Source organism: Eretmochelys imbricata, chromosome 1 (assembly GCF_965152235.1).
Source record: "Eretmochelys imbricata isolate rEreImb1 chromosome 1, rEreImb1.hap1, whole genome shotgun sequence".
Lineage (NCBI taxonomy): Eukaryota > Metazoa > Chordata > Testudines > Cheloniidae > Eretmochelys > Eretmochelys imbricata.
In genome coordinates, this window is record NC_135572.1 from 210,853,784 (window position 1) to 210,925,872 (window position 72,089).

The window sequence follows — 72,089 nt, forward strand, 5'->3', positions numbered from 1 at the left end:
GTTGGAGGAGGTATTGTTTCATGGTCTCTGTGTGTATATAATGTCTTCCGCAGTTTCCACGGTATGTATCCGATGAAGTGAGCTGTAGCTCACGAAAGCTCATGCTCAAATAAATTGGTTAGTCTCTAAGGTGCCACAAGTACTCCTTTTCTTTTTAAAGAAATTCTGGCTGATGTATATCTACCAATGACGGTTAGGCCATTCCTTTCTGCTATTCAAAAAGGGTGGCTGGCAGGATATGGTCAAATCATACTTCAATACATTTAATACGTGCTACATTATTATATTATTATTCTTTATTTTTTATTTTAAATTATACAAAATACAAACAATAAAATCTACTACTACATATCCCCCTTTTGACCCCTCAAGAACAATTCTTGAGTGGGTCATATTTTATTCAATTGTTTTATTTATATATATATATATATATACTGAGAGACAATTTGGGCTTGTGGTTGTAATTTAATAAACATTTTTTTTGTTGAAGAGCATATATAACACATTTTCAGCAAGCAAACACAGGACAATATTAATACAACTAGTAATGGGTGAAACATAATAGACAATATGCTTTTAGAGGTTGTGGACCAGCTTGTAAAAACGTAGGGTTTTTTTAGATTTAGCAATTTTAAGCATGTTTGTATTTGCATGTAATATTTGAATGACACGCTTCTTTATATTTGTTTGTGTTTGTTGTAAAAACTGAGTCACCTTTGTTTTTCACAACAAGTGATTAGTTAGATTGTGCCAATTTAGGCCAAGGGTAACAGAGAAATTAACCGGGGTGGTGGTTATAGTGCTTTGTGCTTTTTTATTTTTGGTAAATAGTACATGTGATTGCTAGTATATAATACACGGGCATTATATTTACATTTATTTACTGGTGGTTGGCTAGTATTTGCATTTCTTTTAAATATTGTTTTTTATGCTGTAACATACACATTGTTTGTTGTACAAAACACGTGTTACATTTTTTAGTTTGTTTTATACATGTTTTAAATTATGTGTTTTTGCTGCATGGTTTTGTGGTGATAGGTAGGGACAAGCACACTCATTTCTGAGGGCTTCATTTTGTATACCCTTGGGTGTTTAATAATGTATTTATTTTTTAGCTTATTGACCCATAACCTGGGGTAGCTAAAAGGATTTTATGGTCAATTTGGGGAGCGGGCTTATTTTTTATATTTTTGTTTTTATAGATAGTTGGTGAGCAATTTTAATAATAATTTTATTTTATAACAAATTAGGCTTAACTGTGCTGGAAACATATTGCATGTATTTATATTTGTAGGTGTTAAATAAGGACCTCTTCCGTTGTTTTAAAAGATGCGTTAATACCCTAACATTTTTAGATATTATTTAAAACATTTTATGTTTTAGTGATGCTAAATTCAGAATTTGCATTTTGGTACATTTTATGGCTAAGGCAGTTTTATATTTTTATTTTATTTGTTGTTTATATAGCAGCTAGGAGGTCCTGTTTAGCCACCGCCACATATTTTATGTTATTTTAGGGTTTTTCGATGTATTTGTACTAAATTGACAGTATTATTTGCTTGCTTGTGAATGAGACTATTTTGCAGTTGTGACAAGAAGCTTAATTTATATTTAATTACTTTTAGGTTTATAGTATTTATAATTTTTTATTTAAATGTAACTTTTTAAAATATGGTGTTTATTACATTTTGTTTTGTTTGGCTATTGGAGTGTTGATGTATTTTTATTTAGACTGTTATAATAGGAAGGGAGTAGGGGGAACATTTGGGTTTTAATTTATACACGTTGAACTGAGTTTAATTTATACCAATTTTTCTTTTTACTAATAGTAGATTTAACAAGACTTTTACTGGATTACTTTGAGTTACAAACAATTTTTTTTTTATTTTAATTGGGATACTTTTTTGAATGCATAGCTTTTGGTTTAGGTTTTGGTGCATGTGTTTGGGGACCATAGTTTTAATTTATTACAGGGTATTGGACCGTATCCCAAAATAGCCGTTAATATTGTTTTTGTTTTAACAGGCTTATTTTATTGTTATGATAATTGTGGGTAGCTGGAACTTTAGGTGGTATTTTTATAGGGACCCTTTATTTTAACCCCTATTTTTCAGTGGTTTGGTATGTTTGTGGTGTTTATAAGGTGAACCTTAAGTTTTACTCCTTTTTTTAGGCATACATTTTGGTATTTTTTAAAGGATTTTAAGAGTTGGCTAGTACTTTTATTACACCATTTTTTTAGGATTACTGGATTACGGGTTAGCCTGTAATCATAGAATCATAGAATATTATGGTTGGAAGAGACCTCAGGAGGTCATCAAGTCCAATCCCCTGCTCAAAGCAGGACCGACACCAACTAAATCATCCCAGCCAAGGCTTTGTCAAGCTGGACCTCAGAAACCTCTGAGGATGGAGATTCCACCACCTCCCTAGGTAACCCATTCCAGTGCTTCACCACCCTCCTAGTGAAATGGGGTTTCCTAATATCCAACCTAGACCTCCTCCACTGCAACCATTGCTTCTTGTTCTGTCATCTGCCAGCACTGAGAACAGCCGAGCTCCATCCTCTTTGGAACCCCCCTTCAGGTAGTTGAAGGCTGCTATCAAATCCCCTTCACTCTTCTCTTCTGCAGACAAAATAACCCCAGCTCCCTCAGCCTCTCCTCATAATTCATGTCCCCAAGCCCCCAAATCATTTTCGTTGCCCTCCGCTGCACTCATCATTTCGCTTAAAGTAGCATTTTTCAGGAACATAACTACCATGTTAAGTGAGGAGTTACCGTATTATATTTTTCAAAACCTATTTGACTAGCTCCATTAGTAATAATAATGGGGATGTGGCTCAGTGCTCTCTCCAATAACGCTGTCCGGATTCTACTTGAAGGTGGAACTACTGATCTAAAGTTGGTCAACGGAAGCAACCCATGTGCTGGGAGAGCGATGATTAAGATTGGTGAACTGAGCGCCATTCTGTGTTCTACTGTCTCACCTATGAAACATGCTGCAGTAGCTTGCAAACACTTGGGATGTGGTTCTGCAGTTAGTGTCCATGGTGCTGCCCACTTTGGAGAAGATTCCACACCATACTTGGTAGTAGGAGATGTTTGTCATGGGAGTGAGTCAACAATCTGGGACTGCAGATTTTTAACACGGAATGTAAATTCAACATGCTCTCATCCTTTCCATGCTGGAGTGACCTGCTCAGGTAAGAAATCAGCCATCCTTCTACTTGCCATGTGAGAAAAGGGATTGAATCCAGAGTTTGTTCCATTCCCACAAACTAATGTAGAAGTGGGTAAATATGATCAAATCCTGAAATTATTACTCTCACATTATAGTGAGCAAATCCCTATGTAATTCCCAACCCAGATATCTTTAGAGTCTCCTTTATTAACCTCACTGCAGTTGTCTCAATACCACATTTTCCATTTTCCTTTCATGGGTTTCAAATTTATTTTGTATATCCAAACTAGGGAAAGTATTGGTATTTAATAAGCTATTCTATGTACATATTTAAACTGCGCCTATCGCCATGGCATTGGTGTGCCTACCTGGAAAGCCCATAAAATCCTGTTGAGTAATAATGTTTTCAAAGGAAATAGACCCATACTTTTCTCTATGCAGCCATTTGAGAGCTTAGAAAGTATCAGACAATAGGAACTTTTAGTGGCAGAGAGTAGCCAGATCCAATTACAGCATCATTTGGGTGGGAGGAATAGCTCAGTGTTTGAGCATTGGCCTGCTAAACCCAGGGTTGTGAGTTCAGTCCTTGAGGGGGCCATTTAGGGATCTGGGGCAACTATGGGAGATTGGTCCTGCTTTGAGCAGGGGGTTGGACTAGATGACCTCCTGAGGTCCTTCCAACCCTGATATTCTATGATTCTGTGATCATGCAAGGCATTTCCATTAGAGTCTTGTCTAACCTCATGTCACACATCTAATGGTAGATCTGTTATTTCCCACAGTGTTTATTCAACTGCATGATCACTCAGGCTTTTAGAAAATTATTCCCAACCACCAGAGTGAAATTCAGAGCCTGATTCTTCACTTTTGGGTATGTTGTGCATGAATGTAAAATGCTACCAAACTGGAAATCACTCTGTCAGACTGGAGATGGACAGGAAGAGAGATACCCCTGGGTGTTTGCCCTTTGCTTATATAGTTCAGTCCCCCTCATAAAATTCTGTCCAGCTGAGCAGAAGGAGACATGGAATCTAGTAAGGAAAGATGCTTCATGTTGTTTATTTCACCTGTATGTTCTGAAAAAAGAAAAGGAGTACTTGTGGCACCTTAGAGACTAACCAATTTATTTGAACATGAGCTTTCGTGAGCTACAGCTCACTCATGCTCAAATAAATTGGTTAGTCTCTAAGGTGCCACAAGTACTCCTTTTCTTTTTGCAAAGACAGACTAACACGGCTGTTACTCTGAAACCTGTATGTTCTGAGATGCAGATTTTCTTTGTCTCCTTTATTTTCTCCCCTGCTGTCTGAGGACTCTGTTTACAGAGTATATGTAAACTGAGGTAACTGCACATCCCTTTGTTTAAGACCTACTTGACCAGTTCTGCCTAATCAGACCACAAGAATTTGAACATGTCCCTTTAACATCACACAGGGGAATTTCATAACTGCACACATAATGATGCTACACACATTTCCCCATGATATTATTACCCAGTGAGTTATTAGTTTCCAAATGATACTTCAGAAGGCATATTTTATACAAAGATTATTACAATAGTGTGCAGGTTGTGATTACAGGGGTGCATTTGGCCACAGTTTCCTTGCCCCCCCAGTCCACAGTGTGTCTGCATAGTCTCACTCCTTATAGCATTCTCTGATTTATGAGTATCTATCATAAAATGGAGTGATCAGAATTCACCAAATTCCTGTTGTGGTTGTGCAAGGGCTGAGTAAAATTGCATAATTGCATCTAGTATGGGAAGGGTCTCCTGTGCACATACACCTTCCACTAGACATAGACATATTGTGTTACCTAGGGAGGTGGTGGAATCTCCTTCCTTAGAAATTTTTAAGGTCAGGCTTGACAAAGCCCTGGCTGGGATGATTTAGTTGGGGATTGGTCCTGCTTTGAGCAGGGGGTTGGACTAGATGGCCTCCAGAGGTCCCTTCCAACCCTGATATTCTATGATATTCTTTGAGTACACAGTGTGACAGACAAAGGCATTGGCACCTGATGTACTAACACAGGTGCCCTCTCTCCTGGGGTATGGCCTTTTCTCTCCCTGGCACTTACTATTGTTATGCTTATAAGAAGCACACGAGATCTTTTTCAGGGGAAAAGGCAATATGCCACATTTATTGAAGATACAACAATTAGCATATGCATTCAATCACACGCACACACACTGTCCCGCCAGTCAATGTTATAGTTACCAGTCCAGAGTCCGGCGCAATCAACTGGCCAGGTAGGTAGGAGCTCGGTTCTGTCAGTTGCGACACGATGCTCTGGGGAAGTCTTGGCAGGACAAATCCAAAGTTTCATGGCAAGGCACCCTGTTTATATAATGATTTTTCTCATTGGGACCAATGATTTTTGAATGATTATGCTCTAATCAATTGTTGTTTGATGAGTGCTTGTTTCTTTAATTTCTTTTTTTTTTTTTAATTATTTTATTATTTTGTCTTTCTATTAAGTTTTTTAGGGAGTTATTTCATGCTGGTTTTGATTACAGCTATTTTGTTCCCGCTGATAGGTGCTTGTTTTATTTTATTTTTTTATTTGCTTGTTCACAGGAGACAATCAAGTAAATAGAACAAACCCCAGCAAAGGAAGGACACATAAAAAATAACAGCATAGCAGTGGTGGTAACTTTACTGTGAACAGGAAACTAGGCTCAAGGGAAGGAAAAGGTTAAGGTTAACTAATCTATATATATAATATAACGGTAACGTACCCATCTATGCCATGCCAAGAGTCCTAAACCACTGTGATATTAGAGTTAACTCAACCATTCACCACCCCTACTCTACAGCTAATTTTCATGCAACAATTTAATTGGTTGTAATGAGTCAGTGATACAAGAGGGACAGCACAGATCATGGGGTCCTTGGCCCAAATGCCACTGTTCTTCAAAGTTTGATTTGCCACCCATACAACTCACCACAAACTCCCCAAGGCAACTGACACACCCAAACAAATCAACATAGCTTTCCCAGCACAACACAACCCACACACAAATCAACACAACCACTCACAGAACACACAATAACATCAAACACACACAGCTCCTCACCTTAGCCCACACCCCTCATTCACCACCTGCACAAATCAGTACAAAACTCTCAGCACAACATACATACTCACCCACCCTCATTCATACTTACCATAAAACCAGTAACTTGAGTGGCAAAATTGCTGGTCATCTCTTGTAATAAGTAAGCCTATTCTCCAGAATTTAACACTCATAAATTCTTCCAAACCCCAGCTGTCTGCCTGGCACCTTACCAAGGCAGACACTATGGCTGAGTTTGTGTATCCTGGTATAGTGTCTGCACCGCTGCAGCATTGGCCGGCTTACACAAAAGTCCCCTTAGCATTTCTCCATCCCCGAATGGGGCAGGATCATGTCCTGTATCCAACCAGGCTTGCTATTCCCTGGTCTGAAATCCTCCTAAGGTCTCAGTTGGCTATCAGTAGCGAGTCCCAGATAGGATCTCTCTCTCCAAATGCTGGTGCTGCCTGGTCCATGCAGCTAGAGTCTAAGAGCATGAATCTCTGAGTGGTGCTGTCTCTCTTCCAGCTTCCAAACTAAAACTCACTGTGTAAAATCAGTCTGTCTTGTCGCTGAGAGCTGTGCAGCTCTGGCTTGTCATAGGCTCAGTGGACTGCTCATCTAGATCCCCCATGCAGAAGCCTCCCTGTTGCCCTTGGACAAGGTTTTTAGTTCCTTCTGTCCCCACCCCTAACTCCAAGCAGGCTGGAAATGGGGTCAGGAGGCTCTAGTAGCCATTATAGCTGTAGTCCTTTAGGATAAGGCCCTCTAGAGGCTGAATCCTGAACTCCAAGGGCTGGCAACCGTAGGTGGGGGTTACACACAAATAAAAGCCTGCAGGACTCTGTGGAACACATGAGGAAAAATAAATAAAATCTAAGGAAGGAGGAGCTGCCAGTGGTGCAGCTAGGTGAGCAGGAGGCTGGCAGCTCAGTGCTCTCCTGGCCTGGCTGGACCCTTTGTACAGCTCATGCTCTAAAGCCAGACATGGGCAAAGGGTGAGCTAGTGCGGATCCCAGAAAGGCAAACAGGTGAGATGGATGGAAGAGGGGATTCAGGCTCCAGCAGCTCTGGTAGGACAGGCTCGGATTCTAAAACACGACCTCTGCGCCTGCAAGAGCTGTAGGCGAGAGGTGGGACCAAAAATATCATTCTCTCCTCACAGCTGCAGTGGTACCAACTCTTGCCATTTTGTTTTGTGTCATACTTTCAAAAGGAAGTTTCTAGCCTTTGTGGGTGGGTTGAAAAGTTTGAACAAGTGACCCCTAAAGGCTCAGAAACCCGAAGGCAAAGCAGAAAAACCCCCTTGTTCTATTTCTAAAATCTCTGTGCCTTTCACTACATGTCCCTCTGCACACACTGTGGCCTCTGGGATCTCATCTACAAGGGCCCTGCCCTCTTCACATTTAGTCCCTCTTATAGCCCAGAGTTGCCCACTCTTGCAATTTTTTCCACAAGTGACACAACTGTGGCTGGTCTGGGGCCCAGTCCTACAATGAGGCAAGAAGCTCCAACCTGAGTCCTCTGATTGGCTGGCTGCCTTACTTGCCCGCCTCCTGGGGTAAAACAACCCCAGTCATAACTGTTTCCGGCAGAGCTCTCTTCCTCCCCCTTTCCCTTCAGCAACCTGAAGCCATTTTCATTGGAGGGTGGGGGAGCAAAGAGCCATCAGCTCAGGGTGGCTCTTCCCCCCCGTTTCCCTCCCTTCCTGTGAGCAACAGGCTTCCCCTCTCCCCAGTGGTCGATTAATGATTTTGCCGCCCCTAGGCCCAGAAATAATTGCCGCCCCCACCCCAGCTCGCCTCCGCTCCACCTCTGCCTCCTCCCCTAAGGGCGCTGCCAGGTCCTGCTTCTCCCTGCTCCCTGCCAGTGCTTGTGCATGAAACAGGTTCGCGAAGGAGAGGAGGCGAGGCTGGGGTGGGGATTTGGGGAAGGGGACCAATAGGGGCAGGGAGGGGACGGGGAAGGGGTGGAGTTGGGGTGGGGCTGGGGGCAGAGGGTATAAATCGGCACTGGGGGAAGCAGCCTCTGGCTGCTATTATAAATTTGCCGCCCCTGCATATTTGCCACCCTAGGCCTAGGCCTTCCCGGCCTAGGCGTTAATATGCCACTGCCCCTCCCACAGCACTGGCTTGGGAGGGGGCGGAGCTCCCTGGAGGGGCAGAGTTGAGGCTGGGGGGCTTAACTGAGGGCTGGCACCTGGGAGGGAACAGAACTGATGGGTGGCTAGGTAGGGACAGACCTATTTGCTGGACAGGGGCAGGCAGATGTGGGGGTGAGAGCTCCTGTAGCCGGGGCCAAAATCATCTTACCCAGTACCGTGGGGAGAGTGGGCAACACTAATTATCTCACATGCCATGCTGTCTCCAGTAAATCTATTTAATTTGTATAAAACTTTCTTTGTATAAAACTAAACTTTCTGTACCTGTCTCTCTGTCCTTGGACCACGTACTCCCTGTAGCAGGAACCTTCCCTTCTAGAATGTCTGGAAAGCATCTAGCACACCGTACATGCTACCGTAACATAATAATAATAAATAATAATAATTAATAATAAGAATAAGTAATAATAAATAAATACATTTGCACCCTCAATTCGCACTTGGGGAGAGGAGTGTTCTTCTCTGACTCCTAAAATCATGCCTATTCTTGCAATTAAAGTTTGCCTCCCCGGATGTTAGGCTCAGACCCATTCATATTGCCAAATCCTGAGGTCCTTACACATTTTTTCTTCTCAGTCTTTACTCTGGCAAAATTTCTTTTGGTTTTAATACAAATTTGCCTTTGTTTTCAGTAAGGCACTGTACAAATGCAAAGTAAATAATCAGTCTCTGCTTCACAGTCTGAATGGAAAAGACAGACAAAGACTACAGGCAAAAGCGGAGGTCCAGAAAGGTGAAATGACTAGTCTGAGGTCAGACAGCAGGTTAATGGCAGAGCTAACCTGGAGCATGGGGCCACAGGACAAGTGCAACCTCCCCCAGGGAATATCTCCAATGCAGAGTGCCCTTACATCAGGGACAGAGCCAGCTGGTTATGCACTGCCACTGCCTCGGTATCAGTATTATTTAATCGCAGCAGCGGGAATAAGGCAGAACAAGTTTTTACACAACAAATATGCTTCTATCTTACCTAAAGCTTAGCATCTTCCTTAAAACTTAGGCAGGTCCAGCTGCTTAAAAGTTAAGACCCATCCTCCAGGGCTTGTCTCTGTTATCAGTTTGCTCCCCTTGAGCAATAACTTGACCACTTCCTCTGCCTGCTCTTCAGGGACATTCTTTTTATCCATTTCAAAGCATTTTATTCCAGTTTCCCACCTGGATCTCCCCCGACTTCACTAGCCAAGCAGCTGATCGCAGCATGGACAGTGTTAAAATTTCAAAGGTATTGTCACCTGTATTTTCTTCTGAATATCAGTGAATGAGTTATCTAAAATATTGTCTTGTTTCTTGTGGAAACAAACCATCCAGGTCTGATTTAACCCTCAGGGAATGCATAGACTGCAAAAAAGTGTATTCTTAACGTGGGTTAGCTAACCCCCATTAGTTAACTCTAATTAAAATATCAGTGAAAACATGGCAACTTGCCTTTTAACTCAGGTTATCAGCTCAAATTCAACCTCAGGCTGCCCTGGGCTTGATTTGAACTGCTAATCTCAGGCCAGGTCTACGCTATGGGTATAACTACACTGCTCATAGGTGTGAAAAATCCACACCCCTGAGAGACCTAGTTATACCAACCTTAACCGTCCGTGTAGACAGTGCTATGTTGGTGGGAGAGCTTCTCCTGCTGATATAGCTACCAGCTCTTGTGGAGCTGGCGTAACTAAGCTGACAGGAGAGCTCTCTCCCTTCGGCTTAGAGTGTCTTCATCAAAGCACTACAGCTGCACTGGTGCAGTTGCTGATGCAGCGTTTGTAGTATAGGCCTGCCCTGAGTTAAAAGCTGAACTGGTGTGTCCTCACTGCTATTTAACCCAAGTTAGCTAAACTGAATTAAGAACACACCTCTTCTTGGAGTACTTTTAGTAATCCTGTAGCAGACAACACAGCAAGAAAACAAGCAAAACTGCATAAAATAATACAGGCCTCTCTCACATCCTTCACAATTAGTTAAAAAACACTGACAGTAGTGTTCGTTTCTAAATAGTGACACGAAGGTCCATATTTCAAGAACAGATATTTAATTACAGGTACTGTATTTTTTAATGTACTCATAGGTATAATCCATGATTTCTAAACATTGTTATGAAAAAGTTTGAAAAACATGTCTATTTACTGAAAGGTGTAGTGGCGAGTATGGAGTGTAAGTGTAACATTCATTGATGGATTGTTTGACTCTCTAGGCTACTCACAGCCTCAGCTGGTGGGAGGAGATAATCCCTGCTCAGGACGTGTGGAAATAAGACATGGTGAAACATGGGCTACACTCTGTGATGCACACTTTGATCTCAAAGCTGCCAGTGTTATCTGTAATGAATTAGAGTGTGGAAGAGCTTTATCTACCCCGGGAGGAGCTCACTTTGGAGAAGGACAGGGGCTGATCTGGACTGAAGAGTTGCAGTGCGTGGGGAATGAGTCACACCTTGCATACTGTCCCAGGATATCACATGTGAATCAGACATGCTCACATGCAAATGATGCCAGCACCATATGCTCAAGTAAGAATTCAGCATGATGTCTATCAGATGCCAACGTTCTCTGTCATCAGCTCGACTGTGGGTTCGCTGTATCAGCCCCAGGAGGAGGGTATTTTGGGAAAGGAACAGGCTTTGTCTGGAAAGACACATTTCATTGTAAAGGGACTGAACCCCATTTGGGCCATTGCCCTGTGACTGCCCTGGGGGCATCTCCGTGCCCGCATGACAATGATGCCAATGTAATTTGCTCAGGTAAGTGCAGCAGAAATGCTGGATTAATGACACCTGCCCCTCAGTGTCTGACACTGCCCTCCAGAGCACAGGGAGAGGAAGAAGGATCTAGAATCAAGGATCATGAGGTAAAATAATAGTTACTACCTGGAGAAATCCCTGTACTCCACACTTCAGCAATGTTGCCTCCCAGACCATTTTATCATGGAAGATGCTAAGACTGAACAAGAAGAATAGGAGCATTTGACTCCAACAGAAAGGAGCTGCTAGGACAGAGCTAGAATTCATCAGACTGGTACCGAGAGTGCCCCTGGTGGCTGCCCCACTGTATTGCGTAAGATGATTTTGGTCCCGACTGCAGGAGCGCTCACCCCCACATCTGCCTGTCCCCTGCCCAGCAAATAGTTCTGTCCCTACCCAGGCATCCATCAGTTCTGTTCCCTCTGAGTTGCCACCCCTCAGTTCAGCCCCCCAGCCTCAACTCTGCTCTTCTTCATGATGCAGAGTGAATCATCTAGCTCAAAGCAGGACCAAAAGCAAGTAAATCATCCCAGCCAGGGCTTTGTCAAGCCGGGCCTTAAAAACCTCTAAGGATTGAGTTTCCACCACCTCCCTAGGTAACCAATTCCAATGCTTCACCACCCTCCTAGTGAAATAGTGTTTCCTAATATCCAACCTTGACCTCCCCCACTGCAACTTGAGACCATTGCTTCTTGTTCTGTCAAGAAACAAAGCAATGAAGCATTCAATGATTTTTAGACTGGTGAACCCTTTTGTACTTTAAGGTGCACCCTCAACTGGTTTACTTTTTAGACAGTGAAAATGGTCCTTTACCACAGATTTCAATGGGCAACATAGAGGCCAATACTCCTTTATTAGGATAAGTTAGGAGGGTGGCCAAAATTATAAAAGAAACTCAGTCCCAACCATAAGTATGCAGTGACTGCCACCGCACCATATTTGGATCTATTAGTTAATTTCTTTGTGTTAAAATCAAGACAAACAAACAAAACAAACTATGTGGGACCACGTACTAGAGTTTCCCCATTGTAAACAGGGTTCTCTCTCTCTCTCTCTCTCTCTCTCTCTTTTCTGATCTTTCTAGAGATTTTGGCACAAAGACTCACTGGTCACTGTTCTCCAGAGCACCTTGGATTGTTTCCTTAATACCACAAGCCATTAATGTCCCTTGGCCAAACTCCCTTAGATCAGTCACAAAACCCATTTGCCTACTCAGGTGCCATTCTCTGTCTTCAAGGTATTTAACTCTCATTGAGACCATAGACCTGATTCTCAGTCACTCCGTTTCTGCACTTGGTTGGCAGGGAAGGCAGCTTTAAGCCACATTTACGTTCTTTATTCTGGTGCCGTGTAGGGCCTTGCCCAGACCCTGGTGTAACTAAGAGCAGATTCAGGGCTGTTCTAAGTTGTACTTTTCTCCCCATAGTCTCCAGAAGAGAATAGCTGTAGTGTTGTGCACTGCGGGAACACTCTGATTAAACCGTGATTGTTCTTGAGGGACCCAGGGCACCTAGTGGTCTCTTGCCTCTGGTAAGAGGTAGCCTTGCCCATGGTGGGTGGGTGTTAGATCGTTAACATCATCAGCCTGCTAGTCACTCAAACACTCTCCTCTGGGCTATGTCAGCCATGTCTTTGCCTTGCAGGTTAACACAAGGTGCATCCTAGACTCCAAGTCCCTTTGAATCATTCCTCTGTGATATCCAGCCCCTGACACTGGCTACTCACAGAAGACCCAGATTCTCCAAAAGTGCAGTGTGCCCTAGTTTACTAGTTTTAATGTAAACTCCTGTATAATACACAGCACTTGTAAGCTCTTATAATAAAACAGGAGAAAATTTATTTAAGAAAGAAAGTTCACTAGAAACAAGAGAGAGTGGTGAAAACAAACGGTTACAATATAAGACAAAACCATAAAACATGACCTAAGGCTTACACTTATCAACAGTTACCTTTCCTATGTAAAAAATAGGTTTCCCGGAAAAGTTAAGTCTGTTGCAGTGCTGTCTGGCTTCACAGGAATCAGGATCCAAACTTGCACAAATACACCCCTGCTCCAAAAAATGTCTCCTCAGTGACAGGATCCAGAATGCCTCTCCCACTCTGTGTTATACTGAACCAGTCTTTTGTCTAAATTCATAGGCAGGGTGATTCCCTGCTGTTGTATTGTTCCTTTTTTACCTTTTTTACCTCTGTTTTGGTTTTGATTGTTTGCAGTTGTCTCTGAGGGTTTCCATTGATAGTCTGGGAATGGAGCAATTGAGCCTCGAATTACCTCACTGGCTAACCAGGGAGGGGTGTCAGCTCCCTCCTGCTTGAATGGGCCATCACTGAGACTTGTTATCCCTGGTGACTAACTTTTACTGCAAGTCCGTAAAGTCTCCATTCAGTATACTTCCATGATTACTTAAATGTTACCTGCACATACATCTCATAATGGTTCTGAGTCGTGATAAGTTATGAGCTTTCTGTAGACACCTACCTGTTACCCCTTATGGATAAATTCCCTACAAGATGCGTGTTCGGTGTAGTGAGTTTGTCAGGTCTGAGGACAGAATTTCAAAGGACTGGGGAGCCTTTGCCAAGGGATCTCTGTGTCACACACACCACTGCCACACACGATCACTACCTCCTTGTGACACATGCAGATGCCTGTATCAATGCAATGACTTGAATATGGGTCATTTTATTCACTGAGCTACTATAGAGTTCATATTGTTCCTAATGTGCACAGTCTATTTCCCATCTCTCCTGGGTCCAGGTCATTCGGAATCGCTCAGACTGTTGAATGGAGAGAGCCGGTGCGATGGGAGAGTCGAGATTTCCCTCCATGGTGTGTGGGGCAGAGTGCTGGATGACCAGTGGGACATGAACGATGCCAGCGTGGTGTGCAGGGAGCTCCAGTGCGGAGTTACTGAGAAAGCTTTTAACCCCCCTAAGTCTGGGCGAGGAACAGGCCCTGTGGGGCTGAGAAGTGTCCAGTGTGCAGGAAATGAGACTCGCCTGACTCTCTGCAACATCTCCGCATTTGAGACAGCCCAGGCAAGAATTACTGAGGATACCGGTGTTGTTTGCTCAGGTGATTTACTGTAAACATTTTACAAACAGCTTGTCCTTGTCCAATAGGAACATGACCCACCCCAGGGCCTGCCTCCACCCACCTTGTGCTGAGATCTCAAACAGATATGGATTTGAGATTCACATTATGGACCGTCTCCAGTAAAAGTATGTGTGTTATATGCAGAAACAACAGCATAACTACATTAGCGATTAAGCACCAGCAGCAATTCAGCAATTCCGCACAATCCAGCCTGTGCACGGAGTGGGGCCTGTGAAAAAAATAGTCTGTGATCAAATACTCCCAAGTCGGTATCATAATGCACGCGCACAAAGAGCCCATGGTAAGGTTGCACTAGCAAATGTAAATCTATTTCCTAACTTTTGACAGCTTGAATCTGCAACCCAAATAACGTTCTTTTAATGTAGTTTTGTGTGAAATTTCCTATAAAAAAGAGAGAGGTAAAACCAAATTCTATTATGTGCACCCCTACCACTCACCTCCCCCTGTGACTCCTCAGTGGGGTCTGACCCCTACTTCATACCTTTGGCACGAGAGCCCAGATTGCTGCTACTATTTAACCTGCAGAACTAACAATGTCAGCTAGCAGCAGGAGAAGGCTGTTATCCAAGAAGGGAATGGGTTGCTGGGTCTGCATGATGGTTGTGGGGAAATCCAGCCTGGTCTGGCTCTCTCTCCCTCACCTTCAAAATTGGGGGAACTCCCACGCCATGTATTACCCCAGATTGCAGGATTTTCTGTTGGACCATGTGCTGTGAGAGCAGGATGGTTGGTGGAAATCCACTCTGTGTCTCTTTTACTCCATGGCCAGGTTCTTGGGGTTCTAGCCCCATGTTCTGCCCCCAGAGTGTGGGGTATGGTGGTAAATGGGCCACTGAGGCCAAGTGCTGGGTTTGGGGATTTACAGAGGAGTGGGCAGGAACCCAGTCCTGCTCTCTTCCCCCTCTACAGCTGCTCTGGTAACTCCGAGCTGGTCACAGTACAGTGAATGCTCTGCTGTTGCTTTGATGATAGTGTTAGTGAAGGGTCAGTGATTCTGACGGGCTGCTAACATTTTCCTGAAGAACTCAAATGAGAGAAGGGAAATGGCAATTTTGAACACTGTAGATCTTAGCCAAATCTGAACAGAGTTTCATGGGACAAATAAAAGGCAGAGCTGTAGCCACAGGAGATTCCCTCTGCTGAATAGCCAAGACCTGTTGCAAACAATAGAGATGTGAGAGCTCAAAGAAAGATCACTAAAGCCTGGACCTATAAAGGAAGTAGGCATTGCAAAACTTATCTTTTAAGAGCTTAGAAAATCACAGGAATGACGTGATCTACAACACCTGAGTTAGGCGCCCTATACAATGAGTGGGAAGAGATAGGAGCCTTAGAATGGGACTCACAAAAGCCAGCTCACTAGTCAGGAAGCCTTGTAAATTAGTCAATGGGAGATGCTAGTGAGAGGGGTGTGTCCTAAACTCTGCCCCTCTCATGGAGACAGGCACCTAAGTGTATGTCTACCCAGCAATTAAACACCTGCAACTGGCCCAGATCAGGTGCTGCGAGGATACCAGAGCCTGGGCCCCAAGCCAAGCCCAAAAAATCAACACAATTGTTGCAATTTTGTCAAATCATCATTTTTGGATGGAAAATGTTTCTGTCTGACAAATTCAAATAGTTCTTCTGAGAACCATACTGGGAACCTCTCTCCTCTCCCAGCTCTCCAATATGATGCCTCTATGCATCCAGTCTAGAGTAGACAGCTTAGTTTCTTGTAGTTTTATCACATTGCACGAATGGGTGGCCAGTGACCCGGCCTTTGGGGGAGGCTAGCCCCCAGCCTCTCCCCTTGTGCCCAAGGCCCCGCCCCTCCCCTTGTGCCCCCCTTTCTCCCTCCCCTTGTGCCTAAGGCCTTGCCCCTCCTCTTCTTCTTCCCCTCCCCCACCCCCCCAGGAGCCCAAAGCACCCCACCGTGGCCCCCAGCCCTAGCACAAGGGGCCGGGGGGCGAGGCCCCAGCCCCAGTGCTTCAGGCAGCTGGGCCACCTCCAGCCCCAGTGCGCTGGGCAGCCAGCCCCAGAGTGTCAGGCTGTGTGGCTGCAATGCCCCCAGCCCCAGTGCGCTGGGTAGCACAGCCCCAGCCCCAGCCACTCGGAGACTCTGCAGGAGGCAGGCCAGCCAGCCCCAGCCAGCCTGGGCCAGACAGGGCAGAGCACTGTGTACCACAGGAGAGGGCCTGGCCTGGGGACAGATCGTGGGCTAGGCTGTTTGGGGAGGCACAGCTTCCCCCGTCTTTGATACTTGTTGCCCATGATTGCAGTCTCATATCTATTCTATTTACCTTTCTTGCCGCTAGGTCTCTTTAACTTTTGCTCCTTCTCAGCTGATCCCAATGATTATATGTGTTTCATATTATTTTTTACCAGACATATTCACTTCCATTTTCCTGAACTGAATCTCATTTTGATTTCCTTACCCAAGGGCCACATTGCAGGGCTGGCCAAACTTACTGGCCCGCCGAGCCACATACGATGGTCTTCAGAAGTTCAAGAGCCGGAGCACACCTGCCAGGAGCCAGGGCTCAGGGCTTCAGTCCCATTCCTGCTGAAGCCCCAAGCCTCGGCAGGTGCACCCCATAGGACTGAAGTCCTGAGACCCTCCTCCCTGCTGGACAGAAGCTCCTACCCCACCACCAGACTCCAAGGCAGAGGTCCCGAGCACCCCCCAGCCCCGCACCACCCCGGGTGTGGTAGGCAGAGAAAGGGGGATAGAGGGAGCTTGCGAGCCATAACTTAATGGTAAAAGAGCCACATGTGGCTTGTGAGCCACAGTTTGGCCACCCCTGCCATATAGTGTCATCAGGATGTAAGCACAATTCTCTTTTGACTTTAGTGTGGATTTATATTTAGAAGTTAATGGTATATAATGGGGCTTTATATTTTTGCTTATGATTTCACACTTTTCAGTGTTCATAGTCTCTCCCAGTTTTGTATAATCTGAGACTTTTGCTATATATAACATATTGCCATTTTATCATTATATTTCGTGTTCCTCCCTGTAGCTGATCACATCCTAGCCAAAATCATATCTAAGTCAGAATGCTGAATGCTGAAAGCTTGATTTTGTGAGAAACTTTATCAAATGCTTTACTAAAATGCAGAGTTATTACATCTATTGTATTTTTATCATCCATTGATGTGATAGCTATTAAAAAGCAGTATAAGGTACTTAGCATGACCTGTTTGTAAATTTCAGCTGCTAATGGCTTATGGTTACATTGGATTCAGGATAGGAATATGAATTACAGGACAGTAGTAATCAGGATCACTTACATAATTGTTAAAATAAATTGGTGCCGTATTTGCTTTCCTCTAAGCTTCTAGTACCTCCCAATTCTTCAGCACTTACAAACATAATTATTAGTACTTAAGCAAACTTGTGAGCTAATAATTCCTTGAATGCCCTCTAAACTTATTTTCAAATACATGTTTGAAAAGATTTGAGTTTTGAAGGCACGACTGATTCTGCAAATCCACAAACTCTCAGCTAGTTCTTTCTCCTAGGTAAGTCAAGCATTCAGGATTAAGCCTTATTCCCTTATGCACTTTTAAGATCTCTTTACCATGCCTTAATCACTTTCTAACTCTGCAGACTTCTTCTCTTTATGTTTCATGTTAAAGACAGACTTTTAAAAGCATTTCAATATTTCAGCCATTGGAGCAGCATCATTGGTTTGCATGGAAGCTGTCCAGTTATCATTATATTACATATTACCCACTGGGATTCATCCTTGTAGGGAGCAGGCGGATCCGGCTGGTGAATGGGCCAGGTCGCTGTGCCGGGAGAGTGGAGATTTATTACAATGGTACTTGGGGAACAGTCTGTGATGATTCCTGGGACCTACCAGACTCCAATGTTGTTTGCAAACAACTGGGATGTGGACGCGCCATCAATGCAACTGTCTCTGCTCATTATGGGCAAGGATCCGGGCAGATCTGGCTGGACGATGTGAACTGCTCTGGGAACGAATCTGATCTCTGGGAGTGTCCTTCCCAGGGCTGGGGCCAGCACAACTGCAGACACAAAGAGGATGCAGGAGTTCTCTGCTCAGGTCTGTTCTGTGAATGATCTCGTGAGTTTGGTTACTAGGGAATTTAATGAAGTATATGGGTGTTTGGGGAGAGAGATGAGAATAACAGAAAGTTTATCTCCCTTTCCATTTCTCTGTCTGTCTTTCTTCCTGACCTATCCACCTGCAATGGTCACCATTAAAAAGTCTACATTGACAACAGTTAATATCAAGGGGTACTGGAAATATTGTATTATTACCTTAGCTTTAGAACATGTATTAAATTCTGAATCTTGGGTACCATTGTGTGTAACTATTGGTGAATGGTGTCTTTTAAATACCAATTCCATTGTTAATATGTCTGTCGCTGGTCTCCAGAAAAGTCTTTCTGACTTGAGAAATGAATCTTGCTTCTGTAGAAGAATGCGCAGGTTTGTTAGCGATCTCAGGGATTCAGCCTTCAAACCACAGTGTGTTTCAGAATCAGAAAATGTCACAGCCAACTTCTGCATTTCCTTCTAGGGCTCATGGATCTGAGACTGGTGAGCGGCAGTGCCTGTGCTGGGCGGCTGGAAGTTTTCTACAATGGGACATGGGGCAGCGTTTGCAACAGTCCCATGGATGCGGTCACCAGGGCACTTATATGCAAACATTTGAACTGCGGAGACAGTGGGATTCTTTTAAGAGACTTTACATATGGAATAGGCTCTGGCCCCACCTGGGTGGATGGCATTCGGTGCAATAAGCAGCACAGCTTCCTGTGGCAATGCCCGTCAGACCCATGGAATCAGCAGTCATGTAGTACCAGAGGACAAGAAACCCACATCTTTTGTGCAGGTAAATAGTAAACTATTTACACTATATAAACACTCAAACCACAAGTCTAACTCGCTGACAGGTTTTGATATAATTGTGGTATTTTTTATTTTCACTATATTTTATGAAATTCATAGTTATATTCTTTAAACATACTCAGCAATGGCACAAACTTATTTTCAGTTTCTGAAGTTATAGAGATAGGAATGTAGTCTGTTAATAACAAACATGGAAATCAATTATTAAAAAATACCCATTATACAGCATGATCAGTTATGACCTAATCCAACACCCAGTGAAGTAATCAAATCGAAGTAATCAAATCCTAGATTTTAAGGTCTGAAGAGCCTGTTAAAATAATCTAATATGGCAGGCCATAGAATATTAACCAGTAATTCCTGCATAGCCCAGTGGTTCCCAAACTTTAACAGCCCGCGAACCCCTTTCACTAAATTGTGAAATCTCGTGAACCCCCTCCTAAAAATGAATATTTCTAGGGATTTAAGTTGAAATTTCCTCCGCACTCTGCACTGCGTGGGGCTCCTGCTGCTGCACCCCGTTGACCACCCCAGTCAACTGAGCTCCACTGAGCTCGAGCTGCAGGTCCCGCTGACCGCCAAGTCTCAGGCTGCCAGCCCCAACTGCCTGGCCCTGCTCTCCCTGGGGCTCCAGCTGCCAGCCCCGCTCAGAGCACTGGGGTTCAGGGGGCTGGCTCTCCTGCTGATGGAGGCAGGGCTCAGGCTGCGAGCCCCAACTGCCCGGCCCCGCTCTCCCTGGGGCTCCGGCTGTCCCACCTGCTGCCTCCAATGCCCAGGGTCCTCTGACCGCCATTAGTGAAATTTTTCTGGCAAAGCACCTGTAATGTTCTGCAAACCCCCAGTGGTTCACAAACCCCACTGATCTAGCCTATACATTCTGGTTTAGCTACAGCATGTCTTTTAGAAAAACCTCCCATCTTGAATTAAATTCTTCAAGTAATGGAGAAGCCACCTTGGTAAAATGTTTCAATGGTTAATTACGGTGACTGTTAAATAAACTGTTCTTTATTGCCAGTCTGAATTTATTTAGCTTCACCTTGCAGCCACTGGATCATGTTAGGCTTTTGTGTACTAGATTAAAAAGCTTTCTGCTCTCAGAAATCTTCTCCTTATGTAGGTACATAAACACTATTAACAAATAAAGCCCTTCACTGCCATTGTTAGTGAGCAGTGTTTCATACTCCACTTCAGAGCTGCAAAAACTGGGATCAGAATCCTGCTGTCTACTGTGGCAAACTCAAGTGTCAGCCAAACAAGAACACTGCTTTCCAGAAAGCATTATTATCCCCATTTTATAGATAGAGAACAGATATAAAAACTGTCTCAAGGAGTCTGTAGTATAACCAGGAACTGGCTGCAAACCACTTGTGTTCTACGCCAATGCCTTAACCTCAAGACCACCTTTTTTACCTGTTGATTTCCATGGGTATTGGATCAGTCCCATAGTGAGACCCAGTAAGAGTTATCCACTAAATACTCCTGGGGAAATTCTGCACCACTGCGTAATGCAGAATTTTGCAGAAATTAATGTTATGTGTACAGAATTGCCTTTCCCCCCCCAGAAATGGGCTGCAGTGCTGCTGGCCACCACTAGGGGCCGCTGGACCCAGCAGAGCCCAGCTCGCACATAGAAGACACTGCTGGGAGGAGGGGGAGGAAGCTAGAGGGTTCCCAACAGCTGCAGTTCCCAGCACACCCTGAGGGAAGGAGATGGTGGCATGCAGGAAACTCCACACAAGCTGGGGACCCAGCATGAGACTGTTTCTTCCTCTTGATCCCTGGGCTCTGAGGGGTAGGGGGCAGGTGTCTGGGCTGGGGGGGGGGCATGACTGAGCTCTGCGAGGGAGGGAGCAGGTATCTTGGCAAAGGGGGGGGCGCCGCGGCTGGGCTCCGGGGGCGGGAAGGTGTGGGAATCTGGGCCAGGGGGCCCCCGCATCTGGGCTCTGGGTGGGAGGGGGTTCGGGTCTCTGAGGGAGGCGAGGGGGCAGAGAAACAGGAACTGGGTTGTCATAGGGGTTTCTTTAACTCTCTACTCCTGGGGAATTTTTGTCTGTGTCTGTATTGTTACAGACATACTTGCTGACAGGTATTTTGAAATAAATTACCAAAATAATTGAAACTGGCATGATTATATAGTGTTATTTTGACAAATAAAATTTGCAGAATTTTAAAATATTGTGCACAGAATTTTTAACATTTTGGTGCAGAATTCCCCCAGGAGTAGACTAAAGAACATCAATAGTGTGCCTTTATGGTTAAAAATCTTCCTGGGAATAACAATCTGAGGTCTGGGCTGTGAAGTCCATTGATAGATCCGTGTCCGAAGCATGATTTATATTACTGTAACACCTAAAGTCCCCAAGGCCTCAATGCACCAGGCACTGTAAAAACACCGACTGAGAGAGGCACTGCCATATGGAGTTTACAGCTGAGACAGACAAGGCAGGTGAGAGGAGATGCAGAGGGACATGGAGATGAATTAACTTGGCCAAGATCACACAACAGATTGAAGGCAGAGACAAAGATAAAACACAGGTCTTTTAAGTCCTAGTCTAGTGCCATAACCAGTGTCAATATACTGCCTCTCAGTGTGGGAAGGTACAGACCTGCAACTCCTACATAGCTCGTTCTGAGTATTAATATTCCTCTTCTATTGGTTCCTGCAGTGATGAAGGTGCATTTCAATTCATGTGTCTGTTTACATTCCAGTCACTGTGCAGGGGATTCAGGGATGTTGTCTGAGTGGGGAGATGGAGTAGATTCCAGGCTGGTCTACACTAGAAAATTAAGTCGACCCTGCTAATTTGCGCCGGGGGAAATCCATGCCCCTGAGCGATGTCATTAAACCAACCTAAATGCCATGTAAACAGCACTAGGTCAGGGATGCGTATTACCTACACTGAGAACCCCTCCCTCTGGCATAGGTCGTGTGTACTCTGAAGTGGTGCAGCTGTGCCATTGTAGCATTTCAAGTGTAGACAAACCCTTAGATATACTGTCCTGCCAGTTACATAAAGACACGTGCATGCCAGCTGGGAACTGATCAAAGATTTCAAAATCCAGAGAAACACCAGAAGAGCTAATTATCCCAATTACCAGATTTTAGCTTTTGGCCAGTTTATAAAGTGCTGGTATTGGGGTTTGAAATACCAGTAAACCCTACGGTATCCTGCAGCACACATGCTGCCCAGTCCAGTCACCTCAGTGTTTTATCTCCATAGGTGGGAAAGGGAAACCATCTCAGAATCCATTTGCTGAATGCCCGAACTCTACAGACTGCACAGGTATCTCTGCCTCTCTGTGTCTCCTCCTCAGTCCCTAAGGACATTCCCAGCTGTCCCAGTAACATGTGAGGTTTCTGTATTTCCAGACCAGGAGAAGTTACGTGTCGTGGGAGGAGAGGACAGATGCTCGGGGAGAGTGGAGGTTTGGTACCGTGGCTCCTGGGGAACAGTCTGTGATGACTCCTGGGACATGGCGGATGCTAACGTTGTGTGTAAACAACTGGGCTGTGGATCTGCTGTATCTGCTCCGGGCAAGGCTGCATTCGGTGAGGGGACTGGTCCCATCTGGGTGGAGATGTTGAACTGCAGAGGGACAGAGTCATCTCTCTGGGACTGTCCTGCCAAGCCCTGGGGTGAGAGTAACTGTGGTCATAAGGAAGATGCTGCAGTGAATTGCTCAGGTGAGTGACAGGAGATGTTTCTGCTTTATTATATAATTTTTAAGGGGGAGCAGGTGTCACAGCAGCTGGGTCCCCATTCCTGCCCACAGACCAGGCCTCCTTTTTCCTTAAAAGACAGGATGTGTTGGGACTTTTTTTTATTCTAAAGTGCTAGGGCATCAGATAACGTTGCTTCCTTTATCCGGCACAGGCTAAGCCGCTAAGCCTGTGCTGCTGTGAGGAATATATCATGGGTGAAATGTAGGTGATGTGCAGAGCACATGGGGACTCAGAGGAACAATCACGTAACAGCATGTCATCACCCCCTCACTCCGCGCTCCAACTCTCCTTCCTTTTCCCCTTGCAGGCGTGACAGAGACAACAGCTTCACCGGCTACAACAGGTAACACATTCTCTTCCAAGCAAGGGTTAAATTTACCTACTGCCAGGCTCGCAGGGGAATGAGCTGGAACCTCCACCCTAAGAAAATGAGCTTCTTTACACAGAGTGTGAAATCTAAGGGTGAATGACACCCGGGTGGGAGCTGCAGGCCGTGCTGAGCAGGACGATTCCTGTCTATTGGTTCTAGCCCCCAGTGCAGGGCCCACGATTTAAACAGCAGCCTGTGAGCTGCCCCCATGGTGTACAGACTGGGTCCCAGGCCATTACCCTGCTTCCTAGGTGGTTCAATAATACACTGGTGAGCTCCTCTGGGCCCCCCTGACTCTCACAGAATAATCTCTCCCTGTCGCATGTTCATTTCCACCCAGCTCCCCCGCGCCGCCCTCCAACCGACAGTGGGAGAGTCACGGTGCCCGTGGTCATCTGCATTATCCTGGGGGTCCTGCTCTGCCTGCTGTTAATCATCCTGGGGGCACAGGTGCAAAGGGCCAGGGCACAGCACAGAGGTGGGTCCTGATTAGTGTCACTGTCTGAAATGCCTCTGCAATAGCGGGGGAGCTGCAGGTGTGAAGAGGGGCATTGGCAGAACTATGAGGGGACCTCAGGTCTATGCTAAGTCCTGTCTTATTTAATATTGTCATTGATGATCTGGCTGTAGAAATGACCAGGAGAGCAATAACTCTTTCAGATGACACTAAGCTGGGGGCATTTGAGAGCAGTGGTGACAGAGAAATAATAAATAGGGGATTAGAAAGACTGTAAATATTGACAAAAAATAGAGATCACATTTGGGAAAGTACAAGAAAGTGCATGTGAGGGAGGACAGTGAACAGAGAGACTCAGTAGGAGGGAGGGTTTGAGGAAGAAGAAATGCTGGAAAAGAGCTTGGGTGATAATGGCCAAAAAATCAAAGACAATTCCAATATTTGGCACTTTTCATTTTTTAAAAGGTGCAAAGACATTTGCTAGTTAATGCCCACACAGTCCCTAGGCAGCATGTGTAGAAGTACTAAGTATATATATGTAAGTGCTATTTTGCTCATAGCTGTAAACACCAGTTTGGGAGAGAAATTATTTCAGGTGATACCAGGGAGAATAATAAAGATTTAATGAGATTAATGTACAATGGGAAAATTTTAGGCTAAATATGAGGAGAGACTTGTGACAGTGAACTAGCCCGTGGGAACCATCTTCAAAGGATTGTTGTGGAAAGGAACATGGTCTCCGTCGCCTTTCAAATGTAGACTGGACAGAGCATTAGGAATGTGCTGTAGGGATCAGTCCTGGACTGGCCCCAGGGCACAGGACTGGATGATCTAATAGGGTTTCCTATCTATAGTTTCTATGACCCTATGTAAACACTGTCCTTTTTCTTCAGGTGCCACAAGACCCTCAGATCCCGTGTATGAGGAGATTGATTATAACCTGATGGGAGAGAAGCAGATATTGGGTCACTCAGGTGTGTGTCTCATTCCTACTGAACTTTCCATCTTGAGACCATGACCCACAGCTAGATATCCTCAGCCACCAGCTCTGTGAACCCTGGACTGCTGTGGGCATTGGGCCCGTGAAGAGACCAGTTATTGAACTCATGTAGGTGCAGTGACAGATTAGCCACTGGGCCAACGGGGCCTGTGCCCAGGGTCCCTGGACAATTACGGGGCTCTGGAAAAATCAGTGCTCCCACACCACGATCTGCTTTGCCTGCCTCTCCTGCCGGGGAACGGGATCAGGTACAGAGTTTGCCTCACTCCATATGCCTGCGTGGCACTCCTGCCAGGGAGGGGGGAAGCCCCCACAACCTGACCCCGCTTCTCGGCAGGAGCGCCAGGGGCAGAGGCAGGGGACTACTGATAGAAAGGGTGGGGAGGGGCTCCCACTTGCTCTGGCCCAGGGCCCCACAAAACAGTAATCTGCATCTGGTTAGGTGAACCTAAGAAAAAGGTAAAAGAATCACACCTGCAAAATCAGGATGGAAGGTAGCTTTATAGGGTAATAAAAAGATTGAAAACACAGAGGATTCCCTTCTGGGGTCAGCTTCACAGTTACAAAAACAGGAATGAAACTACCTCTGTAGCATAGGGAAATTCACAAGCCAAAACAAGAAATAACCTAACGCATTTCCTTGCACTACTTACAGTTTCTGTGGTTTTAGATGGATTATTCCAGGTATATGTTTCAGAAGATATTGTACCTGCTTGGCTTCTCCCTCCATCCGGAGAAGGAACAACATACAGAACAACAAACAAATCCTTCCCCCCTAGATTTGACAGGTTTCAGAGTAGCAACCGTGTTAGTCTGTATCCTCAAAAAGAAAAGGAGTACTTGTGGCACCTTAGAGACTAACAAATTTATTTGAGCATAAGCTTTCATGAGCTACAGCTCACTTCATCGGATTTGAAAGTATCTTCTTTTCTTATTGGTCCTTCTGGTCAGGTGCCAGCTAGGTTATTTGAACTGCTTAACCCTTTACAGGTAAGGTAATCCAGTACAGCTGCCAAGGAGAGATTTTATGATACTTCATAATAAAGATTGCTACCCTTCCCCCTATATTCAGGACAGGGAGAGGAAGTACTTTTCTTTAAGAAGTGGTGTTACCTGTACAATTTATGACTCCGCCCCTACCCTCCCTCGTGGGTACTCAGGGCATAATATAGGGCTCCCCCCATCCTCATGGGTTCTCAGGGCATAAGGGACCCAACTTTATCCGTCCGTGGGCTCAAGACTCTACCCCTCTGTTGGCTCAGGGCTAACACCCATTCCGGATGGATTCAGAACATACTAAATATCCTTAAACATGTACAAGTATTTATTAACAATTAGCAACAAATCAACAAAATACACACACCAAGCATCTTATGCTCACCACTCCCAATAAAACAGATGGACGTCTCCTGATGGCCAGTCAGGGTCGTGTTGTTTGTGCTCTGGCTTCTGCACAGTCTTGTCCTGCAAGGTTAAAAAGTCCTAGCAGCTTTGGTCTTGAGCTGTATCCTAGAGTTAAGTTCCAACAAGCTTGTCTTTTGACCCTCATTATGTAATTAAAATAAGGATTTCTCTTATCTATACCTTAACCAATTATTTTACTTAAAACATAGCTATGTAAAAACACTAACCAATCATTTGCACTATATGGGGATTCACACAAGCAAGCATGTGCACTATTTCATGAAATAACAAAACTAGCTTTGGTCGTTGTGTCAGTTTCTTTACTGAAAGCTGAAAGTAGTGTCTGCTGACTATTTAGGTGTATTTTTAATGTGGCTAGCTTGTTTTTCCTTAATTCTGATTCAGAAAGGTATTTAGATGAAAATGTATTGTGATTTGTTTCATAATGACTTTTCAAGTTGCTTGCTTTGTAATGAGCGAGCGATGCATTGCGGATAAGGCCCAGGGGTTTGCCACCTTTAATAGTGAATCAAAATCTTCCTCCCAATCTGATTTAAAACTTTGGTTTTCTTCTTCATACTTGTGTTTCTTACAATCTGAAGATGTCATTGTTATCCACGAAATTAACATAGGGTTAAAACTTAAATCTAAAACTATTCAAATGTGACATATGAACAGTAAACACAGCCTGTATTCTGCAGAATGCGGGGAGATCACAAACACCCGAAGTCAACGCAGCACAACTTTTGAATACAGAATGATGCAATTTCCGGACATAATGCACATATGAGTGAGAGCTTCTCTTTCTGTGAATCTCACTCTCACACTATCGGGTTCACTCAGTAGGAAAGAAAACCAATTTTGAAATTCTTTCACTGATTTGTATAGCTTTTTTAAAAAATTGGTGTTAATATTAATTTTAACCACAACTTGTGTTAGACCGTAGTTTCTTCACGGGTTGCACTTCAACTGTAGAAGAGCCTTGGTCTGGGTATGCCTGGAATATACTGATGCTGTAAATCCTGCTCTAGGACCCGAGTGCATCAGCCAGCGGTCAGTTTAGCTGCTCTCACTTTGATAACATCTCATTTGTTGTCTCTCCAGTCTCCTATGCAGAGGATTCAGTGACGAAGCTGCAGTATTACACCGGGGACAGTAAGGGGGAAAACGATTCTGGATCAGAACAAGGTAATGGGGTAAGGTGGCATACAAAGACTCAAATCTGGGTGGAGAATTTAATTTCCACAGCATTTTCTGTAAAGGCTGTCATTTCCCCTCACTCGATTTCATGGCCCAGCACTGATTGTATCCCTTCTGATGGGATCAGATTTAACCAGACTTTCAAAGATTTCTGATGAACCCTGTAATGGAAATATGCGATCAAATCCTGGCTCTTCCTGTGTGCAGTTCATGGTACCCTCCCCCACAGGAGGAGCTGCAAGGAATGGGGCCCAGAAATATTTGCTTGCAATGGAAGAATCTGAATTTCACATCTGGCACCGAGCATTAAACAAAACGCTAATCTGTTCCCATGGTCTTACCCACCTGCTTCCATGGCATGAACACAAGCCCGAATCACAATCTAGCCCATATAATCTTAGAGATTTTACACCATGTTTATATAGTCCAGTTGGATTCACAAAGGTCAGTTTTAGTGCAGCAGCTACTGTCTTCCAGTCAGTGTGTCCAGTGTTAGCTTAGCACCAGCACAGATCCAGATCCCATGGAAGGGCTTGACAACATTGCTATTGGATTCACTGGGGATGGGCCCCAAACTATTTATGAGAAAGTAAAGGTTGCTGTGACACTGCACCCCATATTCTTCATAGTGATATTATAATATGATTATGGAATAATTATGAAACATTTTGTACAAGACAGGTCATGTAAGGTGTCATTGGAAAAGTTATGATTTGCTGAATATGATTATCCTATTTGTATGCATGTATCATTTTTGTATCTGAAGTTATAAATATTGACTATGGATCTGTATTGGGCTTACTCTGGAACACACCTACAGCCAGCCTTTCAGGTACTATAATGAAGAAGGCAGACAGTGCCAATGGCTCATCAACAAAGACAATGGGCTGTGGAATAGCTTAAACTTCCTGAGAACGCTCCAGACAGCCTGTAAGTAATGGCTGCTATGACTCAGCAAGGTATGCAAGGGCATGTGACCAAGCCACATGACTCTGAACTCCATTTTGGGATGTCTGTATTTTTCCACAAACTGGCCTGGGAACCAAGATTAAAACATATGGTCCTGCCATATGCTAAACCTATATAAGGCAAGAAGTGACATCATCCGTGGTTCTTCACTCCCGACACAAGAAGACTCCTAAAGGAAAAAAGACTGAACTGGGGGAAGAGCTGAACCCAGGCTAAAGGGATTTCTAGCCTGTGTATGAAAACCTTGGGATTCCTAGCTGTAAAGCAAATGCAGCTTTTACCTTGAGAATCTGCAAGCCTGCTTGTATCATCAGTCAGGATGAGAAATTAAGTCAAATCCTATCCTTCTAGTATGCATTTTTGTTTATTTGCTAGGTAATTTGATTTGATCTGTTTGTTATCATGTATAATCACTTAAAATCTATCTTTTGTAGTTAGTAAACTTGTTTTTTCTTTATCTAAATGAGTGAGTTGGAATGAAATGCTTGGAAATGTAAGCTCAAGGAGCAAAGGCTGTTGCATTTCCTGTGCACATTGAGGGGGAGGCAAACTGGATAATAAATTCATAGTGGCCGGGGTTTGAACCGGGGCAGGGTGGTACAGCTCTGGGGTCCTGGACTGGGAAGCCGGCAGTTGTTTTGGCTGTAGCCTCTCTATTTTTGGTTCATACAGTGGCTGGTCAGAGAGCCTGCATGTAACTGCAGCTGGGTGTGATGCTGGTGGAAGTGTAGGTCTGGGAGTGGGTCTGCAGCTTGTCACAGCAACACAGTGTGAGAGGGACCCCAGGCAGGTGAGTCAGAGGGCTCAGTGATACCCCAGTTCCAGGTGGCACCCCAGAGGGAACCTGTCACAGTGACACCACTCCTAGTTTGCAGAACGTCCATGACTTTCCCTTTTCTCCTTGATCACCCTGTGACTTCTCCTACAAACACCATAATAAACAGCCTGGACTCCAATGCAACAGGCACTTAATGGGGAACTAGAAACCTGCTCAGGAACTGGGTGTGTTCAGAGGGAGCTGAGTGTTGTGTTTGCTTTTCCAGAGGGCGCTTCCCCTGGGGGGTCTCAGTTGGATTACGATAACGTGGAGGAGCCTGCATTGAATGATGACCCCCAGACTCCAGCCGACCAAGGTGAGGAGTGAATCTGCCTTCTGGGAGCAGCATTATCCCAGGAAAAAGTTAATAATATTGTCTTTGTAGACACAAAAATTGTGCTTTATGGGTTTGCTCTTGTAAGGTGCTGAGCATCTTCAGTCCCGCTGCGATCAGTGGGAGCTCAGAGTGCTCAGCACTTCACAGGATCAAGCCTTCTGCAAGCAGCTGTTTGACAAACTCTTCTCCCATAAAGCATGGCTGTGTGCAACGGTTTAGTCCAGAGATGCACTGAGAGGACCAAGAAGTAGCAAAGCATGTGGTGCCGCAGGTCAGAATAGAGGCACATTAGCCAACCAGTGTGACTCTAGAAGAAGGTTGTTCTCCCCCTGCCCACACTGCCCGATTCCAGTCACTGATCCCTGGCCCTCACTTTCACGTGCACTAACATTACTCACAATATTAGGGGACAATCTCTCTGGGCTCAGCCCTCTGATCTGCAGTAACGGTCCCTCTCCACCATTCCTGCCTTTGCTGGGTCCACTGATCTAGATGTGAGTTTCACATGCACTGTGAGATGTGAAGGGATGTACAGATTTCACACACAGACCCATATCTTGTCCTGAACTGGTGGCACAGCTTCCAGAGGCTGCAGATCGAGGGTGGTTTATGGGCCAGACTAGTTCAGGGAAATGGAACAAAACAAGATTTGAATCATAATTGAAAATTTAGGAAGTGGGTGATAAACAGATCAAATTAAAGTGTCATGTATCTGTTACTAATTACTAATTGATATATAATTAGTATAATAACAAATTACAGTGCAGAAATCTTCCTCTGACATAGACCCTACCCCCACCCACCTCTTTCCAGATCTCCCACATCCCCACCTGGGTTTCTGCTTTAGGTTCCATCCAGCAATTTACAGACACATCAAGTCCTTAAAATGTGTCAGATAAATGTGACCTGTATAAAATTCCTCTGACACTGAGGTTGCGAGGGGAGAAGGGTACTTATGATCTCTTATCGTTGTGGGAGTGTCAGTACCTCGGGGCTCTTCCTACCTCGTGTATAATTTATTTCTCTATTCAGTGGAAGGTCTCTTCTCATTACCATTAATTCTCTGTTTCAGAGGGCCCTACCTTGCCTGGAGATGTCCCAGGGGATAGTTATGACGATATCAGAGAAGTTTCCGACCCTGAAGATGATTCTGGTTCAGGGCAGTGTGCCCCAGAAGTTACTTGGGCCCCTGGAGAGAGTGACAAGAACAGGGATTCACGGAGAGGTGAGTTGGGGAAAAGCCCTGTTGCAATTCTTGCAGTTTGATTGCTAGTATCATTATGGCTTGGTATACACTACAGAGTTAGGTCAATGTAAGGCAGCTTACGTCGACCTAATTATGACACTACACACTACAGCCTTGCTCCTGCTGATGTAAGTGCTCTACTACACCAACATAATAACTCCACCTCCATGAGAGGCATGGGGCTTATGTAAGTGCAGTTAGGGTGATGCAATGTCTGTGTAGACACTGCCTCAAGTACATCAGCTGATGGCTGTCATTCCTGTCAATTTCATGGCTCCATGCTAGACAAAATTGACAAAAAAAAACTGGGTTGGGAGCTCCCTGCTCCCAGCCAGGCTACACTCGCCCTGTTCCCTACTCCGAGCTGGGTGGTGCCTGACAAGCTCCCACACTCCTTTCTCCCAGCCGCACTGCACCTGCCTGGCTCCCCACTCCCAGCTGGGCTGCTGCCTGGGCTCCCAGGAGCCACCTGGACAACAGGCACAGAGCTCCCCGCCAGGAGCCCAGGGGGCCAGCCACACTTCTGGAAGCAGGGCGTGGGGATCTGGCTCCCAACAGAGGGAAGCCAAGAGATATGGGGCAACCAGGCTCCTCAGCCCCCCACACTGCCCGTCTTAAGTTTGTGGAAGAGCTCCTGGTGAGGACCCACACGATGGGCAGAAGGAGGACAGCGTGTACATAAACCATCGCAGTAATTACTGCGGTGGCGTAAGTGACCTAAGATAGGCCAGCTTAAATTTCTAGTGTAGACTTGCCCGATATTTGGTAAAAGATGCAGCTCCTAGACTTAGATGGTTACATGATAATCTCAGCTTTCAGTTTAGAAAAGGAAGTTTTCTAGCCCTCATGGTTGCAGAAAGAAGCCTCAAATTGTTAGGGGCTTATTGCTTCACCCGCTTCCTTCCCTGGTCCTTCTCGCATGACAGAGAGCAACAATACCCGAAGTCCAAAGGTGCAAACAATTCGATGTTTATTGGGGTGAACTTCCAGCAAGCATGATTCCAGTTTCCTTCCTTAGTGTCCTCCTTCCCAGCTCTGACACCACAGAGCCTTACACCTGTGTCCTTGTTCCCATTCCTGCCCTTAGCCAAACATGATTCCAATTTCCTTACCCCCATTCCCTGTTCCCATCTCCCCCTTTAGCAAAACATGATTCCAATTTCCTTACCCACATTCCCTGTTCCCATCACCCCCTTTAGCAAAACATGATTCCAATTTCCTTACTCACATTCCCTGTTCCCATCACCCCCTTTAGCAAAACATGATTCCAATTTCCTTACCCACATTCCCTGTTCCCATTTTCCCCACACACCCACCCACTCACTTCCTGATTGACTGCAGGCTATATAGTAAAACTTGAGTTCTGCTTTGCTATACCTTAACCAATCATTTTCCTGAAATTTAACTAACCAATCCTAACTTATTGTAACATAATTATGTAACCAATTATATCCCACCACCTTAATTAGTTTACACCCAGCAAAATTAATTATACAGCAGACAGGAACAATCACAGAACCAGACAGAGATTATACAGACAAACAATAGCAAAGTGGGAACTATAATGACAAGACAATACAGAAGTGAGGATTTCACATCCCAGCTATTGATAAGTGAGTTCTTGCCAGACAGGATGCTATCAAACTAAGTTTCCTTATACATTTTCTAGGCACTTCCCTTTTTCTGGAGGTGATAGGCACTATCAGGACAGGATTGTATTCCTAACAGCCCCATAGCACCTTATTTCAATGTGACTAGTTTGGAATGTGAGGATGTGACTGTTCGCTTCCTAGCTTATGGCTGCCTCTGCTGCTTAGCCAAAGGCCTTAGCCTAAGCACAGGGCCTCAAACTGTCACAGTAAGAGAAGGACCTTACACCGGCAGACAGTGATTTTGATTCTTTCTTTTATACCTCTAGAACTAGCCAAGTGATAAGAATACACCTAAATTCTTAAAGTACAGGCCTTTGCAGACAGGCCTGAATATCTATATCCTAACACAAATCATGAACCAAGTTTAACCTAAAGGCTTAGAACCAGAAGACAAACAGAAACCAAAAGGAAACCAAAATGTTTTTTTCATCTCAAGATTTTTAAGCCAATCTCATGATATGTGAGGTCTTACTCCTGATTTCCAAACACTTGGAGATGGCAGTGCTGGAAATGTCCATGTTTCCCCGTGACCCACAGGAACAATCTCCAGGTGGGAATGTGGGTTATGCAGCAAGGAAGTGACGCTGGCCAAAACGATGGCTGTGAGGAGTCTTCTCTCCTTGTCTCTGTGCGTGGACACATTTGAGATAAAAATTGCAGAAAACGTTGCTGGGCCTATGCATTGGGAGCAAATAACCTGGGACAGCCTCTATTGACCACTAGAGGTCACTGTCACTTCACTAAAATACAGCTATTGTTCAACTAATCTTCTCAGCTGTATCCGACTCTGACTTCTGCTAAACACTTTTAAATGGACTGAAATACATGATGATTCCTAGATAAGGCCCTAATCCTGCAAACACTGGAGCCCACTTGTCACTCTCATCATATGAATATTCTCACTGACTCAAGGGTGGCACCAGCCTCTTCCTGGTGAGGGGACTGAGGTGGGCCAGACAGAAAACGCTGCGCGCGGGGGGTGGGGGGGGTCTGTGCTCCTCCTCACCATGAGGTCCCACCCCTCTCTGTTGCCCTGCCCCCGGGCCAGGTTGCAGGCTGGAAGCCAGAGCCAGCCAGTGCCAGGCACTGGCTGATTGCAGCCGTTAAAAGCTGTCCAGGCAGGGAGACCTGGCTCCCGGCTAACAGAACCCTTGGGAGGCGGGGCCCAGGAGCCTGGGCCAGAGCAGGTCAGTCTAGGCCACTGTGGGGAGCTCCAGACTGTCCACCTGCCCTGGATGGCTCATCTCGGCAGGCAGGGACATGGGCTGGGGGCTGCTGTTGGGCACCCCGGCAGCCCACCTGGGCTTACTTCTCTGCTGCTGCTGGAGCTGGGCACCCAGCCAGAAGCTGCCACTCTCTCCACTCTGCCTTCAGAGCTAGTTGACTGGAGAGTGGCAGCTGCTACTGGGTGGCTATGGGGATGCTAAGACAAATTTTGGGGTGGATATAGCCTCTGCAAGCCCCACCCTAGTGCCAACTTCAGTGGGACTGTCCAGATCAGCAAAGTTACATGAGTCTATTTGCAGGATCAGGACCTGAGTGTCTTTTCTCCAAACAAGGTGGCAGTGCCCTGGATGGTAACGGGAAGAGGAGGGCCCTGAGATGAGGTTAGTTAGTGGCCTGGCTTCAGGTTTGAAACCATGCTCTTCAATATGCAAATAGCTCCATTAGCATTGTACCAGAGCACCTCACAGTCTGAGGCTGGGGGCTGAGCTTCCACTTTGTACCTCAGAGGAAAGTGTGTTGGGATGAAATGTGCATTTCATTGTACTTGATGGGAATAACATGTAAACATGTATTGTGTGGGCAGGATGAACTCTATGACATCCTCCCCTTTTGTGTTACTTGCCTTTGCATGTCCCCTGGGGTAGGGACCCTGCCCTGCTCCTCCCCCCCAGGTCTCACCTGGCACATGTCCCCTTAGGGACTATGCCAGCTATCAGGAGTTAGAGCAGTCCCTACTGAATCATCAGGAAGGTGTCATCAAGTCACTGACATCCCCACACTTCTGCACCCGGCAGATCTCAGCATGGAGAGAATGTACTCCCAGATGTTTTCTTTGTGGAACAGAATGACATAATGAATTAAACCTGTCAGGATCCCAATCAGAGGAACAGAGGGGATAATTCACAGCCCATACTATAGGCTGCTCACCCATGTTAGGTGAGTGCCCATGGGTGTAGAATAGATATATTGGCTGTAATGTGCATCCTTTGATATTTTCAGATTGGAATCTGCACTCCCTAAGAAGTGAAGGGGCCTCAGGGACTGAGAGAGATGGCCCATTCCCGCCTCCTGGAGACCCGGGTTATGATGATGTTGAAGCTGTCGTCCCTAAGACATCAATATAAGAATGATTGAGTTCCAATCAAATATCCTGTGAGGATGTAAATGCTGTATGATTAGACTCTTTCTCTTCTAAATGCTAACTGGGCATGGGGGCATCAGAGATAGTCCCTGCCACGGATCTAGTTCAGTCACCTTTTATATTGGGGTTTTATGTAGTTGCAAGAAATATAAGTGTGACTGAGACGGGGTCTGTGATTTTTCCCTGTAATTTCTCATTGATCAGATTGCCTGGATCTTGTCCTGCTTTTTTATTCCTAATATTTCTTCATTGTGAATTTCTGCTTTATCATATTGAATCCTTTTAAAAAGTTGATTCCAGGAATGATGCTTCTCTCCCAAGGTGCACAAGGGATCATAAGGGAGTGAGATGGAGTCTGAACCACCAAAAAATAATAATTGCAAAATGTCACCTCTCGGTATTGCAGGTTGTTCAATAGGGTGTTGGATGGAGAATGAACGTTCCGTCAGTCGTGTGGTAATGGTTAAAAACGCAGGAACAGAATAATCCTAACTCCAGAGATGGCCCTAACCGCCATCCAAACTCCAGACTTTCCTTTAAAATCCAGGAGGATAAATGGACATTATTTATAGGAACCTTAATGCACACACACAATTAGATAGCAGTTAAAAAGATACCCCCTTCCCATCCTCTTCTCTTCTCCTCTATACAAATTCATATACCATGCCTATTACTCTAGCACTGGAGAATCTTTCAGTGGTGCATTAAGTGTAAGGGCCTTCATCTTTGGTTTATACTGATTTTTAATGAACATTTGCTGAGTTTTACAAAAATCATTATTCCGTTTTTAACAATTTTTACCCAACTTTTAGATGTGCTTGAACTCCATCTCGCTGCTCCAGGAGAAATGGCAGCTTGGTAACCTGGGTGACCCAGGTTACCAAGCCACCATCTCTCCTTCCAGAGTGGGAAGCCAGGTCAAAAGCACTGGAAGAACTTGAGTGTTGTGTATGTACTGGTGTCAATCCCACACCCACCACATACATATTACCAGCTGTACAGATAGTGCAGATAGTCATCAGCAGTCAAAGCAAAATAAAGGTAGTGAACTACTTTTTATGATAAAATGGGTTAAAAACAAAAAACTGTAACTGTTTACATTTCAGAACATATTGGGGGGTCAGGGGGGCTTGAAAGTTTAAAAAACAAATGCACAAAAAAATCTTAGGAGAAGAGAGTCATATTTCCCTGATATTTCCCCAGCTAACTGTCAAGTTAATTTTTTGTACTGATTTTCCACCATTTTTTAATTTTTGAAATAAACACTGAGACATTCCTTGGAAATTTCAAACAAAATAAAAATCTAAAAAGAAGGCCCTTAATGAAGTGACATTATTGTCTTTCATCATGTGTGTTCATTCTGCCTCCCTCCTGTGACCCAGGGAGCCAATGGGCAGAGGGCACACTATACCAGAACTCTTATCGGGCCTGACACTCTCATTGCTCCAATTCACTCATAATCTGTATCTAAAAGGTGTTGTGTAAGATGTTCTATGCAAACTGCTAACATGCTGCTCATTAATATAATGGCATGATGCATATACGGGTGTGAAGAAATAAAGATGTGTGCTGGAAATATATTTCTAAAATGTATTTGGCAGACCATGCCTAAGCGCTGCCTTTCTCAAAGAAAGGAATGTGTTTTTGCAGCGTGACTGAGTCTCCAGTGTAAATTAAGCAAGGTGTGACCTAAGACAATGAAAAGGACATTTATAAGCAAGGTAAACAAAGCCATCATGGGGGGAATTGACCAATTAACCATCTTGATGCGGGATGGAGGCTACACTCCCAGAAAGCCTCCCTACCTCTTGAAACAGGGTCAGTGGACTTTGAGAAGATATAAACAGAGGCAAAAAGTTGTTTTGTCATCCATCCCAGACAACAGGTCACAGCACCTTCAAGCCTATGACAGTTGAGTCCTGTGGTGTGGGGGACCAGGGATGCTGATGATTCGATGTGAGTTAGGAAACTGATCAGGCAACGATTGTAACTTGCTAGAATTAAATGTCACTTGAAAGTATGTTTTGTTTGTTTTATTTGTAAACTTTCCTATCTGTTACTTGTAATCACTCCAGCCTATGCCCTCATTAATAAACATTTTTTTTTGTTTGATTACAGTAACATCTCAGAGTTATGCATTAAGCTGAAGTGTGGGTTTTCAGCCAAACTATCGGGCTGCTGTGTGTACTCTGTCTCTTTGGGGGCAGGGAATGCAATAACTTATGTGAGGGTACAGTGAGAGGGACTGGGCACTGCAGGGGAGATGATTTTCAGGAGTCTGTGGACTGAAAGGGTGAGGTTGGTGTCACCCTTCAAGGAGTAAACAGGGTGGTGGAAGCCAGGGTGTGATCAGGCTGCTTATGTCAGGGCCCTGAGCCAAAGCTGCACAGGAGAGAGACACCCAGGGTTACAGGACAGGCGGTGACGCAACCCCTTACTGGTCTGGGTGAAACCCCAAAATGTCAGAAAAGGGCCTTAGTAAAGTGACATTATTTTCTGTCATCATGTGTGGTTCATTCTCCCTCCTCCCCTAAGAGAAAAAGCACATACAGATTTTTATGGAGGGTTACAGGCAGTTATTGGTGGTTTTGTTTTATGATGTGCTACAAGCTTCTGTTAGTGAAGGCAGATTGAAGTAGCCCCCTGGCAAGTGGAACAGAAAGAGGTTCAGGTGATTTTTGTAGATCCGGTGGGAGTTTGTTCTAAAGTCTTTGATCAGCCCGCCGATGCACCCCACCTACAAAAACTGTCTGTTGCACATATGAGCTTTCCCCTGGCCTGAGACAGCTCCATTGTGCCTGAGGGACAAAGGTGATGAATGCAGTCATGGAATATGAGGGAATCCCTGAGGTGTCCCAGGCCCAAATCATTAAAGCCCAGATTTTCAGATGTATTTAGGCTCCTAACTTTCATTGATTTCAACGGGGCCTAAAAACCTCTGAAGCTCTTGGTTAAATATATGAACTGAGACCTTGAATTAGAGATGATATTCTATGGGAATATCTAAGAGAAGGTTAAAATGCCTCTGTATGTGTGATATGGTTGTGTTGTATGTGTAATAGCCTTGGGGTTTAGAGAGCGTGGTCCCTTTAAAACCTTGTGTGTGGCCCTATTAAAACCAGGGTGGGTGTGTCCGTAGCTCAAGACAAGAGGGCTACAGTGAGCAGGCCATCACATAGTGAAGCAGCCGAGAACCTGCCTGCAGCCTGGGAGGGACAGAGTGACTGACTGGGGAAACCCCAGAACAGGAGCCAGGAGGAGCATCCTGCCAGGGAGCAATCACCTGAGAAGGACAAACCAGAGCTGGACCCACTATCACTGTTGCCCAGAGCGATACGGGGCTGTGAGTACTGAGGCTTGTGACCTTGCATTGGGAATAAGGAGAGAGACTGTATTTAGCTAAGTGGAGAAGTTATCGCTCTGTGTGGCATTGCAGAGAGCGGCAGAAGGGGGCACCAGAGGGCTTTGTTGGGGAAAGTTCACTGGCACCAAAGATGACCAGGAGCACCCAAGACTCACTGCCAGACTGGAACTCTGTCCAGTACTCCTGAACTTTGAGTGTAGATGCAGTGCTAGGTGTCTGTCCTGTCATGTTGAGGTACCGCTGGGCCTGTGGGGCCTTGCGTTGGATGTAGGGTGACCAGGTGTCCAGTTTTCGACCAGAACACTCGGTCAAAAAGGGACCCTGGTAGCTCTGGTCAGCACCACCAACCGGGCAGTTAAAAGTCTGGTCGCCGGTGCTGCAGAGCTAAGGCAGGCTAGTCTCTACCTATCCTGGCTCTGCGCTGTACCTCGGAAGCGGCCATCAGCAGGTTTGGCTCCTAGGTGGGGGGCCACGGGGCTCTGAGCGCTGCTCCTGCCCCGAGCACCAGCTCCGCACTCCAATTGGCCGGGAACCGCGGCCAATGGTAGCTAGGGGCGGGGGTGGTACCTGTGGGAGACAGCGGCACGCAGAGCCACCTGCATACCTCCGCCTAGGTGCCACACCTGCTGGCCACTTCCAGCCCGGGTGCAGCACGGTGCCAGGACAGGCAGGCAGCCTGCCTTAGCCCCCTCCGCTGCACCACTGACCGTGAGCCACCGGAGGTAAGCCCATGGCCCAACCCCCTTCCCCAACCCCCTGCCCCAGCCCTGAGCCCCCCCAAACCTGGAGCCCCCTCCTGCATCCCAAACCTGTCATCAACTGCCACACCCAAGAGCCTGCACCCCCAGCTGGACCCCTCACCCCCTTCCCCAGCCCAGAGCCCCCTCCCACACCCTGAACCCCTCTGCCCCACCCCCATCCTGGAACCTCCTCCTGAACCCCAAACCCCTCATTTCTGGCCCCACCCCTGAGCCCATATGTCCAGTTAGAGCCCTCACCCCCTACCGCACCCCAACCCCCTGCCTCAGCCCAGTGAAAGTGAGTGAGGGTGATGGAGGGTGAGCCACCAAGGGAGGGGGAATGTAGTGAGTGGAGGGCAGGGCCTCGGCAAAGGGGTGTGGCAGGGGCGTGTCCTCGAGGAAGGGCCAGGGCTAGGGCGTTTGGTTTTGTACAATTAGAAAGTTGGCAACCCTAGCTGAATGTAACCCTGTCTTCCTACTCCCCCTATTTTCTCCACTGTTGTTTTTCTCCATTCATCCTTCTGTGAATAAATATTTCCCTTTCCTCTATTCACTGTATCATTCCAGTGTGCCTGTGTGTTCACTCCAGGGGGTGTGGAACAGATGCCCCTGGGATGGAAGGCAATTTCCCTGCTGTGTTCCTGCACATGCTTTTTCTTGGCCAGAGCTGCCTGCGCAGCAAACTCCATCTTGGCCAGGAGGGTGCTAAAGTAACATGTGTGTGTGATGGTGTGTATGTGTTGTGTGTGTGTGTGTCTGACAGTGGGTGTGTGGGTGCTAGATGAGTGTTGGGTGTGGGGTGTTTGATGAAGTGTGTGATGGTGGTGTAGTGTATGTTGCCTATGTGTTGTGTGTGGCTTGGGTGATGTGTGAGGGGTGTGAATTGAGTGTGATATGTGTGGAGGGTGTTGAGCACATGTTGGTTTTGTGTGTGATAGGGTGGGGCGTTGGTGGAATGTGTATATGTTGGGTGTTGTCGTGGGAGTGTGTGTGGGGGGATATTGTGTTGTGTTATAATACAATATATAAGTTGAAATAATACATTTAAGTAATTTCCTGTCCAAAATTTTGCTGAAATTGATACTTCCTGTGAAATACACACACACATACACACACACAGCCTAAGATATTCAGACAATTGTCCTAGTATCACTAATGAAAGTGAAAACAAGCAGCAGAACTTCTGAGGAGATTAACATAGCCCTACTGAGCTTTTCAAAAATATGGTCATGTCCATTCTGAGTGTAACAGAAAGAGGCTGTACTGGAAGCAGAAACATACTGAGACAAATAAGCATCCTGGCTGAGTTTTACAATATCTGTCAACTGAATGGTCTGTCTCTCTAGGTACTCTTATGGTCCCCCTCATTGTAGTATCTGAGCATCATTCATCAATTTATCCTCACATCATCTCTGTGAGTCAGGTGTCATTATCCCCGGTGCACAGGGAGAGCTAAGGCACAGAACGGTTAGTACCTTAGCCATATAACTAGAAGCACGTTCCCACAGGAACATCTGGAGCACTGGCACAGAACCTGCTGGGAGTTGAGAGGGCAGAAAGAGAAAACATGACTGAGGTTTTTTTGTGGACAAACTCCTCCTAATCTCTTCATAGGTTGACAGAGCCAGGGGCTGGGATGAGCAGTGGTTGTGCGATCCCATGATTCCCCTACAGAACAGTGAGGACACCAAGAACTAATTGATACAACACATTCATTGCACCCACACTGGGCTTTGGTCTGCAGAAGCCCAGCACTGGTGACGGGGGCCTCCATCTTGCCTAGGATGTAACTAGCATTCATCACACACCTTACTGTACCGCCCCACTGAGGCCCACATCATTGCTGAGGCATTTCAAAAAGGCAGCTATGGGGGTCATGTGCTGCAGGAGAATGGCTGACATGACTCTTACTGACCAGCTTTTACTTTGATCCTGTAGTGTCACAAAAAATCCAGCCGGTCCTTCAGCATATACCCTGGAACAGCTCACTTGCTATGGTGTATTACTTGCATTTAGCACAGTGTTACCCAGGGCTTTTAGAACCCCAAACAGTGCTAACTTAACTGTTTTATTTTAGGTGGTGCTAGGAATAAATTAATGGGAACACAGCAATTTCTGTTTGATAAATGACTGATATAAGCAAGCATGCTTTTATTTAAAACTATTAGATTTAAGCACACAGACATAAGCAATAGGTTTATAATATTTTAGATATAGTTACAGTTCGAGATGTTTTTGAGTAATTATTAGCTGGACTTTTAGGGGCTTTTTTCAGCTGATAGGGAGTTTAGAAAACTTTTTCTTTTTTTAGAAAAGTGGTTTGGGACTGCTTTGAGGTTTTTACTGAATTTTTATAAAGCTAATTTTAATAAAACATATAACCTATAGTGATTTTAAGTGGGTCAGAATAATAACCTTTACTGGGTTACCAGTTCCTTTAATTTCAATAAACTACTTATTATTAGTATTTCTAGCCATAACAACAATATGTAAGGGGCACCTAAAACTAAGTTCGCTATTCACTCATTCTTTTTTTATAACGTTTTATTCATTTTTTCATTCTGATTAACAAACTGCAAATATGCAGCTATCTTACATTGTCTCACAAAGGCCTAAGATTATTCCAAGCTATGTGATGTTTGGTTTTCAGCTATCAGTGGCTGAACACACAAAATGGCTGACTGCAGTACTGTCAAGTTCTTGGGAGCTCTAGCCTGTAACTTCCATGTTACACCAATGCCTTTCATGCAATGGAGGGGACACTGTGTTCACTGCTGACTGAAACTATTAATGCCTTCCAATGGAAGAGCAAAAAACCATCCTGTTTCAAAAGAGCCATTGGTAGGGCCATACTCAAGAACCCATGTCTTCAGTCTGTCATACTTGCAAACTCTGGCCCTGCTTTTACTTTCCATGTTCTAGGAAACTTTACTGAAAAGGTTGTGGGGAAGAATTTGGGGAGATCTCTGAGGTCTCCTGAGGTTGTCTCAGTGAAGTTAAATACTGTGCATAGCATGGAAACTGCTCTGATTTCATTTCCTGTTATTCTCCTAGCTGTGCTGAATCTCTGAGATTTGCCATCAGCCTTTGAGACCCTTGATGCTAAGGTTTTGTGGCCCTGTTGCCATGATAGGGTGGAGGGAACTTCCTTGAATGGCTTCATTCTTTCCTTCCAGAGGGATCCCAGAGAGTTATGGTAGGTAGGGTGAGGGGAATTTTTTTAATGTTTGCAATTTCATTGACATTTTCTGGCAAAAATTTGAATGTAAACAAAAGAAAAAGGGTTTTTTTCATAAGAAACCCCTCCCTCCCAGGTTTTCTCCCAGCTCTGGTATTGGCTAACTGCTCATCTTCCCTGCAAGAACTCTGGTGTGCCCTTCTGCAAGGCTCTGTTGTGTAACTTCTTCTGTCCAGAGTCTATGTTAGGCTGGTGTGGAAGAGAGTCAGAACATAAGAATTGCCCTACTGGGTCAGACCAAAGGTCCATCTAGTCCAGTATCCTGTCTTCCGACAGTGGCCAGTGCCGGGTGCTCCAGAGGGAATGAACAGAACAGGTAATCATCAAGTGATCCATCCCTTGTTGCTCATTCCCAGCTTCTGGCAAACAGTGGCTAGGGACACCATTCCTGCCAATCCTGGCTAATAGCCATTGATGGACCTATCCTCCATGAATTTATCTAGTTCTTTTTTATATCCTGTTATGGTCTTGGCCTTCACAACATCCTCTGGCAAGGAGTCCCACAGGTTCACTGTGTGAAGAAATACTTCCTTTTATTTGTTTTAAACCTGCTGCCTATTAATTTCATTTGGTGACCCCTCATCCTTGTGTTATGAGAAGTAGTAAACAACACTTCCTTATTTACTTTCTCTACACCAGTCATGATTTTATCGACCTCAATCATATCTCCCCTTAGTCGTCTCTTTTCCAAGCTGAAAAGTCATAGTCTTATTAATCTCTCCTCATACGGAAGCCATTCCATACCCGTAATAATTTTTGTTGCCCTTTTCTGAACCTTTTCCAATTCCAATATATCTTTTTTGAGATGCGGTGACCACATCTGCATACCATATTCAAGATGTGGGCGTACTATGGATTTATAGAGAGGCAACATGATATTTTCTGTCCTATTATCTATCCCTTTCTTAATTATTCCCAGAATTCCATTGGCTTTTTTGACTGCCGCTGCACATTGAGTGGATGTTTCCAGAGAACTATCCTCAATGGCTCCAAAATCTTACTTGAGTGGTAACACCTAATTTAGACCCCATCATTTTTTATGTATAATTGGGATTATGCTTTCCAATGTGCATTTCCAATGTGCATTACTTCGCATTTATCAACATTAAATTTTTGTTGTCCAGTCACCCAGTTTTGAGAGATCCTTCTGTAGCTCTATGCAGTCTGCCTGGGTCTTAACTATCTTTAATAATTTTGTATCATCTGCAAATTTTGCCACCTCACTGTTTACCCCTTTTTCCAGATCATTTATGAATAGGACTGGTCCCAGAACAAAACAGACCCTGGGGGACACCACTATTTACCTCTCTCCATTCTGAAAACTGACCATTTATACCTACCCTTTGTTTCCTATCTTTTAACCAATTAACAATCCATGACAGCACCTTCCCTCTTATCCCACGGCAGCTTACTTTGCGTAAGAGCCTTTGGTGAGGGACCTTGTCAAAAGCTTTCTGAAAATCTAAGTACACTACATCCACTGAATCCCCTTGGTTCACATGCTTGTTGACCCCCTCAAAGAATTCTAGTAGATTGGTGAGGCATGATTTCCCTTTACTAAAATCATGTTGACTCTTCCTCAACAAATTATGTTCATCTATATGTCTGACAATATTGTTCTTTATTATAGTTTCAACCAGTTTGCCAGGTACTGAAGTCAGGCTTACAGGCCTGTAATTGCTGGGATCACCTCTGGAGCCCTTTTAAAAAATTGGCTTCACATTAGCTATCCTCCAGTCATCTGGTACAGAAACTGATTTAAATGATAGGTTACAGACTACAGTTAGTAGTTCTGCAATTTCACATTTGAGTTCCTTCAGAACTCTTGGGTGAATACCATCTGGTCCTGGTGATTTATTGCTGTTTAAATTTATGAATTTGTTCCAAAACCTCCTGTAATGATAAATCAATCTGGGACACTTCCTTAGATCTGTCACCTAAAAAGAATGGCTCAGGTTTGGGAGTCTCCCTCACATCCTCAGCCAGGAAGACCGATGCAAAGAATTCATTTAGTGTCTCCGCAATGGCCTTATCGTCCTTGAGTGTTCCTTTAGCACCTCAATCGTCCAGTGGCCCCACTGGATGTTTAGCAGGCTTTCTGCTTCTGATGTACTTAAAAAAAATTGCTGTTACTTTTTGAGTCTTTGGCTAACTGTTCTTCATATTCTTTTTTGGCCTTCTTAATTGTATTTTTACACTTCATTTGCCAGTGTTTATGCTCCTTTCTAATTTCCTCACTAGGATTTAACTTCCACTTTTTAAAGGATGCCTTTTTGCCTCTCACTGCTTCTTTTACTTTGTTGTTTAGTCACGGTGGTTCTTTTTTGGTTCCCTTACTATGTTTTTTTAATTTGGGGTATACATTTAAGTTGAGCCTCTATTATGGTGTCTTTAAAAAATTTCCATGCAGCTTGCAGAGATTTCACTTTTGGCGCTGTGCCTTTTAATTTCTGTTTAACTAACCTCCTCTTTTTTCTGTAGTTCCCCTTTCTGAAATTAAATGCTACAGTGTTGGGCCACTGTGGTGTTTTTCCTGCCACAGGGATATTACATTTAATTCTATTATGGTCACTATTACAAAGCGGTCCAGCTATATTTAACTCTTGGACCAGATCCTGTGCTGCACTTAGGACTAGATCAAGAATTGCCTCTCCTCTGGTAGGTTCTAGGACCAGCTGCTCCAAGAAGCAGTCATTTAAAGTGTCAAGAAACTTTATCTCTGCATCCCATCCTGAGGTGACATGTACCCAGTCAATATGGGATAATTGAAATCCCACATTATTATTATTGAGTTTTTTATTTTAATAGCCTCTCTAATCTCCCTGAGCATTTCACAGTAACTATCACCATCCTGGTCAGGTGCTTGGTAATATATCCTTACCGCTATATTCTTATTATTAGAGCATGGGATTTCTATCCATAGAGATTCTATGGTACAGTTTGATTCATTTATGATTGTTACTTCATTTGATTCTACGCTTTCTTTCACCTATAATGCCACTCCCCCACCAGCACCACCTGTTCTGTCCTTCCAATATATTTCGTACCCTGGTATTACTGTATCCCATTGATTATCCTCATTCCACCAAGTTTCTGTGATGCCTATTATATCAATATCCTCATTTAATATGAGGGACTCTAGTTCAACCATTTTATTATTTAGACTTCTAGCATTGGTATATAAGCACTTTAAAAACTTATCTCCTTTTAGCTGTCTGCCATTACATGATGTGATTGAATGGGACTCTTTTTTATTTGATTGTTTCTGATCAGACCCTGCCTGTATTTTATCATTTTCCATCCTCTCATCCTCACTTGGACATAGAGAGTTTCTATTAATAGATCCTCCCCAAGGGATGGCCAAACCATGTGCTCCTCCGTACCTGTCGACTTTCCCCCAGCCCTTAATTTAAAAACTGCTTTATGACCTTTTTAATGTTAAGTGCCAACAATCTGGTTCCATTTTGGTTTAGGTGGAGCCCATCCTTCCTGTATAGGCTCCCCCTTTCCCAAAAATTTCCCTAGTTCCTAATGAATCTAAACCCCTCCTCCCTGCACCATCATCTCATCCATGCATTGAGAGTCTGCAGTTCTGCCTGTCTAACTGGCCATGTGCGTGGATCTGGGAGCATCTCAGAGAATGCTACCATGGAGGTCCTGGACTTCAATCTCTTACCTAGCAGCCTGAATTTGGCCTCCAGGACCTCTCGCCTATCCTTCCCTATGTCATTGGTATGACATGTACCACGACCGTCGACTCCTCCCCAGCACTACACATCTAGATTCCTTGAGAGATCCGCAACCTTTGTACCATAGATTCATAGATACTAAGGTCAGAAGGGGCCATTATGATCATCTAGTCTGACCTCCTGCACAACGCAGGCCACAGAATCTCACCCACCCACTTCTGCAATAAACCTCACCTATGTCTGAGCTATTGAAGTCCTCAAATCGTGGTTTAAAGACTTCAAGGAGCAGAGAATCCTCCAGCAAGTGACCTGTGCCCCATGCTACAGAGGAAGGCAAAAAACCTCCAGGGCCTCTTCCAATCTGCCCTGGAGGAAAATTCCTTCCCGACCCCAAATATGGCGATCAGCTGAACCCTGAACATATGGGCAAGATTCACCAGGCAGACAAGTCACCATGCAGTTCTCCTGGTCATTGCAAACCCAACTGTGATAGTGCACCCCCTAAGGTGTTATGGAAATATGCTTATGAATGTATATATGACATAACTGAAATATGTTTTATGCTACATATGCCATATAACATATCTCTGTAAAGGTTATGATCTACTGAATCTATTCATCCTATTTGTATGCATGTATCATTTTTGTACTTGAAGTATTGACTGTTGGCTGTGTACTTGCTTGACTTTTAAGTAGCCTTAGTAAAGCATTTGGTCAGCTTCTTGAGAAAGGAATGTGCAAATTAAGTGCCCAATCAAGAAACAATTAATGAACAATGGATCTTGGAAGGCTCCAATCCACATAAGAAGTCTTCCTGGAGACATTCAAGATAGCATGTAGGCAATGGCTGCTGCCTGTAAAAACTGAGTCATGCATGGACATGTGACTGGCCCATATGACTCCAAAACTCCATCATGGAGCTGGGCTTTGCATAGGAGAGAGGAGGGGGTCTCCACCCACAAGAGAAAGTCTATTTAAGCCCGTGGGAGACCCCTCCATTTTGTCTTCAGCTGGCTCAAGAGATAGCCTCTCCACCCCCAAGGTTACCTGAGAGAAACTGGAACAAAGGACAGTAACTACAGGGGGTGTGAGTGATTGCTGGACTAGGAGACTAGTCTGTAAAAGGAAGCTTACTGAAACACCTCTGAAGGTGCAGTTTTATCTGTATTCAGTTTTCTTACTATGTTAGGCATAGGCTTGCATGTTTTATTTTATTTTGCTTGGCAATTCACTTTGTTCTGTCTGTTACTACTTATAACCACTTAAATCCTACTTTCTGTATTTAATAAAATCACTTTTTACTTATTAATTAACCTAGAGTATGTATTAATACCCGGGGGGGGGCACTGTGCATATCTCTCTATCACTGTTATAGAGGGTGAACAATTTATGAGTTTACCCTGTATAAGCTTTATACAGAGTAAAACAGATTTATTTGGAGTTTGGACCCCATTGGGAGTTCAGCATCTGAGTGCTAAAGACAGGAACACTTCTTAAGCTGCTTTCAATTAAGCCTACAGCTGTTAGGGGACATGGTTCAGACCTGGGTCTGGGTTTGCAGCAGGCTAGTGGGTCTGGCTCAAACCAGGCAGGGCACTGAAGTCCCAAGCTGCCATGGCAGGAAAGCAGGGGCAGAAGTAGTCTTGGCACATCAGTTGGCAGCTTCAAGGGGGTTTCTGTGATCCAACCCATCACACCAGCTATCTATGTTTCTAATGATCGAATCATCCATTACTAATACCTGTCTCTTTCTAATAGCTGGAGTTCCCTCCCCCGGAGAGGTATCCTCAGTGTGAGAGGATACCACAACATCATCTGGAAGGAGGGTCTCAGCTATGAGATTGTTTCCCTCTGCTCCAGTTAGATGCTCTCCTTCCCTGGGACTTTCATCCTCCTCAACAGCACAGAGGCTGTCACACTGGGGGTGGGACAGTTCTACTGTGTCCCGGAAAGTCTCATCGATGTACCTCTCTGTCTCCCTCAGCTCCTCCAGTTCCGCCACTCTGGTCTCTAAAGCCCATACATGGTCTCTGAGGGCCAGGAACTCCTTGCACCGAATGCACACATACACCACCTGAGCCATAGGGTAGATACATGCTGCATTAGGTACAATCAACTGAGTAGCCCCCACTCTGTTGCTGGACTTCTGCCTGCATTCTCTTGAGATGCAAGAGATGTTTTGGGCAGTGGCACTATCAGGATGTGTCTTTTCCATCTCACATGAATGGTGCAGTCACCCTGCTCTAGCCGTTAGGTGGCCATAGTGAGAACAAGCTGGCTGAAGATACTGGTAGATGAGGGAAGTATTTGAAGGAAGGGGGTGATGCTGTTATCTCCCTTATTGAAGGAGTTCTCCCCAATCTGCCAGTGAGGTTTGCAACATGTGTGACTACTACATCCCTGTGATGTGGGGTGTACCCCACACTGGTAATGAAAGAACTAACTGAAGCCAGAGAGAAATTAGTGCCTGATTGCACCTGTGGGGTGGGTGAGGCCCAATTAAGGATGAGTCCCAGCTGGGGAGGAGCTGGGTGGTTAATATAAAGAAAGGGCTTCAGGGCTGTAGGAAAGCAGGAAGCATACCAGACCAGACCAGACCAGACCAGACGATCCGATCCGATCCGATCCGATCCTCTTCTGAGAAGGGAACCCTGGTAAAAGGCCAGGAGAGACATTGGGAGACCACAAGGAAGGCACCCTGGGAGGCATTGTTGCTATAGAGATGGAAAGAAGACTGCTGCAGAGTCCAGACAGGGCCCCTGTCACAGAAGCTGTAGAAAAGGTCTGAGAGACAGGCCAAGGTCAGAAGCAGTCCAGGGAGGCAGTAAGGAGTCTGAGGAAACAGACCTCTGCTGTTTGCTACAGAGTCCCTTGACTGGAACCAAGAGTAGAGGAAGGGCCAGGGATCCCTAGTGGCCACCAAGTAAGGTGGCATGAAACCCCTATTACAAAGGGTAATTACTAGTGAAATCCTGGAGACAAGGGGTGTAAGGAACCCTGGGCCCAGAGTCAGGGGCCAAAGACCTGGCATGAAATCAATGGACCATTTTTGTGGGACTCGCTGCTACCCCGGAAGGGGTGGGACTGAACGTGACTTGGTCGGAGTCATGAGAAAAAGCAGGCCACGAGCCAGGAGAAGGGGAAGCCAGAGAAGAAGAGCCTGCTACCTCATGCTCAGCCATGTGGGGGCACACCAGCCAGTGAGACACTCTTCTACAGTCCCCAAGTCTACTCCTAAATCCCCAGGTAGCATCTGTGACAAGAAGTGCCTTTATCCATTTGAGTTTAGCTACATCACTGGAATGATTAGTCTGTGAAGTGGACCCAGCACAGTTCTCCATGGCTCTGTAATCTTCTCACTGCATTACCTTCTTGTGCTGTGCATGGGCACACTGCAGAACCACGTTTATCTTCTCTCTCACTAGAGCTGTAGGTCATGGGACCATAGCACTCCAGTTCTCTGATGTCTGAATTGGCTTCTCATTCATTGCATGGTGCAATTCAAGGTGTTGCTCTATAATCCCCCCTGTAGTTTGGACCCACCTCTCTCCCTTCATGACATCTGAGATCCTTCCACTCACTTTTCCTGGATTTGGATGTCTGGGGGCAGGGTGCGCCCAGGGAGCAGACCAAGGCTCCAGTGCTCATTCCTCACACTGGTGGGATTAAATCCTGATTTGCTGACCCACAGGACAGAATTAGGCCCCCTGTTTACTCACCCGTTTACCTGAGATGGTGCTAGTGGTGCCTGTGAAGGTCTGTCTGCTGCGACAAGAGTCTCAGTGCATTATTATTTGTTAATAAACAATTTCTATTTTCCTAATTCCTGTGTGTGCCCCCAAGACCAGGCAACTGGTGCATTTTAGAAACCTTAAACAAAGTAAATAAATGCAAAGTTAGTCCCTGCCCCTGGCAATCAGTGGGGACATTTGTGCAGTGACCTTGATTTATGCACAGATGGGAAGCTATGAAACAATGCCGGTGCAATCAAACACGCAGATCCAGAGATAATGCTTGAGGCATTTAAAAATATAGTCCCAGGTATACCCCTCAGGTTGTGATCTGGAGATTAAGCCCCTGAACAAGTATACTGCCCCAAGTACTCCCTGCCATTAATTTGGAGAGCCTTAACATGCTCCATATCTGGTTCTGCAGAGGCTAACCTCACAGAACCAATATGATAGGTTTCAATTGCTTGGGGGGTTTCTGTGTTGAGGACAGCAGAACTAACATGAGCTATTGGTTACCTGCTTCCTCCTAGCACAGGGCATTTATTCCTCAGGTGATCAGTGGAATTTACCCTGATAGCACCTTTTGGGCTCTTCTGCTTTTACAGGAGATTCGGGATGAGGGTTAGAGGAATGTTTTTTGTGTAAGAGGATATTTAGGCTCCCAACCCCCTTCTCCCTTCCCAGGGGCAAAATGGGATCCTCCCTTCCCACCAGTTTTAAACCCCTCTTCTGTGGCCTGCCCTCAATAGATGCTAGAGTCTGTTTGAAGGCATCAGCTAATAGAACCATCTCATCCACAGACTTTACATTTGTGTCCCATAGACACTGCTTTACATCAGCCTTACATATGATCTAGAAATGCTCTTGAGCAACAAGATCAAGCATTCCTTCAAAACTTGCCACCTCTTTACCCTTCACCCATTTTCCCAACAAATCTTTCATCTTTCAAGCGCTGTAGTCTCTGCTCCATTTATCCTCACTGTCCTGGTGTAATTATGCGGGGCTAATGCGACCCCTGCAAGGTGGATAAGGGAGCATGGGAACTCCCAATCCCCCAGTTACATTGCATAGGCTCCTCGGTGCTGGGACACTGTGCTGCTATGTGTCCCCACTCCCCACATGCATAACATCTATAATTGCTTCTAATCACTCCCCTATCCTGGGGGTTAGGGGGTTTAGTCCCAGGGTTCCCCCCACTCAGGCAAATCCCTTCCTTCTGGGGTCCCCGCTGGTTTTCGCCCCCCCCCTTCTTCCACCTAGGACTCCCTGGGGGGGTTGGCTGCCCAACCTTCCAGGGTTGGGGTAAGGTGCTTGCTTCAAAAGGGGCCTTCCTTGGGTAGTTGGGTCAGTTCCCTGGCTATCATCCATCTTTCTACCAGCGTGATCATCTCGTCATACGTGGATGGATCGTTCTGGCCTACCCATTTGCGGAGATCTGGCGGCAGTCCCCACATGTAATGGTCTATGACCAGGGTCTCCAAAATCTCCTCCGGCCTGCACACCTCGGGCTGTAACCACTTCCGCATGAGGTGTATGAGGTCGAATAGCTGGGACCTCGGGGGTTTGTTCTCCTGGTATTTCCCCTCATGGAACCTCTGGGCCCTTACCGCTACTGATACCCCGATCGTGCGAGGATCTCTGCCTTCAGACGGGTATAGTCAGTGGCATCTGTGGCAGGCAAGTCAAAGTAGGCCTTCTGGGCCTCTCCACACAAGAAAGGGGCGAGAATGATGGCCCACTGCTCCTGGGGCCACGCCTCAAGCTGAGCAGTCCTTTCGAATGAGAGGAGATATGCCTCTACGTCATCTCCTGATGTCATCTTTGGCAGATAACCAGTGGCCCTAAGGGTTGGCGTCCCATCGGACCCCCGGGCCTGGGTGGTGAGGATCTTCAGCTGGTCCACCACCTCTCTCAAGAGGGCACACTCTTGGGTCGCCTGGCTCATCAATAATTGTTTGGTTTCCTGCTGTAGACAAAAAAAGCGAGCAGGGCCGCGAAGGCCTTGGGAACCCGGATCCTGACCCAGGGCCAGAAGACCTCCCTAGTAGGCAGATGGACGCGAGCGGCCAACAGAGAAACTTCCACCACAGAAGGTGAGCCAGAGGCTGCCCCCAACCATGATGGCGGCGAGCTGTTGGAAGAAGCAGAAGCCGGCCCCTGGGAGCTTGGACAGGTTAGTCCTGGAAGAGAGACTTTTGGGCTGGACCAGGCGGAGGACCCCAGATATGATAACGCCAGGAAAGAGGTGGCCGAGATCGATGGGATATCCGTGGATGGGAAGGTCCAGGGTCCCGGACCTTACTTTATAGTGAAGAAAGATCTCCTGTACCACGCGGTACAAGTGCAGGAGCAAGAGATACAACAACTTCTGGTGCCACGAAAACATCAAAAAGCCATATTGAGTCTCGCCCACAGTCACCTGTTTGGAGGACACCTAGGGACAGAGAAAACCCAGGCATGGATCCTGCAGAGGTTCTTCTGGCCAGGAGTACATGAAGATGTCCGGCGATACTGCACCTCTTGTCCGGAGTGTCAGTTACATAACCCTCGCCCACACTTGCGGGCTCCTTTGATACCTCTTTCAATAATAGAGGTTCCTTTCGAATGGATAGCCATGGATCTGGTATGGCCCCTAAAGAAGACAGCTTGGGGCCACCAACATGTGCTTGTTGTACTGGACTATGCAACCAGTACCCGGAAGCTGTTCCCCTCCGCAACACAGCTTCCAAGACAATAGCTAAGGAACTAGTACAGATCTTTGCCCGGGTTGGGCTACCCAAGGAGATATTGACTGATCAAGGGACACCTTTCGTGACCAAGTTGATGAAAGATCTCTGTTCATTGCTCCATGTACAAGCCCTATGGACCTTTGTATACCACCCGCAGACATATGGCCTTGTGGAAAGGTTCAATAGGACCCTCAAGGCCATGATCAGGAAAGTGGTGAGCCGGGATGGGAAAGATTGGGATACCCTATTGCCTTACCTCATGTTCGCCATCCGGGAGGTTCCGCAAGCCTCCACGGGTTTCTCTCCATTCGAACTACTATATGGGCGCCACCCTCGGGGCATATTGGATGTAGCCAGAGAAGCCTGGGAAGAGGAGCCAAATCCCAGAAGAAACATAGTTGAGCATGTACTGTAGATGAGAGATCAGATAGACCGAGTTATGCCCATTGTACGGGAACACTTGGAGAGAGCACAGGAGACCCAACAAACCCATTATAACCACCAAGTGAAGCTTTGACGGTTCCAACCAGGGGATCGGGTGATGGTACTGGTGCCCACAGCAGAAAGTCAACTGTTGGCCTAGTGGCAGGGACCCTACAAAGTAATCGAAGCCGTGGGAGAGGTGAACTATAAGGTGCGGCAGCCATGCCGCTGGAAATCGGAGCAAATTTACTACATCAATCTTCTAAATCTTTGGTACGATCGAGAGGCATGCTTAGTCATGCAGGAGACCCTTCCCCAGGAGGATAACTTACACGAGCAAGTGAGGATATCATCCGACTTGACGCCGATCCAAAAGATCGAGGCAGCCGACATGATTAATCGCAACCGAGATGTGTTCTCTACAAAACCAGGGCGGATGACTGAGACCTATCACCATATCCACACGATCCCTGGAGCCAAGGTAACATTGAGACCCTACCGAATCCCAGAAGCCAAAAGAGAAGAAATCAAGGCCGAAGTAAAGAAAATGTTAGAATTAGGGGTTATTGAAGAATCTTACAGTCAGTGGTCCAGTCCGATTGTTCTAGTGCCTAAACCTGACGGTACCAAGAGATTCTGTAATGACTTTCGCCGATTGAATGAAATATCCCAGTTTGATGCATACCCCACACGCCACGCATTGACGAACTGGTTGACCGACTGGGTAGTGCCCGATACTTGACTACACTGGATCTGACAAAAGGGTACTGGCAGATTCCTGTGACCAAAGAAGCTAAAGAAAAGACAGCATTCTCCACCCCGGACGGGCTATTCCAGTACACCGTCCTCCCTTTTGGGTTACATGGGGCCCCAACCACATTCCAGCGCCTCACGGATAAGCTGCTGCGCCCTCATACTAGTTATGCAGCTGCATACCTAGATGATGTCATCATCCATACGCCAGACTGGGGAACCCACCTGGAGAAAGTTGAGGCAGTACTGCCCACCTTAAGGCGGGCTGGCCTCACTGCTAATCCCGCTAAATGCACCATAGGGCTAGCAGAGGCTAGGTACCTGGGATATATTGTGGGAAGGGGTATAGTGAAGCCCCAAATGAATAAGCTAGAGGCAATTCAAAACTGGCCCCGGCCGACCTGAAAGAAGCAGGTCTGTGAGTTCCTAGGTGTGGTAGGCTACTACCGACGTTTTATTCCCCACTTCGCCACTAGGGCAAGTCCCCTAACGGACCTGGTGAAGGCCCAAGGTCCAGACATGGTAAAGTGGACCGACGCAGCAGAGGGGGCATTTACAGACCTTCAGACGGTCCTCTGTAATGACCCCGTACTCATAGCCCCGGACTTTAACAGGGAATTTATTTTACAAACAGATGCTTCCGAGGTGGGGTGGGGGACAGTTCTGTCGCAAATGGTGGGAGAAGAGGCACACCCAATCCTCTACCTAAGCAGGAAGCTTCTCCCAAGAGAACAGAAATACGCAGTAGTCGAGAGAGAATGCCTTGCTGTCAAATGGGCTATGGAGATACTGCGTTATTACCTCTTAGGCCGGCGATTTAATCTTGTGACGGACCATGCACCCCTCCAGTGGATGCAGTGGAGTAACGAAAAGAATGCGAAAGTCACCAGGTGGTTCTTATCCCTCCAACCATTCCAGTTCCGCATACGGCACAGGGCTTGATGCCACCATGGCAACGCTGATGGTCTGTCACGAGCATAGTGCCTGGTGTCCCAAGTTGCCCAACTCTATGGTGTTGAGCGGGGAGGGGGGGCGGGGGGGGATATGTGACGGGGCAAGGCCAGATGGCTATAGAAAAGTAGTGGGAGATAGATATATTAGCTGCAGGCCAAACAAATCCCTGGTACCAGGATAAGTGAAATGGCAGCTGCTCTAGGTCAATTAAGACACCTCGGGCCAATTAAGAACTTTTCAGAAGGCAGGGAGAATGCTAGGTTGATTGGGACACCTGAAGCCAATCAGGGGCTGGCTGAAACTAGTTAAAAGCCTCCCAGTTAGTCGGTGGGTGTGCCTGTCCGGAGCTGTGGGAGGAAGTTGCACTGTTGGAGAGACTGAGTAGTACACACCATATCAGGCACAAGGAAGGAGGCCCTGAGGTAAGGGTGAAGTGGAGCCTGAGGAAGTGAGGGCTGCTGTGGGGGAAGTAGCCCAGGGAATTGTACATGTCATGTTTCTAAAAGGTCAGCTACCATAGCTGATACTATCAGGGTCCCTGGGCTTGAGCCCGGAGTAGAGGGTGGGCCCAGGCTCCCCCCCCACCCCTTTGCCCCCTGATTAATCACTGAGACTGGGAGACAACAGAGACTGTGGATAGGAAGGATAACTTCTCCTCACCTTCCTCACTGGTTTATGATGAAAATGGCTCAGTAGACTGTGACCCTTGTCTCTAGAGAGAGAAGTGTTACGTGGAGGGTCACAGTGAGCCTCTGAGGCTAGCGAAATCCGCCAGGAAATGCGGGACCCACGGAGGCAATGACAGAGCTTTGTCACACAGTGCATGGGATTCTTCCATCCTAAGTGCAGGACTCTGCACCTGTCCTTGTTGAACTTCATCAGATTTATTTTGGCCCAATCCTCTAATTTGTCTAAATCCCTCTGTATCCTATCCCTACCCTCAAGTGTATCTACCACTCCTCCCAGTTTAGTGTCATCTGCAAACTTGCTGAGAGTGCAATTCATGCCATCCTCCAGATCATTAATGAAGATATTGAACAAAACCGGCCCCAGGACCAACCCTTGGGGCACTCCACTTGATACCGGCTGCCAACTAGACATAGAGCCATTGATCGCTACCCGTTGAGCCTGACAATCTAGCCAGCTTTCTATCCACCTTATAGTCCATTCATCCAGCTCATACTTCTTTAACTTGTTGGCAAGAATACTGTGGGAGACAGTATCAAAAGCTTTGCTAAAGTTAAGGAATAACACATCCACTGCTTTCCCCTCATCCACAGAGCCAATTATCTCGTCATAGAAGGCAATTAGGTTAGTCAGGCATGACTTGCCCTTGGTGAATCCATGCTGACTGTTCCCGATCACTTTCCTCTCCTCTAAGTGCTTCACAATTGATTCCTTGAGGACCTGCTCCATGATTTTTCCAGGGACTGAGGTGAGGCTTACTAGCCTGTAGTTCCCCGGATCCTCCTTCTTCCCTTTTTTCAAGATGGGCACTATATTAGCCTTTTTCCAGTGGTCCGAGACCTCCCCCGATTGCCATGAGTTTTCAAAGATAATGACCAATGGCTCTGCAATCACATCCGCCAACTCCTTTAGCACCCTCGGATGCAGTGCATACAGCCCCATGGACTTGTGCTCATCCAGCTTTTCTAAATAGTCCCGAACCACTTCTTTCACCGCAGAGTGCTGGTCACCACCTCCCCATACTGTGCTGCCCAGTGCAGTAGTCTGGGAGCCGACTTGTTCGTGAAGACAGAGGCAAAAAAAGCATTGAGTACATTAGCTTTTTCCACATCCTCTGTCACTAGGTTGCCTCCCTCATTCAGTAAGGGGCCCACACTTTCCTTGACTTTCTTCTTGTTGCTAACATCTGAAGAAACCCTTCTAGTTCCTCTTAACATCCCTTGCTAGCTGCAACTCCAAGTGTGATTTGGCCTTCCTGATTTCACTCCTGCATGCCTGAGCAATATTTTTGTACTCCTCCCTGGTCATTTGTCCAGTCTTCCACTTCTTGTAAGCTTTGTTTCTGTGTTTAAGATCAGCAAGGATTTCACTGTTAAACCAAACTGGTCGCCTGCCATGTTTACTATTCTTTCTACACGTCAGGATGGTTTGTCCCTGCAAGGGCTCAATAAGGATTCTTTAAAATACAGCCAGCTCTCCTGGACTCCTTTCCCCCTCATGTTATTCTCCCAGGGGATCCTGCCCATCAGTTCCCTGAGGGAGTCAAAGTCTGCCTTTCTGAAGTCCAGGGTCCGTATTCTGCTGCTCTCCTTTCTTCATTGTGTCAGGATCGTGAACTCAACCATCTCATGGTCACGGCCTCTCAGGTTCCCACCCACTTTTGCTTCCCCTACTAATTCTTCCCTGTTTGTGAGCAGCAGGTCAAGAAGAGCTCTGCTCCTAGTTGAAGGAGGAAATTGTCCCTTACACTTTTCAAAAACATCCTGGATTGTCTGTGCACTGCTGTATGGCTCTCCCAGCAGATAACAGGGTGATTGAAGTCCCCCATGAGAACCAGGGCCTGTGATCTAGTAACTTCTTTTCATTGCCTAAAGAAAGCCTCGTCCACCTCATCCCCCTGGTCCGGTGGTCTATAGCAGACTCCCACCATGATATCACCTTGTTGCTCACACTTCTAAACTTAATCCAGAGACTCTCAGGTTTTTCTGCAGTTTCATACTGGAGCTCTGCTCTCTTACATACAATGCAACTCCCCTACCTTTTCTGCCCTGCTTGTCCTTCCTGAACAGTTAATATCCATCCATGACAGTACTCCAGTCATGTGAGTTATCCCACCAAGTCTCTGTTATTCCAATCACATCATAATTTCTTGACTGTGCCAGGACTTCCAGTTCTCCCTGCTTGTTTCTCAGGCTTCTTGCATTTGTGTATAGGCACTTAAGATAACTTACTGATCATCCACCTTTCTCAGTATGAAGTAGGAGTCCTCCCCTCTTGCGCTCTCCTGCTTGTGCTTCCTTACAGTATCCCACTTCCCCACTTACCTCAGGGCTTTGGTGTCTTTCCCCCAGTGAGCCTAGTTTAAAGCCCTCCTCACTGGGTTAGCCAGCTTGCTTGCAAAGATGCTCTTCTAAAACCGTCTCTCTTCTAAAACCATTAGTCAAGAATTCCCTCCGACTTCACACTATTCCACCTCCCCTGCCTATAACCCTTCAGTGCCATGAAGAATATATGGTTTGGCAGATTCTAGTTTCTCACAGGTTCTGGGGAAAACTACAATATCCAATGACTGGGACGGGAATGGCCCAGATGATTGTTCATGGGAATCTCCAGAACATGTCCATAACCTAGATCTCTTGCACAGCTTACCCAGAGAAATCAGGCCCTGAGACTGCTGAACAGCATCCTTGGAGGAGGGGTGAAGGAACAGTAATCCACACCATGTAGAGCCAAGCACAGGAGTTTATTATGCACAGCACTGGCAGAGTGTCACTTTGCTTATTAGGTTCAGAGACACTGCAGAACAATTTATTACAATAGATTATATAGAGTGCTCATTGGATGGAGAGGAGCAATGGGGATTGGTTTTCCCAAGCCCCTGGAGAGGTTCTAGCAGCAAGACAAGATAAGCACAATAAGACAATGATTACATAATGGCTCCGCCCATGGTCCAAATTAACATATTGCTGACACACAGGTAATTACCCCCAAACTATGTCTATTAAAGTATATAGTTTAAATCCTAATTTTGGGGTCCCGGGGAATGAGGTAGCAGCTCTCCCGGTTGACCAACAGGTACACTCCTGGAGATTTAAAGCAAAAGAGCAGTAATTAGTTCTTAACAATAACAATTGTTTGTAAGTTTACCCTTGCATTTCTGTGGGCTAGGATTAGCATACATCTGTGAGGGGAGGGTATCATAACTCATGTTAATCATATTAGGCCTCTCCCTGAACTCTCTCTGTGATCTGAGGGGTATTGTATCACTATCTCCTCCCTGCATTAGGGAGTAACCATAAGGCGTTTCTCAGCACTTCATGCGTCTATAACTCTCTATAAGGATGCCCAATAACATTCGAGGTTATGCTGACTAAGCTCACTGACTTGAAACACACAAAGTTATCTGTTTACCCCAGCTTTCTCTTAGCCACATATTGTTCTCTGTTAGCCAGCCCCCATAACCCAGGCCAAGCTGTGGACTCCGGACCTATATGAAAAGTTCTTAGCAGAAACTGCAGTTAAGATCTTACATCCACAGCAAATGGATTTTGGCCCTTCAAGGGGAAATGTCCAGAATCAGGGCCTATAGCAGAGCTAGACTCCTGGAAAACTAATGAGCACAGCTGGCTTGCAGCAGGCTGCCTGATTGGCTACACCACCTGATTGGCTGGAAGGACTAGTAGACCAGCAGCAGCTCACTGGTTGTTCAGTGCTCATGCCCACCACTGTGACTACTTCTGTGTTGCCTTATTCCTGCTATCCCTTGCCTTGCCTCTGTTCTGCCCCTACCTGGGACCCCTTCTTGCCTGTTATTCTGCTTGCTCCAGGTGATTCTAGCTCTGACCCTCAGCTCTGGTCTCTGGTTCCTGCCTCCAGATTGATTATCAGCTCTGGCTTCTAACTACTGCCTCCAGATCTGATCGTAGACCCTGATTTCCGACCTTTGGTTCCTGATGTCAGCTTCGACCACTAGGCCTAATACTCACTCTAACAAGGAAGCTAGACCACCCAGTTTCCACTTGCCTGACATTGAGGGCTTCCACAATAGGCAGACACTCCAGTTCTGTAGCTGAATATTTGGTTTCCTGCATTTAATTTGCAACCTCCAAAAGCCACTGGTCTGCATCTACCAAGATCATCAATTTGTTCAAATGAAAATCTGACAACAGTTTTGAGGCACCACAGGTTGCCACAAATGGACTAGATGGATCTGTAAATGCAAGCACAACACGGTTTAAAGTCCATCCATCAGTGATTCAAATGCTTTTTTGTATTCCTTCATCCAGACAAAGTTGCTCTTAGTTAGCCGGTATAAAGATGCTGCCAACTCAGCAACATTTTGTACAAATCTACCATAGAATCCTGAAAGGCCTACAAACTGCTGTACCTCTTTCAGGTTTGTAGGGAATCTTTCAGTCTTTTGTAATGTTCAGTTTCTGTTTCAATCAAAGTCAACCCATCATCACTGGCCACATGTCCCAGGAAGGTGAGGCAACTCACCACAAGCTTTCATTTGTTTCCTGCAAGTTTAAACCCTGACTCCTTGAAAAGCTTTAGAATCCTTTCCACTTCTTCCAGATGTTCCACCCATGTTTATGGGAAAAAAAGAAATCATCTAAGTAGGTGAAGACACTACTTTATCCTGCAACTAAATTGTAACCTGAGCAAGATTTTTGTACAAAACTGGGTGACTGGGCAACAAAATGGCAGATGAAATTCATTGTTGTACAATTGTTGCACATTGTAAAACGTAATCCCAACTATACATATCAAATGATGGGGTCTAAATTAGCTGTTACCACTCATAAAAGAGATCTTGGAGTCATTGTGGATAGTTCTCTGAAAACATCCACTCAATGTACAGCGGCAGTCAAAAAAGCAAACAGAATGTTCGGAATCATTAAGAAAGGGATAGATAATAAGACAGAAATGTCATATTGCCTCTATATAAATCCATGCCATGCCCGCATCTTGGATTCTGTGTGCAGACGTGGACGCCCCATCTCAAAAAAGATATATTGGAATTGGAAAAGGCTCAAAAAAGTGCAACAAAAATGATTAGGGGTATGGAATGGCTTCCGTATGAGGAGAGATTAATAAGAGTGGGACTTTTCAGTTTGGAAAAGAGACGACTAAGGGGGGATATGATAGGGATATATAAAATCATGGCAGGTGTGGAGAAAGTAAAGAAGGAAGTCTTATTTACTCATTCTTATAACACAAGAACTAGGGGTCACCAAATGAAATTAATAGGCGGCAGGTTTAAAACAAACAAAAGGAAGTATTTTTTCACACAATGCACAGTCAACCTGTGGAACTCCTTGCCAGAGGCCAAGACTATACCAGGGTTCAAAAAAGAACTAGATAAGTTCATGAAGGTAAGGTCTATCAATGGCAATTAGCCAGGATGGGGAGGGATGGTGTCCCTAGCCTCTGTTTGCCAGAAGCTGGGAATGAGTGACAGGGGATCAATCTTTACCTCTTCTGTTCATTCCCTCTGGGGCACCTGGCATTGACCACGGTTGGAAGAGGAATACAGGATACTGGGCTAGATGGACCTTTGGTCTGACCCAGAATGGCTGTTCTAATGTTCATAAACACAGAGCATTAAGTGTTAATAATTAGAAACAAAGAATATAGGCTGGTCTTTCAGGATAGGGGACTCTATCCTGGGAAGCAGTGATTCTGAAAAAAACATTTGGAGGTAAGTGTAGATAATCAGCTGAACATGAGTTCCCAATGTAATGCTGTGGCCAAAAAAGCTAATGCAATCTTGGGATGCAGAAATAGGGAATCTCTAGTAGGAGAGGTTATTTTACCTTCATATTGGCACTGGTATGGCCGCTGCTGAAATATTATGTCCAGTTCTGTTGCCCACAGTTCAAGAAGGATATTGAGAAGTTTCAGAGAAGAGCCATAAAGAATGATTAAGGTATTAAAAATGCCTTCTAATGACAGACTCAAAGAGCTCATCTATTTAGCTTAACAAACAGAAAAATGAGGGATGAATTAATTACAGTCTATAAGTATCTACATGGGGAATAAATGTTTAATAATGGTCTCTTCCGTGTAGCAGAGAAAGGTACAATGTGATCCAAAGATCCAATGGCTGGAAATTGAAGCTAGACTAATTCAGACTGGAAATAAAGCATACACTTTTACCAGTGAGGGTAGTTAACCATTGGAACAATTTACCAAGGGTTGTTGTGGATTCTCCATCACTGACAATTTTAAAAATCAGGATTGGATGTTTTTCTAAAAGATCTGTTCTAGGAATTATTTTGGGGACGTTCTATGGCCTGTGTTATACCGGAGGTCAGACTAGATTATCACAATGGTCTAGTCTTGAATTCTGTGACTCTTTGGGGTAACTCATTTGATGTTCCCTTGATTAAGAGGTGAAATGAAAATAGCAATACACACACACGCACACAGAGAGATTTTCCTTTCTCCTTTTAATCAAGGGAAGATCATATAAGTATATGTAACTAATGAAAAATAGAGTAGCTGATAGCAATGAATACAAATTGACAGCTAGGAAATGTAGACAGTTGATAAGGGAAATTAAAGGTGTCAATAAAAAAAAACTATGGCAAATAGGGTTATGGATAATAAAGAAGGAATTTTTTAAAAATTATCAGGAACAAATTAAATCCTAACTTTTGTCTGGGTCCAATACTAGATAAGGACAGCAAAATTATCATTTATGATACAAAAAAGGCAAAAATCTTCAATAAATATTTCTGTTCTGTATTTGGGAAGAAATAGGATGATGTATTCATATCTTATAAATTAATTAAGCTTTTTCCAGGTGTCAAGACTTTTCAGAAGAGAAAAGACAAAGGCCTGAGAGAGCAGACACTCGAAGTCCAGTGACAGTTTCTTTAGCTTTTCACAAGACTATGTATTGCAACTCAGCACAGGAAGTCAGGAAGCCTGTTCACCACACTGTTGGTGTAGCTGAAAAGTAACTTCCCTTGTTCTCATGTTCTAATCTACTTTGAATGACCTGCAAGATAAGTGCTAAATATTAAGATACTACATGATGTTTTACAAATACAGTAGTTAGGGGGTAAATATAGGGTACTAGGCTGAATAAACTATTTTGATGACAGACAAGGTGGTTGAGATAATATCTTTGATTGGACCAACTTCTTTTAGTGAAAGAGATAGGTTTTCAAGCCACACAGAGCTGCTCTTCAGATCTGGGAAAGACAAGTTCTATGTGGCTCAAACGTTTCTCTTTCTCACCAACAGAAGTTGGTCCAATCACAGATTTTACCTCACCCACTTTGTCTCTCTCTAATATACCGGGACCAGCATGGCTGCAACTACACTGTATATTTTGATGAAACAAAATGATGTGTAAAAGGGAAATACACTACAAGTTAATACAGCTTTCTGCTAGACATTCTGTGCCGCTGCGCGTGTGCATGTTTAATGAGCCCTGCAGACTTCTAATTTATTGCGCAGAAAAAAGCTTCTGCCAAAATGTTGCTGCAGTTCTGCCTTTGACCCACCAGAGGGCACCGTGGCGATAGAGCAAAGTTGCAGCTCCCTGTCAGCAAGGGGGGAGAGAGCTGCCTTAGCTGCGCCAGTCGGGCCAGGTCCGGACACAGAGCCTGTGGGGTGCTGGGAGGGGTCGGGCAGGGGCTCATAAGGGCGAGTGGGGGAGGACAGGCTGGGGCAGGGCTGAATAGGAGTGGAGGCACAGGGCCACAGAGGGGAGGGAGATGCAGAGACACATAGGGACAGGGGGAGGTGGGGCAGAGCTACATAGGAACGGGGGAGTGGCTGAGTGAGGGCACAGAGACACATGGTGATGGGGGAGGGGTGCAGAGTTACGCAGGGACAGGGGAGTGGCTGGGTGAAGGCACAGAGACACAGGGGAAGGGGCAGATGTGACTGACTGAATGGGAAAGGCTGGGGTCAACCAGGGGCTGCATGGGGGAAGCTCTATAACAATCCCTCCCCCCCCATACCTGCCAAAAAAAACCTGTTCCATACTTTTCCTACCCATACCCAACAACCCTCCAAGTTCACACCCAGGCTCCTTGCAAGCAATTTACTTCCCTCCGTTACCCCTGACTCCCCCAATCCTTTGCACTGCTTCTGAGGGGTGTGGGAAATATGGTTCTGTATTGCAGTTTAAATGAATTATTATTCAGAGTTCTTTATTAATATGCCTAGTAAGGAATCTATTTGTCAAAAAAAAAAAACCATTTCCTGAATCTTTTTTCTGAAACATTGGAATTTATAACTGATTGGCACACATGAGATCCTGTTCTGTGGCACTCAGTGAAAATTACAAAGTCAGCTTCCCAGGATAATTGTTGAATAGGAGTATTATTTTCTGTTATGGTTGTGTTTCATGATTCTTAAGACTTGGATGGTTACTTTGTTGACCAATATTTTTCCAGTTTAGATTAGTCCAATCATAATCCAGTGCTATTTTTCCATTTTATATCCTGTACTATTGATTACCTTTGTTAAGGATAGCTAATTAAAGTCTATAAAATAAAATCTAATACTTGAGTCCTTTTCTTTAGTTAAGCAATCAATATACAAAGAACCATAAGACAGGTGTCTGATGAGGTGGACTAGGTCCAAAAGCCCTCTGGTTTCTTCCACACCCATCCCGGGAAAGGAGCAGTGGAGAGGTTTTCCAAGCAGCTTAGAGAGGTGGCGAGGAAGTAACCAATCAAAGGGGCTGCTGGAACGGCCAATCAGTGGCCAGGAGGGCTATATAAAAGGGGCTGCACAACAGTGCAGCAGTTAGTTGCTGCATGGAGTTGAGGAAGAAAGGACTGCCTTCCTGGCTGAGGGAACTGCACACAATGGACAGCTAAGAGGGGGCAGGGACTGGGGGGAGCTAAAGGCTCCTGGCTGGCTGCTAGGACTGAGCCAAAGAGAGTTTGCTAGCAAGGACTGGGGAAACAATGAAGGAGCTCCTGGCTGGCTGTGGGACTGAGTAGGGGCTGAGCCTGGGGAGGGATGTAGGAAGATTGTGTCTCCAGGGAGGAAGCCCTGTAGATATGGCCCCATGCCAGGGGTGGACAAATTTAAAGACTGCAGACACACCCAACCAGAGGGGGTGCTTGTGAGAGGTGGGTGCTGACCCTGTTACAAGGTGATATACAGGTAGTCAGTGGAGCAGTTTACTTAATTAAGGTTTATTATATTCCATCTTTATTTCATGTGATAAGGAAATACTTATATTCCCTCACTAATGTAGCCAGACAGCCCCCCCCCACTCAGACCAGCATTGCTGGAAACACAGGAGGAAGCCGGAACAGGGCACTTAACATATATTCCAGCACAGCCTTTGAAGCTGTGAGAAGCACAGGTGTGTTGCTACAATGTGCCTCTGGGAGCAGATACAATGATTAAGCTCACAGCAGGCAGAGGCCCTGTGACAGACATGGCCCTTAGCCCCTACTAAATAGCGTGATGCACATACACCAACATCCTAGGTGGGAAAATATTTACCCTGATAAAAGAAATGTCCAGTAGTCGACACTTATTGTTTCTCTCCCTTGCAAGTGTAAACTACTCTTGCGAAAGCTGGTGGTCACTCAGACAGACCAGCCTCAATTTGGCATAAGAAAGGAGAAAGAGAATAAAGGAGTACAGAGGTATAAGTAGGGGACCTACAGCACCATGATTTTGGAGTGCTTTTCACTATCTATCTGCTGGTCAGATAAGTGACAGCCTTCCAAGGCTTCTGCAGCTAAGAGGGTCCCTACGCCTTGTCCCTTATTCATCTTTCCGTGGAATTGAGTGACCGATCCTGGCTTGGCACCGCTGGAATCGAGAGATGCAAGGAGGGTAAGAAGCACCCACACCTGATCTCCTATCTTTAGTGTACACATATTTTGAAATAGAGCTCTATACTTTGTTTTCTTTCTTTGGGATTGTGGCTTCAGTTTTGTAACTTGTTTGTGTGTGTAACATCTCTACATTTAAATAAGTAGGCACTAGCAATTTTGTAACCACATGATTAGAATCTAGCTTAATAAATATTGGTAACCATTTATGCATAAGCCTGACTTGTTTTCTCTGGTTTACTGTAGAGCAGCCAACACAATTAAAGAACCTCAGCCGTTTTGGCTGTAAAGCCTGGCCATTAGGTGAGAGTACTAAGAGCCTAGCGTTGAGTTGTGCCGCCTCCACGGGGCAAACTCTTGGGGCACCTGTCAGTCAATCCTGGCTGCCCGCTGCGAAGGAGCTCTGAGCTCTAGCAGTTAAAGTCACGGGTGTGGAGAGGCTCTTAGTGCTGCCATTGGGGCACCTGTCAGTCAGTATTGACTGCCCGCTGCGAAGGAGCTCTGAGCTCTAGCAGTTAAAGTCACGGGTGGTTAGGACCTTGGGGCATCCGTCAGCCTAGCCCGGGCTGCCCGCCGTGAAGGGACAGTGCGTCCTAGCGGTTAAAGTCACGGATGGTATAAACGGGCATAGCTGGCACCTCACCAAACATCCTTGGCCATCGGCTAACAGAAATTGGCGTCACGAACAGCATTGTGATATAGGCTGCACTACAGTAACACAATGAAACCAGTCATGATAAACACCACAGAATTCCCTGAGCTAGAGAAAAGTTTGACCCAAGAGGGATGGGGAAATCCTCTGTGGAGCAAAGAACTGCTGGAGAAATATTGGGGAAAACCAGCAGAGATCTGGCAGCATTTCTGTAACTGGAGAACTGCCTGCAAGATGAAGAAAGGGAAAGGAAAAGGTGCTTATATATGGCTGCTTACTAACATTTGGCAAGCTGCCTGTAAGGATTATCATAGTCTGGCAATAGAATTTAATAGGCTACACCAGGAAAGGGACACACTGCGCAAGGAATGCCAGAATTTAGATACCAGAGTAAGAACACTGAATAGGGATATGGAACATCTTCAGAAAAGATTACTTCCCTTAATTGAGAAAGAAGAGATAGAACGAAGGGAAAAGCTGGAGACTAAAACACGCAGTATCAACCGGGCTAAAGTTGAGACTGCTCTCTGGCTAGACCCTGAGGAATGGGATGGAGACATTTGGGATTCAGCAGATGAGTCCCCCTCCTCTGAGGAGGAAGGTCCCTCTGTAAAATTAAGACCAGCTATCACACATCACAAATCAGAAGAACATGAGGAAAATTTGAGTGGGGCAGAGCTGGATGAAGAAGGGGATGACAATTATCCATCCACCTCTTCAAAAACAAAGAAGGGAGGTAAAAAGGGAGTAAAGCTCCAACACCCTTTACCAAAATTACCACCCGCCAATATACTCCCATGGAGTTAAAAACAATCCAGGGAGATTTTGCTAAAAAGCCTGAGGAAGGTATAATAGAGTGGCTGGTCCGCCTCTGGGACACTGGGGGTGGATATATACGCCTGACAGCCCAAGAAACTGAGCGCCTTAACTTAGGTGCAGGAATATTCCTGGAACATTCAGAGGGGAACACCCCTAAAACACTTTGGTCTCTGGCTTGTCGATGGGCAAGAGGAATTTACCCAGCAGACCGAGATGAACCCACAGTAATGCACTGGACCAACATAGATGAGGTAAAAACAGCTCTATTAACTGTGGCTGTTACTAGCATGCTTGGCCAAAACCTCAAGAGTTAGCCTATGAAAGCCCATGGGAGGGTCAGGTAGATGGAGATGATCTCAGACCCCTGCTTAAGGGAGTTCCAAGTAACCACAGGGCTATGGCACTGTCCCTTAGATCAGAAGCTGCAGCACGTAACAGTACTTTTCGGGCACTGCTAAACCTTCTGGTGTCATACTTTAGAGAATTCGGAGACATGAGAGCACTGACAGGCAAAGCTAAGATGCTTTCCCTTCAGGGAAACAAGGGGGCACCATCTAAAGGACATAAAAACAAGCGAAAGCCAACCCAGGAGGAAAAGGAGCTTAGAGCCAAGTTGTGGAGACAATGTCTGGCTTTAGGTTATCCCAGAGATGTGATAAATGGACTGCCCACAGAGCGGCTAAAATTATTCACCACCTTTAAAAGAGCTGACTGGGAGACAACTAATGCTACTCCCGGTGCACCTCTGCAGCTCTCTCCTCTTTCCCCACCTGCAGACACCCGGTATACTCCATTGCTGCAGCAACTGCAAGAGTTACCAGAGCAGGGAAACTAGCTTGCGGGGGTCAATCTCCTCTCCTAATAAACCAGCTTAAATCCAAAGAGGAGAAAACAGCAAAAGACCCCCGGATACATGTAACTGTAAATGACAAACACAGTATTCCTTTCTTAATGGACACAGGGGCTCAAAGGTCCATGATTAAGCGAGAAAGTTTTCAGGGCTTGCCACCTACTGGCGGAAAGCAGGTACTTGTTACAGGAGTAAATGGCAGTACCATAACTTACCCATTAGTTAAGATAAAACTGGATATCCCCTTGCAACCCCACCATCAGCCCCGAAAATATGAGGTGATTTTGGGCAATGCCAACATCCTGGGCATGGACGTTTTAAGAGGAAAGAAGGGAAGGATTAATGGGGAAAGATTGGCTTTTGGAGTCAGTTCTGTTCCTCATGCCACCCACCTGGAAGAGGAAAGCCTTCCCCACTATTCTGTAAACTTACTTAGCAGCGCGCCTGCTCTCCCGCCCTCAACAGTAACAAACATAAAGCAGTATAATGTCCCAGCTGAGGCCATAAGCCCTGTTACTGACCTGATCAAAGATTTGGAACAGCGAGGAATTTTAATTCGTACCCACTCTCGTTTTAATTCTCCTGTGTGGCCCATCAAGAAACCAAATGGCGACTCACTATAGACTATAGGAAGCTAAACAGTAACACTGAACCATTAACTGTAGCAGTCCCTAGCATAACAGATATTGTAAACACCATACAAACCTGGGATAAACCCTGGCTAGCAGTATTAGATGTAAAGGACATGTTCTTCATGGTCCCTTTGCAACCAGCTGACCAGGAAAGATTTGCTTTTACTTGGAAAGGTGTACAATACACTTTTACCCGAATGCCACAAGGGTTTAAACACTCACCCGCTATTTGCCATGGGGCACTGGCAAAGGTCCTAGATGACCTTATACTGCCACCCAATGTACAAACTGTGCAATACATTGATGACATCTTAATAGGTGGGAAAACCTCAGAAGAGGTACAGGAGGCTATGAATCAAATCAAAGGAGCACTAGAAGCCCTTAATTTAGAGTTACCAGCTGAGAAATGCCAAGGTCCATCCCAAGAGATAAAATTCTTAGGTACTGTATGGATGGGAGGTAGGAGGTCTGTGCCTAATGACACTGGGCAAGAGCTAAATCAGGCACCCTCCCCTGAAAGTAAAGATCAATTGAGACAGATTTAGGGAACCCTGGGGTTTTGGAGAAAACATGTACCTGGCTTTGCCATTATAGCCAGACTATTGTACAATTTGTTAAAGAAAAGTGCTGCCTGGGAATGGGCTCCTGCCCATGAGGAAGCCCTCAGGCAACTGATAGGGGAGATACACACCTATCATGGCTCTGGGTCCCATACATCCTGAAGCCCCATTCCATTTGTACCTAACTGTGGGAGCCACTGGAATGTCTTATGCTCTCTGGCAAGACAGTGACACTGCTCCCAGACGACCAATTCAGTTTGGTTCCAAGTCATGGCAAGGGTCACAGGCTAGCTACACACCTTATGAGAAGGTGCTTCTGGCAGCTTACACAGCCTTGAGAGAAACTGAGGAATTAACTCAGGATAAGGACATCACAATTCACACTCCTCTTCCAATCATTAAACCTATATTGGAAGGGAAAGAGTTACCACCTGGTGTAGCACAAAAGATGACTATCCAAAGATGGGCACTTTACATACACCACAGGGTAGGGAGTGCAGACACTGCACAAAACCCCACTATGATTCAGGAATCCCTATGGAAAGTAGGAATGCCTGATGAATACCGCCTACCTCCACAGCAGTCTCCCATTAAGGATGCTGCCCCATTTGATCCTTCTAAGCCTGAGGGAGTATGGTTCACTGATGGCAGTGCCAGGCTGGTAAAAGGAAAATGGAAGGGAAAAGCTGCAGCAGTGCCTGCAGACACCTCTGCAGCACCCCTAACTGCTGAAATTGATGGGTCAGCACAACTTGCAGAATTGGCTGCAATTAAACTGGCCTGTGAAGCAGGAGCCACCGCAGTATATACGGACTCCTATGCGGTCTGGGCAGGTGCCACTCAGTGGATCGCTAACTGGAAAAATAACCACTGGGAAATAGGAGGCAAACCAGTCTGGGGACTGGAATACTGGAAGTGGTTATATCAGCATGCCCTGCAACAACCCCTGTCTATAGGACATGTCTCAGCTCATCAGAGGAATAATACCCCAGCTGCACAGTTAAACAATTTAGCCGATGCAGCTGCCCAGCTCTTTACCGCACAAGTAGAATGGGAATGCTTATATTCATGGTTACATGATAATTTAGGACACACAGGAAGTGATGAGTTAGTGCGGCAAGCACATATCAGTGGGTGGCCTATCACCCACAGACAGGCTAGAGACCTGGTGCAAGCCTGCACTATTTGTGCTGAGACTAGAAAACATATAGCAGAAGGACAAAGGTTTGCCAGGCTAAGAGATGGAAAAACACTATGGGCAACCTGGCAGGTCGACTATGTCGGACCACTGCCCACTACAAGGCAGAGGTGGAAATACATCTTGACTGGGGTAGAAATTGTTTCAGGGATTGGTTTTGCATATCCAACCCGATTGGCAACAGGGTTGTCCACAGTTATGGGACTAAACCGCTTAACAGCAATTGTCCCAATGCCTCAAGAAATCCAATCAGATAATGGTTCGCATTTTAAGAATAAACTTGTAAGGGAATGGACCCTTAACCATGGAGTCCAATGGACCTTCCACCTTCCATATCGACCTCAATCTAATGGCATGGTCGAGCGCTGGAATGGGTTGCTAAAGAATCACTTGAAGCCTACTGATGGCACATGGGGAGACAGAATGGACGAAGTGGTGCAGAGATTAAACAACAGACAGACTCCTACAGGAAGTCCAATCAGCAGGGGATTCTTCCCTACAGGGAAAGCTATCTCCCCTGCCAGAACACCACTGCACAGTTCCAAGTATGCTCCCGGAGACACTGTTGTGATTAAACACCCAGCCCTGGGAACCTTTACCTGTGTTTTGCACGCCTATAAAGAGAAAGGTGTATGGAGTGCCTTAAATGCTGATAAAAGGCTAATAACCATTACAGAGTCTTGGCTCGCATCCAAGACCGGCTGACCATGTGATTTATTGCAGGAATGGTCCCATGGTTCCGAGCAACCCGCCAGCTAACCTGTCAGCAAAATGGATCATGCAGCAGACCTGTTTGATCACTAGAGACTACTATGGGCTGTTGATATATTTGCCATTACTTATAATAGCAGGTGTAATTTTTGCTTTTAGTTTTAAAATAAGTTTTTTAGCTAGAACATGACCCACCAGAGATATGTTCCTGCAAGCCCTCATGATCCTTCTGTTGGCTCCAGTCACCTTGGCAATACCAGAACATCCTCTTCGGGGAGCAATCCAAACCATCGCCTCAGCTGCTGGTGCTACAAATTGCTGGATGTGCACCTTGCTAGATTCAACCAATGGACTGGGAATTGAATTTGTACCACTACATGCAGTGGCTGAGAATGGACAAACCTCATGGATGCAATGGTTAGCTCAACACTTGGGATTTTCCCTCTCCCCGTTTTTACATTCGGTTGTGAATACTGTTTTAACCAACTGTTTTTTGTGTAACTTTATGTATTATGAAGCGTTTGATTCAAACTGCTTTTTCCTCCACGCAAATCAGATACCTAGAGCTAAAAAGGGATCCTAACCAATTCCGCAAACCCTCATCCTCTAATTTGGTTGTTGGGTATTTCTAGATTTCCCCAAGGAGGGCAAGAGGTGCTGGCATCACCGCCACCTTGCAATCTGGGATGTAGTGTGGTGCATCGGGGGTGGAATGTAGCCAGACAGCCAGCCCCCCCGCCACCCCCACCAGCATTGCTGGAAACACAGGAGGAAGCCGTAACAGGGCACTTAACATATATTCCAGCACAGCCTTTGAAGCTGTGAAAGCACAGGTGTGCTGCTACAATGTGCCTCTGGAAGCAGATACAACGATTAAGCTCACAGCAGGCAGAGGCCCTGTGACAGACATGGCTCTTAGCCCCTACTAAATAGCATGATGCACACACACCAACATCCTAGGTGGGAAAATATTTACCCTGATAAAAGAAATGTCCAGTAGTCGACACTTATTGTTTCTCTCCCTTGCAAGTGTAAACTACTCTTGCGAAAGCTGGCGTCACCCCGACAGACCAGCCTCAATTTGGCATAAGAAAGGAGAAAGAGAATAAAGGAGTACAGAGGTATAAGTAGGGGACCTACAGCACCATGATTTTGGAGTGCTTTTCACTATCTATCTGCTGGTCAGATAAGTGACAGCCTCCCAAGGCTTCTGCAGCTAAGAGGGTCCCTAAGCCTTGTCCCTTATTCGTCTTTCCGCGGAATTGAGTGACCGATCCTGGCTTGGCACCGCTGGAATCGAGAGATGCAAGGAGGGTAAGAAGCACCCACACCTGATCTCCTATCTTTAGTGTACACATATTTTGAAATAGAGCGCTATACTTTGTTTTCTTTCTTTGGGATTGTGGCTTCAGTTTTGTAACTTGTTTGTGTGTGTAACATCTCTACATTTAAATAAGTAGGCACTAGCAATTTTGTAACCACACGATTAGAATCTAGCTTAATAAATTTTGGTAACCATTTATGCATAAGCCTGACTTGTTTTCTCTGGTTTACTGTAGAGCAGCCAACACAATTAAAGAACCTCAGCCGTTTTGGCTCTAAAGCCTGGCCATTAGGTGAGAGTACTAAGAGCCTAGCGTTGAGTTGTGCTGCCTCCACGGGGCAAACTCTTGGGGCACCTGTCAGTCAATCCTGGCTGCCCGCTGCGAAGGAGCTCTGAGCTCTAGCAGTTAAAGTCACGGGTGGTTAGGACCTTGGGGCATCCGTCAGCCTAGCCCGGGCTGCCCGCCGCGAAGGGACAGTGCGTCCTAGCGGTTAAAGTCACGGATGGTATAAACGGGCATAGCTGGCACCTCACCAAACATCCTTGGCCGTCGGC

General features: G+C 45.6%; 1 protein-coding gene across 1 annotated transcript; it reads left to right on the forward strand.

Annotated features, from left to right (window-relative positions):
- Positions 1-2,835: 2,835 nt before the first annotated feature.
- Positions 2,836-34,636, forward strand: LOC144265976 (scavenger receptor cysteine-rich type 1 protein M130-like). The gene is given in 14 exon segments (XM_077819122.1): positions 2,836-3,205; positions 10,582-11,127; positions 13,886-14,203; positions 17,983-18,297; positions 18,778-19,092; positions 22,331-22,393; positions 22,480-22,794; positions 23,141-23,176; positions 23,544-23,681; positions 24,554-24,634; positions 27,169-27,252; positions 29,277-29,366; positions 30,460-30,612; positions 34,512-34,636. Coding segments are annotated over 14 exon segments (2,949 nt in total).
- Positions 34,637-72,089: the final 37,453 nt, after the last annotated feature.